General features: G+C 39.3%; 1 long non-coding RNA gene across 1 annotated transcript; it reads left to right on the forward strand.

Annotated features, from left to right (window-relative positions):
* The first annotated feature begins 10,471 nt into the window (after window positions 1–10,471).
* Window positions 10,472–45,555, forward strand: LOC136338191 (uncharacterized). The gene is made up of 6 exons (XR_010731931.1): window positions 10,472–10,544; window positions 14,192–14,327; window positions 23,287–23,391; window positions 42,691–42,728; window positions 44,143–44,242; window positions 44,894–45,555. It is a non-coding gene; the product is annotated as an uncharacterized lncRNA (long non-coding RNA).
* The last annotated feature ends 26,534 nt before the right edge of the window (window positions 45,556–72,089 follow it).

Genomic DNA, 72,089 nt, shown 5'->3' on the forward strand with positions numbered 1-72,089 from the left:
TTCATGGTGAGGAACTGTCAACATCTCAATAAATAACCACTATCTCCTGCAAGTGACAGAAGCTTTTTTGGAAGTTAACACTTTATATTGATTGCTGTTGCCTCCTTTCCATCAATAGACTCTTGGTAGTGATCAAGGGCAGTAATGCCAAGTGTGGGGTCATTCCAGATGAGTTTGAATTTCATTGGAATCTGGAGAGCAGGGCTAATGGGATATATGGTCATCCCATAGATAGCACAAAAGCTGCTGAGGTTTACTTAATTTGAAGGGACATTTCATAATTCTGGCTAAATTGGAATCACAAGTCAGATTAGGAGCAAATTACAGCGATCTTGGCCTCGAGAGCCTTTGAAAGGATAAGTCGTTGAAACGGTTTGTAATGGCTGTTTGATGAAGCTTCTCTAGCTCCAGAAGGAAACTACTATTTCAGGAGTTGAGCATTTCTGAAGCCCAATGACAGTAATGATCCATTCTCCACAAACTAAAAAGGGTGTGATTCAAAAGGGTAAGGAATGTTAGTGTTTAATGAAGCAGTATGATATGAAAGTTATTTTTAGAGATGTTTTAGGAGGGCATAACGGGTAGGCAGGAAAATGGCACCCAGTGTCAGGGTTCCAATACTGAGTTTAGGAAAGAAAAATTAAAATAAGGTATTGGGTCATTATTCTGTGACAGCAACTGTGTTAAACACATTACACATTTTGTTATGTAATTCTTGCAGATAATAATATCTAAAGTTTCGATCTGTGGTTCAGAAAGATTAAATAATTTGCCTTAGTGCATATAGCTAATACATTGGATGACTTGGACTTCATCTCAGGCTTTGTCATAGAAGTGTGCTATCTTTCTACCTTGTAATTTTGTTGCCTGCCTCACGGCTTGTAGTCTTTCAGTATTAATCACTGCCTATTACCCTGATGCTAGTGAGACTGAGCCTCTCATTCATTGGTTCAGGATGTACATTAGATTATCTTTCTATTATATCAGGGATCAACATTACTCAAGAGATAGTTAAGAGTAAAATCTGAAGTGGTTATCAAGGGGAAGGGGGAGGAGAGTAAAGAGGGACAAATATATGGTGACAGAAAATGATCTGACTTTGGATGATGGGCACACAATGCAATGAACCTTTCATATGCTATAGAAATACTTACCCAAAAACCTATGTATTCTTACTGATCAATTCAATTTAATTTCTAAATTAAAGAAAAAAAAAGAGTAGAATCTGAAATCAGTAGAACATGAGTGGAAGAGCTATTTGAGGGACAAACCTTATTTGGCAAGCTCACAGGGCTACTTTTGGATCCCCGTGAGAATTGTGCTCTGAACCTTCGTCCAGGAATCTTCCTGTATAGAACAGTGAACTATCCTGATATCATATGCTGGGTATCAGCTAAGGCCTGATCTTAGCAACAATCATAAGGCAATAATAGTGTATCGAACAGCTACTCTTTGTTAGGCTCTGTACTAGATGTTTTAGCTCTGGAACATTTAATGTTTACAACTTTTGTTTCTCAGATAAAGTTAGGAGAGTTTTGAGAGGCACCAGTAGAGAGATTAAGCAAGTTGTGCAGAATCACAGATCAGAAAATGATGGACATGAGATTTAGGTCCGTCCCATTTCAAGGGTTACATTTGTTCTACTTTGATTGACTCATTAGTTAATTACCAGCATTGACCTACTTTGTGGTAGGCCTGGTGCTAGGTATAGAAAATCACGGACAAATAGAGAACAAGTCTTACCCTCAGGATTTTATATATTTCATGTTGTAGTCAATTCTCTTCTAGTAAAAAGAAAGCTTTGTGGCTTCTTCAATGGGACTGAGTCTTGTTTTCTCTTCCTCTGTTTTGCCCTACACAATATTAGGTAAGCAGTAGGCATTCAACAATACCACGTAATTGGCTTATTCATCTCAAGACCTTGCTCATCCTACCCTCTCCCACTTAGAGAGGTGAATCAGGGCCATTCTACCTTGAATCATGATCTATCAATGCTCTGGAGAATTCCAACTTTGTCATTCCCTGGCATTAGCATAATAAACATAATTCTCTTCTATTAACAGAAATGGAAATGAGAGTGGTTAAGGATATAATGCCAACTGGGCATGAAAAGAAGCTGGAACATCAGCAGGAAACAATGTGTCATAATCTCACAGGTCTTTTCCCCCTGGATTTCAGTACTTTTCTCCTCCTGCCAGTTTCCTCTGTGCTTTTGACCAGATAAATGAAGGAAGGCGAAAGAAAGAAACGAAGAGTAAAGTTGAAGGTGATGTCATCTCATCCAGCTTCTCTCCCTTCTCTGGGATACAGGAGGGAGTGGGAATTCACGGGCTGCCAATTCCCTTGCCTGAGCAACCAAAGATCTCAACTCCATCATTTTTTTATAATTGAATCTTTTAGGGTGACATTGGTTAATAAAGTTATATAAGTTTCAGGTGTACAATTCTATCATAAATTATTTATTTTTATTTTTTGTATTTTTCCGAAGTGAGAAGTGGGAAGGCAGACAGACTCCCACATGCGCCCGACCAGGATCCACCCGGCATGCCCACTAGGGGGCGATGCTCAGCCCATCTGGGAAATTGCCCTGCTGCAACCAGAGCCATTTTAACACCTGAAGCGGAGGCCTTGCAGCCATCCTCAGCACCCGGGCCAACTTTGCTCCAGTGGAGCCTCGGCTGTGGGAGGGGAAGAGAGAGACAGAGAGGAAGGAGAGGGGGAGGGGTGGAGAAGCAGATGGGCACTTCTCCTGTATGGCCTGGCTGAGAATCAAACCCAGGATTTTCACACGCTGGGCCAATGCTCTACCACTGAGCCAACTGGCCAGGGCAATTCTATAATAAATTATTTGAGTATTGTATTGTGTGTTCTCCAACTGAAATCAAGTCTCCTTCCATCACTATTTATTTATGCTCCAGCCCCTTCTATTGCCCCCCTCCCTTTCCTCTGGCAATCACCACACTGTCTGTTAGCTGTGTCTATGAGTGCTGTTTGTTTTGTTGGTTAATCCCTTCGCCTTTTGCAACCAGCCCTTCATCCCCCTCCCCACTGAGGGCTATCAGTCTGTTCTCTATCTATGAGTCTCTTTCTCTTTTGTTAGTCAACCTCATCTTAAAGCTATTCATCAAAAGAACATTTAGAGTTATTGAGAGATGTTACATGCTTGGAATAATGTGCTTCATAGAGAAAGGTGAGATTTCTCCAAATATTTTCCTTTAGGGCTTAGAAGAGCACCCAGCATGTTCTTCCCCCCCCCACTTCTCTTTCATATTGCACGGATAACAACATGATTTTAGAAAGTGAGTAAGTAGTGAATGAAGTTGAGGGAGAGGGAAGCTCTGTTCAATGACAACCAGCTGTCCACAAGACTATGTTTTTACTAAATTGAACAATTACTTTGATATATGGATACAAATAAAGTAATATTCTGCTCCATTCATTTGTTACCTATTCAATAAGTAGTAATTTGTTGAGTGACTTTCATGTAAAAGGCATGACTGTAGGCCAAGAAAACAATTTTGGATTAATAGACCCAGTCTCAGCCCTAAAAGACTTGACAATCTAGTGGGGAAAAATAGTCCTAAATAAAAGAATGGACAAAGACATACGCCATATTATTTTATATTGAATTACAAAAGAAAATGGCTAAGGTTCTGGTCTCAAAGTAGTAACATATATTTGTCTCCACGAAAGCTTTTATGTGGTTTGATTGCTCCTTTCTTTCCCTCTTCTATTTAAGTACTCTCCGTTTTATTTTGTTTTACTCACAAAACTCCTAGCACATTATCCTATACTTTGTAGGGATAATAAATACCTATTACCCCAAATGCCAAGTATTGGTTGAGCGCTTGCTACATGTCAGTCACTGTAAAGGCACTTGGCCTGTGTGTCACATTGTGCTATTAGTTTAGATTAAGAGCTAACATTTACTAGGTACTTTGGTTTTTTTGTTTGTTTGTTTCTTTTTTTTTTACAGAGACAGAGAGGGTCAGAGAGAAGGATAGACAGGGAAAGACAGACAGGAACGGAGAGAGATGAGAAGCATCAGTCATCAGTTTTTTGTTGTGACACCTTAGTTGTTCATTGATTGCTTTCTCATATGTGCCGTGACCGGGGAGCTACAGCAGACCGAGTGACCCCTTACCTGAGCCAGCGACCTTGGGTCCAAGCTGGTGAGCTTTGCTCAAACCAGATGAGCCCGTGCTCTAGCTGGTGACCATGGGGTCTCGAACCTGGGTCCTTCCACATCCCAGTCTGACGCTCTATCCTCTGCGCCACCGCCTGATCAGGTTACTAGGTACTTTTTAAGGGGCAGTCATTTTCATGTAATATTTATTCACTTAACCTCCCCAACATCTTTGTGTTGCCAGGGTTCTCCAGAGAAACAAAAACAACAGCACAGAGATAGGTGATAAAGATAGAGAAAGAGGGGAAGGGGTAGAGAGGGAGAGAGAGAGAGAGAAGAGGAGATTGGTTATAGAAATTGGTTCACACAGTTATGGAGGCCGGAAGTCCCGCCATCTGCGAGCTGGAGACCCAGGAATGCCAATGGGGTAGTTCAGTCCAAGGAAAAGAAGACCTGAGAATTGCTGGCTTAAGTCCTGCTGTGATCTCAAAGGCTTGAAAACCGGGAACACCAATGTCCAAGGCCGGGAAAGAAATGGAGTTCTTTTTTTCCTCTGGAGGGAGCAAATTTGGCCTTCCTCATTACTCAAGTCTCCAGATTCAAATGCTTGTCTCCCCTGGAGACATCCTCACAGACACACCCAGAAATGATGTTTTGCCAGCTATTTGAGCATCCCGGAGCCCAGTAAAGGAGACACATAAACTCAACCACCACTATTCCTATGAGGAATTACGATTCTAGGTTCAGAAAGTTCTTTCAAGTTTATACAGCTGGCAAGGATCTGGACCCGGATAGGACCATAGCCCCTCTTCCACCACAGTGTGGGCCGATGCCACTGTGCCAGCAGCGTCACAGCAACAGAGTCTAAAATACAGTAGAACGTATCAGAATGCATTGCCTATCGAAGAGAAGATATTATTGAGAGAAGTTTTTACCAATTATAAATACATATCTATAAGATACATAATAAGTATATGTGCACAGCGTCACAATATAAGATTCGTTCCTTACGAGCACAAGGCTCAAAGAAAGCTTCAGAAAGCACTGCTACTAACCCATAAAAACCCCTAACATATTAGTGTATAGAAATCTACTCTACACCCCACAAGGGCTGCTGTTTAAAGTGAGCTTTGGGGAGAAGGCAATGCTCCTGGAAGCTGCAGTGCAGACATCGGAGCCCACGTGTCTGGGAGCTCCGCCCTCCGCCCAGGAGCTGCAGGCTGGGCTGCGCAGATGCCTCTTGGGAAAGCCGGGCTCTTGAGAACCATGGTGTGTTCGGTTTGTGATTTTCTTTTTAAATAACTTCTACTTTTTTATCTGTTAAATTTCTCCCACTTTCTCTTGGCTTGTTTGGTTTTTATATTTTAGTCTCGAAAGCTAAATGTTTTGTTCCTCTATATTTGATATAAATATATAATTTTTTTTATTCACTGGGAGGAGGGGAGGCAGAAAGAGTCCCCAATGTGCCTGACCTAGATCCACCCAGCAAGCTGCCCACTAGGGGGCGATGCTCTGCCCATCAGCACAATGGTCCCCAACCCTGGGGACTGGTACCAGTTTGTGGGTCATTTGGTACTGGTCCGCAAAGAAAGAATAAATAACTTACCTTATTTCTGTTTTATTTATATTTAAGTCTGAACGATGTTTTATTTTAAAAAAAAAAGACCAGATTGGCCCTGGCCGGTTGGCTCAGCGGTTGAGCGTCGGCCTGGCGTGCGGGGGACCCGGGTTCAGTTCCCGGCCAAGGCACATAGGAGAACTGCCCATTTGCTTCTCCACCCCCCCCCCCTTCCTTCCTCTCTGTCTCTCTCTTCCCCTCCCGCAGCCAAGGCTCCATTGGAGCAAAGATGGCCCGGGCGCTGGGGATGGCTCCTTGGCCTCTGCCCCAGGCGCTAGAGTGGCTCTGGTCATGGCAGCGCAACGCCCCGGAGGGGCAGAGCGTGGCCTCTGGTGGGCGAGCTGGGTGGATCCCGGTCGGACGCATGCGGGAGTCTGACTGTCTCTCCCCATTTCCAGCTTCAGAAAAATACAAAAAAAAAAAAACTCTTGATGCTTGTCTCAGTCACGTGATACATTTATCTGTCCCACCCTAAAGGCCAGTTCATGAAAATATTTTCTGACATTAAACCGGTCCGTGGCCCAAAAAAGGTTGGGGACCACTGATCTAGCGCACTGCTCTGTTGCTCAGCAACCTAGCTCTTCTTACCTCTTCAGGCTGAGGCCATGTAGCCATCCTTAACTCTTGGGACCAACTCGCTCCAATTGAGCCAATATGGCAGGAAGGGGAGAGAGAGAAAAAGAGAAGTGAGAGGGGGAGGGGTGGAGAAGCAGATGGGTGCTTCTCCTGTGGGTAATGACTGGGAATCGAACCTGGGACATCCACACACCAGACCAATGCTCTACCACTGAGCAAACCAGCCAGGGTCAGATATATTTCAATTTACAATAAAAATCTCTAAAAATAAAATGTAAAAAGCAGTAAAAACGCATGCTTTGGAACTGGGGAGTGGGGAAAATGAGGGGCTGGTTAAAGGGTATCAACTTTCAGTGATAAAAGCACTAAGTTCTGAGAATCTCATGTTTAACATAGTGGCTATGGTTAATAACATGGTATTGTATAATTGAAATTTACTAAAAGAGTAGAACTTAACTGTTCTCATACTCACAAAAAAGGGTAAATGTTGGGTGTACTAGATATGTTAATTGCCTCAATGGGAGGAAGCCTCTCACAATGTGTATGTGTATCCATCACATCACACCACTTTAAATGCATGTAAATAAAGGTGGGAACAAACCTAGATGTATTGTCTGATATTTCTGACATTTTGGAGTAAAAAACAGCTGAGTTCACCGCTGACCTGACCTCCAAACTGTAGCCAAGGATGTTGCACATTCTTGACAAGTCCAATGTTTCCTCATTGAAAATGGAATCAGGCCTGACCTGTGGTGGCGCAGTGGATAAAGCGTCGACCTGGAAATGCTGAGGTTGCTGGTTCGAAACCCTGGGCTTGCCTGGTCAAGGCACATATGGGAGTTGATACTTCCAGCTCCTCCCCCCTTCTCTCCTCTGTCTCTCCATCTCCTCTCTAAAATGAATAAATAAAAATAAAATAAAATAAAATAAAGTGCCAGGATTTAAAAAAAAGAAAATGGAATCATCAGGTTTCCTTTGCAGGGTTGTTGTGAAGATTAGATGTGATGTCAAATTTCAGTGCTTTCCTTTCCCCCAACATGCCCAACAATTCGTACTCTATAGGCCTTAGACCCTGTCTAAAAATTTTCTTAAAGATTTCATAAGTTGGCTGTGGGACCCTGAGCTGTTTGGCATACTTATTATTTCCAACCATTTCCTTAATCTCTGATGCCCGACAAAAAGCAGGTCATCCATCTCTTCTTTTAGGGAGGATGTCCTGGAGCAAGCACTCAAGGTGGCTGGGAGCCAGGATCCGCGAACATACCCGCCCAGGACTCACCCAAGGAATAAGGGGATAACTAGGAAGTACCTTGGGTGAAAGCAGAACCAGGCTTCTCCAGGTCTCTGCACACCAGTACTAATGCTTTCAAAGGGGAAGCTGCTATGACAGGTCACATGTTGGAAGGATTCCTGGAGATTCATCGGGTTTAGGCTCTTGAAAATTTGGAGGATCATAGAAACTCCCTCTGAGGTTACATCCCCCTGAGAACTCAGGAACCTGTATCTTTCCAGTTCTGCGAGGACTCTTGCACTGAAAAAAAAAAAAAAAAAACCACAAAAAAACCCAAAAAACAAAAAAACACAGATGCTCCTGGCAGCTGGTTTCACCTATTAGCTCTTTAATCTATCCTAGAAGAGAGCTCTGCTTCGTAATAGCGATGTGTTCAGTCTGGGGAGAAGAGCAAGATGCCGGCCTGTCAGCGTTAGGTTGCAGGGGAGACACCAGACACCACTCCCTGTCTCTCCTGCAGTGACTTTGCTCTCCTCCTCGCCCCTGCTCCAAGCTCCTGCCCCGTTCCCTCAGCCCGCTCCCTGCCACCGGCCGTCCCCTTTGTAGTTGAGGACAGATATGGAGATGTGCTTCCAACTACTTAGTTCCAATCAATCCCCAGCTTTCTTTAGATATTGAAAGCCTCTTTTTATGTTGTTTTTCTTTAGCAACATTTGCTTTTATTGGACTCGCGGTTCCAATAATTGGGAAATGGAATCTTTGCTGAGAAGGTGGAAGTGAATAGAAACGAACAGTTCCAATTCAGCTCGGGCTGCCGGAAACGTATGAGGGTCACAACCCTTGTCAGAGCGAGACACTTGCTTTCATGAAGAGCATATATTTGAAAAATTGCAACTAAATACAGTCGTCCTAACCCCTGCACCCATAAACAGTGATTGTAAATGGTAACCTTTAAAAGAAAAAGAGAAAGGAAAGACTCTTAGATGTGGGGTTGACTAGGTTGAATTGCGTGTTTGTACCAGTTTTTCAGCCATGTGTGTATAAAATTATATATAGACATAATATATTATATATCTATTTGTTAACCTTTCTTCCTAGGTTACTTGAAAAATTTACCATTATTACCCTTTCATCTTAACTCATTTCATTTTCTTCATATCTGCTTCCTGCTGTCCTGGTTAAGAAAACAAACATTCACCTTCAGCCATAGGCACCTACAGAAGAAGCCAACACCAATGAAAACAGGACCAAAAGTCAACTGAAGGAGAAACAGAACAGATTGGAATTCCTTGTGGCCCCCCTCCTGGTTTCTTTCAGGCCCCGGGCAAGTGAGCATGTGTTCATTTGCATGGTTGACTAAATGGCATGCTTAGACCCCAAATTTGCATCTCTGCTTGGGTTCAAAAGTGGGTCCCTGAGCCAGTTTCCTGAGCTCCTATTATTCCCCACTCATAAGTTCAACCCCTTTGGGGATGCGACTCACCAGGGTACAACTTAATGCCGAAAAGCAATAATTGGCTGGGCCCCATTCTCCCTCTAATGTGGGGTCTAGCCAGCTGGTGCTGATGTGACGGCCTAAGGAAGGGGAGAGGACAGTAGAAGGAAGAGGATGAGATAATTTCCGAAGCAAGCACACAGGGAGAATTGGAATGACTTACCCCACTGCCCCCCTTCCAAGGGGGGGGGGCAGAAACTCACTACACTTGAAGGCCTCCCTAGTTTTTCATCATCCATCTAGCCCCCAGCCCCAAATGAGGACGTGGAGTTAAAAGCAAGCCAAACAGCTTACTGTAGACCATACTTTTCTGTGTGCCTCAACTTCCTTACCTGTGAAATGGGAATCAGATCCTTGCCTGGTGTGATACATTGGATTCGAAGGGAGGTTATGGTGATATCTGAGATTATGTAGGGTCCAAGAATAGAAGTTAAATTTTATTTTGTATATTGTGCTGAAGCTGCTAAGGCAGAAGAGCCTTAGAAGGAATACCAGAACTGGTACATAACAACTGCTATGGGGGGTGAGGGGGGATAGTGACATGTGTACCTCCCTTACCCCTTCTGACCTAGTTTACCCCCTGCCGTTTAATTGATAAGAAAATTAAAACCCAGAGAGTTAAAACAAACGGATTAAGATGAATTGTCAAAGTGTTCTACAAAGGTAAGACCTCCATACTCCATACATTTATGCAAGTAGTGAGGATTTTATTAGGGTGCTATTTCAGTCCTTGCTTTGGAGAAAATTGAACTGAGTAAATAATACTTTGGTGAATGTACTAGTTCAGTTGCAGCTGTCAGAAATGTAACCCTGACCAACTATTGGCTAGAGCTGTCATTTATCAAGTTAGGCAATCATGGCAGATTTGAACAAAACAAGGGCAAGAGGATGGATCTACTTGAGCCTTCAGGGTAACTGGAGACAGGGGTGTGGTTGCTACAGCCCCTCCCTCCAGTTTCACAGCTCTGTCTGTCTGCACTTTACCCTCATTGTCTGTCTGTTTTTGTTTCTCCACCACAGAATCTGTTTCTGGGGAGGCATATTTTTAAAAATAAATAAATAAATAAATTCACTTTTTTTTTTTTTTTTTTTTTTTTTACTTTGGCCACAAGAGGGAGACTGCATCACCCTGTCTGTGCTCTGAAATATAAAGTATCTCAGGAAAGTGCTAGGATTGGTCCAGACTGGGGAAGAGGATGAGGCTTTGGGACAACATGGCAGCTCCCATCAGAAGCAGAAATGGATGAAGTAGAGCAGGAGTTGGTGACAAAGTCACTTAAAATGCATATCGAATCACATTAGTACGACAGGTCCACTGAATGCCCCAGTTGTCTCTTTTATTGTCAATTAAGAGAGACGGGGCTGATGTTGCCACCGTCAAGCTCCGCCCCCACACTGGGCTGAGCGGCATGTTTTCCATTGGTACACCTTCTCATTTTAACAGACTGCTTCCTCTGGTGCTAAGCTGAAGAACAGAGAAAAAGCTGGAGGGCTGGAGGCAGGAGGCTTGCTTCTGACCGACTATGCTAAAGATAGTGTGTGATTCTCCCACATGCTGCCTTTCTGTTTTCCCCTTTTATTCTTCAAGCTGTTTGACTTGATACCATCATCACTTAGTGCTCTGACTTGAACCTCCAAGTACAACGGGACTCCTTCGACCTTGCCCAACACAGCAGACTTTACAAAGCTGGGCTGCGGGTTCCTGGAAACACCTTCCTCTTCTTTTTAATTTTTGGGGTGTCACATACAGTGCTGTAGTTTGTCCTGGGGTTGACAAGTTATATTAATCACCTGTATTTTTCAGTACTCCTAGTAATCAAAACAACTAACTAACCAAATGCTAACTGGAAGGATTCTAACCCACCCAAGACTCCTGGGTGGGAACAGTTTAAGTGACAAGCAAGAAAAGGCCTGAAGCTTCTCTGAAGGCTGTTCTGACATGCGGGCTGGGTATTACCGTGATTCAAAATACAAGGTATTGTGATCGTAAGGAAAGTATTTTGACTGCCTCGAAAGTACAGCACTTTGTAATTCAGTAAATCATTGTTATGTTCCTGGAGAAAGGAAGCTTTCCAAATAAAATAAAATATCTCAGAACTTAATTGTATTTTTCTACTAATAAATAACCCTTTTTTTGGCTTACCGATATGGCTTAATGCAAATGAAGGCAGTGTTTTCATATTCATAACGGGCTTTATGTTTAACTATAACACTGATGTAACCAGGCCAAGGACTATGGAAGAGGGATACCATTTATCTGTGCTTTTGTCAGGGACCTTGTTTCATTCTTAATCCGAAGAAGAATGATGTACCCATACCACTGAAAGAGAACAGTAGGTTCCCGATGTGTAAGACAAGACATCCTTTCCTGCAAGGAGGCAAAAAAACCTAATGCCTTGTGCATGTGGTGCTCGTGGAGAAGTTAGCACCTGAGATGGCACCTTGCGTGCACTCGACGGGCTATTTACAAAATATTCAGCTCACAAACATTGGAGGATATTTTCTTGCTTTATGTTCATTTTGAAATGTCCCCTAATTTTGGTGAGCAGTATATTTTTAAAAATTCTCAGGCCATTCCTCTGAGCTAGATTTTCTCTCCATGTTAGAAATATGAAAACTGACCTTCTGCAACATTTATTGAACGTATTTGAGGACAAACAGATATTAATCAGAGTGGCACCTGTCTGTCTGGTCCTTGTCACCTCTGTGTTCCCCGTGGTGTCTCTCCACCCCTGTTTGCATCAGCACTGCTGATTCAGGACTGAATGACATATGTTCAGCCCTACTATATAGATGCTATATAGGCCATTCACATTATGTCTTCACGCTTCCAAGAGAGATGACTAGAGTTGGGTTGTTTTGTTTTTTTTTTTGAAATCCCCTTTCAACTTCACATATTTATGAGTGTGTCAATGGACACTTTAAGAATGTATCTATCAATATCAAATGTGGTTTTTAGCAGAAACCTTGAAAAAAATTGCAGAATTATCCTCTGAAATATTGCTTCTATTATTTTTTAAAATTGCAAGAAAATGTTCTGCCATTTCAGACCATTTATCTCTGTTAACAAGACACTTTTTTAGTTGGATAGATAATATACACCCATCTGGCCTGCAGTTTCTTCATTTACTCTGGTAATAATAACTGAAGGCATTTCTCCAACGCTTTGGCATTGGCCGGGCCGGTCTTCCACCTTTCCTGCTGTTGATGTGGGATGCGGAAAACAAGGAGAAATTGGGACCCGATTCTAATACACGGACGTGCCATTTATAATGTCATTTCAGTGTTAGGGGAGGTAACAATGCCCTAAGTGCTAATAACAGCAGAGCCTTATTTGAAACATCCCTGGCCATACCAGAAAGAGATAGGAAAAGGCCACCACAAAATATTTTTGTGCTTTTACTAGGCACCACCTGATTCTTTTATCTTCTAATTCATGAAGTTCTCCAGTACATGGTCTACCCATTTGCAAATATCGGTGTAATTCAGATTTTTTTTTTTTTTGCCTGAGTTATGCAGGCAGATAAAGGGAATGTCAAAGAACACGACCAACTTTTCACTTGGCTTTAGTTCTGTTTACCACAAAAATGAGAAGTGAAGTGTTGAGACAATTTTCTGAAAAATTCAAGATAAAGAAAAAAAAAAGATTGCTTTAATCTTGAGGTTCAGTAAAGACGTTTCTTCAGTATCTGCCTAGTTGCCTCATGTCTCCATTTTCTCACCTGTATTCACAGAGCTGGCATGCTGGTGTAAATTTTACCTGGGAATTTTAGAAGGGATTTCTTTTTTTCTTACAAAGTATAAGAGCACATGCATTTTGATTCTGAAACTACCAGCTACAACTTCCTCCATTCTTTTTTTTTTTTCTTGTATTTTTCTGAAGTGAGAAGCGGGGAGGCAGGCAGACAGCTTCCCGCATGCACCCGACTGGGATCCACCGGGCATGCCCACCAGGGGGCGATGCTCTGCCCATCTGGGGCGTTGCTCTGTTGCAAATGGAGCCATTCTAGTGCTTGAGACAGAGGCCATGGAGCCATCCTCAGCACCCAGGCCAACTTTGCTCCAATGGAACCTTGGCTGCAGGAGCGGAAGAGAAAGATAGAAAGGAGAAGGGGAAGGGTGGAGAAGCAGATGGGCACTTCTCCCGTGTGCCCTGGCTGGAAATGGAGCCCAGGACTTCCACACGCCAGGCCAATGCTCTACCACTGAGCCAACAAGCCAGGGCTCCCCCATTCTTTTTTGTCGTCTTCTTGTGTTTTCTTTGCAGCCTACCGTTCTACTTTCTCTTCATTATCCCTAAAACTGCCTGACCTCCTGTTAGTTGGTTTTACTGAATTTATTTTATCAAAATACAGTTGAATTCAGAGAAGTTTCTGTTTTGTTTTGGTTTCAGTGTTGCCTCTTTAACGAGTTGTTTTGTTCTGCCCCCCGATACAGCTAAGTAGGGTGCTTACTCCAGGCCTTGGTGGGCAGGGAGAGAGACCTGCCTTCCTCCACTGCCTACAGTCTCTGTACCCGGCAATTCTCCAGGCTGGGAGGGGGTAGGGAGGTGACGATCAGAACAACTGGTTATTTTTAAAACAGTGCATAGCTGTTTACTGGCTGAATTCAGGTGGTGGTTAAAAAAATGTCAAACAGGTCAACAGAATTCATCAAGGTGGAGCTTTGTCTCAAAGCAGTCCATTTGCATAGACAAGGCGACTTGGTGCTACACAATAAGAATGGCTATTAAAGGAAGCTTTTATTTTTCACTTGCCTGAGCAGTAGCTTAAAAGAATAGCCATATGAAAATATGTCATTCTTTTCTCTTCTTCCAAAATATTATTAATTTCATTATTTATAGAAAATGAGCTAAAGTAGCATTCATTTTATTTTTTTTAATCAGAGCTTTAGTAAAGTTAAGTAAACATATACATACAATAGCAACATATATTTAAGAAGTACAATTTCATGTTTTGACATATTTTATAGTGTCAGTCTTAAAATAAAAACAAGAACTCCTGGTTCATCCTTATTTAAAATTGGCTATGCTTATTATAATGAAACAAAGCTATATTTATTTGTCTAAGCTAAACTTTACAGTGGAACCTACAGTTGGAAGTGAGCAGATTAGAAATGTTGTTACAAGACACTTTCATTTCACAGGTGAGGAAACTGAGGATCACAGAAGTGAAGTCTCTTTCTCAAGGTCAAAGATGATCCGTGGTACAGTGCTGGTGGGTTTCCTGAATTTCAGCTCCGTGACAGTTACAGATACAGCCTGTCACTTTCACTCCTGATGGTAGGGGAAAATATATGTATTTCATATTTATAGTTTCACAGTCACTATAGACATGTAAAATGTACAAGAACAAAAACATCTTTTCTCAGTTTTATGTTAAAGTCTGATTAGAATGCACATTTTATTTTCCAATTTATGAGGAAGTAAATAAAAGACCTGAGATCCCGCTTTAATTTATGTGTGTGTGTGTGTGTGTGTGTGTGTGTGTGTGTGTGTGTGTGTGTAAGGACCCAGCAAGGTTGGGTCCTTGAGACCCAACCAAGAGACAAGAGACAAGGTCATAAGATACCTGTAGAGATATTGGCAGGAACATAAAGAAAGATTTATCAGGTAAGACTTTATTTGTTTGTTTGTTTTTTTTGTTGTTGTTTTGCTATTCAATAAACATGTGCTGACCAAGTTAAACCTACAAAATTCTCTATGAAGCTGACCAACACCCAGTCACATCCTATGGGCCCAGTGTCTCGACTTCAATGTTTCATTCTTGTTCTGAGATGTTACTGATTCTTTGCTGGGTTTTCTCATCCACCCTTCCTCTTGGGAGAGGGACCCTGAGTTTGGGGGATTACCTGAAGCTTTAAAAATCAACACTGGGGCCTGGCCACCTTTAAACTATGAAGTAAGCTCTTAAAAAGAAGCACAAAAAGATGGAAGTAAAGGTAGGTATGTTCACTGTCCTCTTCCTGGGTCAAGATGAGCTATAATGTCTGAATGTAGAAAATCCGAACCAGTGAAGAAGCGTCATGAGTACCTTTAGATAGAAATGTTTTCTCTCTGAGATCAAAACAGTACGCATGAAGTCTGAGAATCAGTGTGTTTGAGTGTTGTAAACTAACTTATCTCTATATTGTGTTTTATAGCACACAGAGTAATTTTTTTTCTGTTTTTTTAATTTTTACCCTAAATCTTTATAATATTTATGGCTAATATCGATATGGTGTCAAAGCCCTACATATTCAGGGAAGCACTGTGATATAGTAAAGCCAGGACATAATGATTCGGAATAGTTTGAAAAAGTATTTGAGGTAAGAAGAAAATATGGCATTACCTCAGACTTCTTTGTTTCTGATGTATTATTTTATGAGTTCCCTGAATGCAAGGACCTTGTTTTTCTTCTTTACTATTGTACCTGGAGCACTTAGAACTTTACCTGAGTTGAGTCCTCAATGCTTTTAAATGGGTGGTCAGATTAAGTACTTTCCAGGCTACTTTTAGCCAGTTAATTATAATTTAATTGGAAGACCCAATCCCTAGAGACAATGATATATTAACTCAGTCTGGTTAGTGTCCTGTCTTCCTACTTGCTTACTACCCAACTACTGATTGAACATCTTCTGTGACCATGACCCGTTCCAGATACTGGGCTACAGCCCTTTAGAAGGCAGACGAAAGCCTTGCCCAGTCTTCGACCTGGCATTCTGTTGATGGAGGATGATAAATTTACAAATAATTCCAGACAGCACTGTATAAAAACTAAAATAAAATAATGAGATGGAGAAACGCACAGGGCTGGTGGGTCGGGAGGATGGCCAGGGAGGGTGTGCCTTTGCAGCAGGTGACATTGGAGTTGATGACTGCATTCTGAGAAGGCAGCCGTGGGCAGGAAGCTCCGTGGAGAGCATACCCAGGCCGAGGGAACAGGGAGTGGACAGACTCAGGGTAGAAACATGATGGAAGTGTTTACGGAACCAAGTCAAGGTTCCTGTGGCTGGAGTGAAGTAGGGGAGGGGATATTCCTCAGAGGGGAGGCTGGGAAGAGCCAGACTACGGCCGGCCTCCGGACAAAGGCTGCCTGATTGCTTTTATTAACTGTAAGTGAGGCTTCTTTTGTTTAAAAGCAGAAATACTAATATATTTTTTTAAAAGAACCTGCTTTACAAAGATAGGATTTTAAGTTAAAACACAAACAAGAAAGCTATTATTTTTAATGCTTCTTGTGGAATTAAGAGATTATGAAATGAATTAGAGAAACTTGTTACAATAATGTTCCACGTAACTGAATGGGTACTTAAATCTTCCTACAATGAGAAAGTATTTGATTTAAAATAAGGGTTGGCAACATTTTTTTTTCAAGGGTAAGATGGTACATTATTTTAGAGGCAAAATCTAGAAGATTATGGAGGTTTTTGCATAATGTGCGTGAGCACATGTTGTAGTCACAGATAACAGGAAGTTTACCATATTAACCATTTCTCAGTGCACAACTTCTTACATAACTATAATGTAACCATTTAGAAATGTGAAAATCCTTCTTAGCTTGCGGGCCACGTAAAGAGGGCCAGCGGGTCAGAGTCAGTCATGGGCCATCACCTGCCAGCACCTGGTTTATAGAAACGTGAGACACGCATTTTTCAACAAAATGATTGACATCAACACAAAACTGTGTAACATGTTTCAAAGGCAAATAACTTGTTGGTTAAGCTGTGATGCAGACAAAGTTAGATGACCCGTTTCTCTCCCCATTGAATGCAGATTCTATTGGCTTTGTATTTGCCAATTTAAGAATTGTTTGATGAAGTTCATGGGATAAGCGTTGACAACAGAGCTGATACGGGTGACAGTTAACTTGCATGTGTCCGCTTGGCTGGGTCATGATGTCCAGTTGTTTGGTCAAATTCTCATCTGGGTGTTGCTGTGGAGGTATTTGGTAGTTGTGATTAACATCTATAATCAGAGGGAACAGTAAATAATGTAAACGGGCCTCATTCGATCAAGAGCCTTAAAAGTACAAACAGGTTTCCAGGGCAAGAAGGAATTCTGCTTCAAAATGGTAACATGAAAAATCCTGCCTGAGTTTCTAGCCTGACAGCTTGCTTGCCCCACAGATGCCAGACTTGCCAACATCTATAATTCCATAACGGTGTGAACCAATTCAATTCCTGAAAATAAATCTGTATGTATGAATATCTCTATATCTATCTATCATCTATTTATCTGTCTATCTATCTATCTATCTATCTATCTATCTATCTATCTGTTCTGTTTGCCTGTATCTTTGGAGAACCCTGGCTTATGCAATGCCCTTAGTATTTTTTCAACTCTGAGAAGGTTAAAGTTGCAATAATTTTTTGGAATAAGATCCTCCTGTTTGGTTTTTAGTTTCCAAGCTTTAAGTTTCATTATCAAAGGCACCACAGGCTTGGGCTACATGTTGTAAATGTCTCTGAATTTAGGAAGAAGCCAAGAATCAGGAGGGTGACAACCCTGAGATTGTTTTCCAATCCTACCTACCCCTTGCCTGGAAAAAAAGCCCTGCGGTCTATAAATAGAAAGTACAATTGTTCTGTGAACAGATCTGCTCTCTGTGCAAGTCTCGTCGATTTGCATGTTTCCTCCCTTGGCCTTGTAAATAATCCAAACAAATCCTCCAAGTGTAGTTTACGGGAGTTCCTACTCTCAATTAGTAGGAGAATGCCATAAAGTGGCTGTGTTTGTTACAGAGAGAGGACTCTCCTCTCCTCATTAACTCATCGCTTCAGAGAACTCAGTGCCTAGGGGAACCCTCCTCTTGTATCAGGGTTTCAGGCTGTGTGGTTTTTTGGGGTTTTTTTTTTGTTTGTTCCCTAAGAATTGAATGATTGTGCTATTGGGGAAATAGCATCATCTGTGACAGATAACTTCTTTATTGGGAAGATGAGTAACAGTGACTGCAGCCCTGATATCATACTCAAGAACTTGAGGGGGGTGGGGGAGGGAAGGAAGGTGATAGGGGGTATCGCCCAACACCTGTCCATAAAGCTGATGATTCATCACACCCAGACAATTTTGTGAGGATAATACATTCATTGTGTCATGGCTGCCGAATCTTCCCAAGTTTAATAGCCGCTGCAGACCCACGGTGCGGCAGAGGCCTCTGAATTAAGATGATTCAGTAGGTTCCAATTCATCCTAAATAAGTGGCTGTCTAGATAAATGAAGTTCATCAAATTGCAATGAATACCATATAACAACCTTGCTGGGTCCGCATGCCCCTGGGACACGGACCGTGTCTAACTGCGCTTTGCAGCAGCTCCCGCGCTGGCACGTTGCAGTCTGTGCTCGGTAATGACAATATGACCGTGTGTTTGCCCTGAGTCGTTTTATTTTTTAACAGCAAAGTTAATGCTTTAACTACATCAATTAAGTCACTTAAATTCCACCGGTTAATGAAATGCCCTGATGGAAAGCGGTCCCGGAATCATTCCGTGAAAGCGGCAACAAAACCAAACCGAAAAAAGAAAAGAAAAAATAAATCAGTATAAATTACATCTCATTTAATTTAATTAAAAAAAAAAGACAATTCAGATTTCGCCTTTGTTTTAATTAACGACCTAGGTTGGTGACGTTGCTTCAGTGATTCAGGGAACTCCTCGCCTGGTAACTTTTACTCTTTAAGACACACTGGGGGTCCCCAAGCCAATGACACAGTGTGGTGAGAGGGGCTGACTATCTGGACCAGGGGTCGGGAACCTATGGCTCGCGAGCCAGACGTGGCTCTTTTGGTGGCTGCATCTGGCTCGCAGACAAATCTTTAATAAAAAAAATAATAACGTTAAAAATATAAAACATTCTCATGTATTACAATCCATTCATTTCCTATCGCTCATGTTCACGGTTGAGGGTGGCTGGAGCCAATCACAGCTGTCCTCTGGGACAACACCAAATTCTATTGGATGTTGCATAACGTACACGGTTGTTGTATGGCTTTCACGGAATTACATTTTAAAATATGTGGCGTTTGCCTGACCTGTGGTGGCGCAGTGGATAAAGCGTAGACCTGGAATGCTGAGGTTGCCATTTCAAAACCTTGGGCTTGCCTGGTCAAGGCACATATGGGAGTTGATGCTTCCTGCTCCTCCCCCTGTTCTTTCTATCTCTTTCCTCTCTCTCTCTCCAATAAAAATAGATAAATAAAATCTTTTAAAAAAATAAAAAATAAATAAAATAAAATATGTGGCATTCATGGCTCTTTCAGCCAAAAAAGTTCCCGACCCCTGATCTAGACAGTCACCTGGCTACTCACCTGGTAATGCGTGGACACTGAGCTGATGGGGCAGCTCCTTTTCCAGCGCTTTTCTCAGGGTGAAGGATTGTGCTCGAGTTCATCTTTCATGGGACCTTCCTCTTTCTGGTGGCAGAACAGCAAACGCTCGTAGTACTAAGGACTTCAGGGGCAGACGATGCTTATGAACAGCTCGTACCCACATCAAGGCCATCTGGTGTCAGGAAGCCTGGTCATTCTCCACTCACAGCACAGCTTTCTCACACTTGCCCGGTGAGGGGCGTGGCCTGGCCCCTCCCTGCATTGCAGACCCACACTGCACAAATGGCTGTCTCCTGACCCTGGTCCTTTAGGGGCTGATGGGAGGGTCAGGCAAACCCTCATCTTCCTCTGTGTCGCTGACCCTCAGCTGATGCAAAGTTTCCCCATTATCCAAAAGTGCCTACTCCGTAACCTCTGCATGTGACATTGCAGAATTCATCATGAACTTCGCTGGCAAGATGTGGCTGACTCAGACGGACTCACCTTGAACAACACACAGCCTAAACTGGCCTCTTGAGGGCTCATTTCTAGGAATTGCTTCTGCCCCTAGAGCCCAACAATTGTGTTTCTTTGAGATGAAGTGTTCCCTTGCAGCCCAGCTGAGATGATCTCTTTAGTCTAATGGATTTTCACCTGGCACTGTACTGCTTTGTCACTTAGGGCTAATGATAAAAATGGTCACCATTAGTGTTCCTTCTAAAACTCCCCCTCACCGTGCATTACCACTTGTGTGGGGCAGAGCTCTGCTGTGGTACCTTCCTTGATCCGTTTCCCTGCTGCGGTGGGTGGTGCAGCCCTTTCTTCTTGTAGGGATACACATGGGCCCATAACCAAGACTGCATCCTTTGATTTTTATTGGTTAATAACATGACATAAATTTGAGGTCACATTCGTTAATAACATGACATAAATTTCAGGTGTGCAACATTATAATTCGATTCCTGTACACTCTATTATGTGCTCACCACCCAAAGCCTAGTGTCCTTTTGTCACCATATATTTGACCCCTGTTATTCATTTCGTCCTCCCTCCCCCACCCCCTTCCTCTCTTGTAACTATCATTCTGATATCTATGAATTTGTTTCTGTTTTGTTTGGCTAGTTTTTCACTTTTTTTTTTTTGTTTTATAGTCCACATACGAGTGAAATCATGCGGTTTTTGTACTTTTCCGTCTGACTTATTTTGTTAGCATGACATCCTCACAATCCATCCAGGTTGTCAAGAATGACAGTGTTTCTTCTTTTTAATGACTGAGTAGTATTCTATTGTACATATGTACCAAACTTCTTTATCCATTCACCCATCAGTGGACACATGGGCTGTGTCCATACCTTACCAAGACTGTGTTTTCTGCCTGGACATATCCAATAGGAAAATAGAATTTGGAAAATGGAATGTAACCCATTGAAGACCCAGATCACACAGCTAAAATATATTTACATTCTACAGATACTTTTGTGGTGTGAAGGAAAAGCAATAGATTTGGAATTTGAGTATGAGATGAGAATCCCCTTCGATTACTCAGCAAGTTCCTCCGTTCGTCTGCCTCTCAGTTTTTAGATCCATGTAGTGTGGAGCTGGAAGTTGAGGGAGCGGGGGGTTACTGCCAACTGGATTCTCCTGGAGGGTTTGTATTAAGGGGCAAGTAAGTCGCTGTATCAAGAGTACCTCGTCCAGTTGCGAAGGGCTGCAGAGGTGGTGGCTAGTGATTGGTCTCCTGGGTAGGATGGAGAAAGGGTACGATCCCCCACTGCAGATACAAAAACTGAGGGATAGAAAAGTGAAGGTGCTTGGCTGACGTCTTATCCCCGGTGAGTGACAGCTGGAATAAGAACCCAGAATTTCCAGCCTCAGGTTCAAGTCATCTCTATACATTTCCTCTTCATTTTACTCAGGGAGACTTAAGATATAGTATGACTCATAATTAGAAGGAACCCCCCCCCAAAACCTAGAAGTACTCAAATCCTCAAGTTCTGAGAATTACTCTTTGACTGGTCATTTCTTTCACAGCAGGCAGCAACCAGACAAGTTCCATTGTTTGCACTTAATCACTTGGTTTTGATGTTATATGAGGTTAGTAGAAACTTATATCTGCTGTACCCAGGGATTTGTGGGTAGAAAGAATTGGGACTCTTTCAATCCTTTCGTTGCATAAGGAGTAGCATACTGTTTATAAACATTTTATACCTGTCCAAGCTTCATAGTTTTCTGTATAGTATCATCTCTTTCTCTCTTATTAGGCATTTTTAAAGACCCTGCCCAGCCTTAAAAGTAGTTGCAGTAGGACAAGAAATGTAGAACCTTGTAGGTGGCTCTATGAAGGGCTTCTGCTTATAGGAATCACTGTCTGAAAGAGGTTGTCCTCAGTGCAGGTGGTGGTTTTTATCTTTACTTCATGACCTTAAGGTAGCCAACTTCTACGCTTTTTCAATACCCCTTTAGATCAGGATTTTGATGCCTAGTTTTATCTTTTGCCTGGGACCAGGGTGGGCCCAATATTGCGGATCCACGTGGTTGGATCTTTCTGGTTTGTTTTTCCCAGAGCTTGCAGCCCTTAGCATCTTCTGAGCAAGGCCCTGCTCTCAAGCCACAGAGCAGAAAACTCTCTGAGCAAGAACTTGAGCAGGACAAACTCAGCTTGGGCTTGTTTTTTATCTAGCTAAAAGGACCAGGGTCAGCTTGTATCTCATCTGTCCCAGCATGCCATATTCATGTAGGAAAAAAAAAATCATGGACACTACCTGAAAGGTAAGAACATGGAAGATACAGTTCTTACCATACCCAAGGGCTTTCCCCAGGAAATCAAAACCTCTTTCTTCTTTAGGCATAGCTAATAGTATGATTTTAAGCTTCTTCTTGTGTTAGACAAATCAGTTGTGGATTTCTTACTGTCTTCCTCTATGAATGTATCCAAGGCAGGATATTAAGTAGATGGCAGTTATCAGCATTGATGCTCAAACACCATTGATTCCTTAGTGCTTCCCCCGCTCCAGGTAGTAATGATGCAAGGTGAGTTGCCTGCAGCTAATCATCGGATCCTTGATTACACAAAGTCAGTGGCATGTGAGAAGACATGAGGGGAAGGTGCTAATATCAATCTTTAGGCCGTGCTTGAGTGGGCATGAAAGAATTATAACCAAGACCAGGTAGGAAAAGGCAGCATTTTGACGATGCAATGACCTCTAAGTAACACACAGGAAACAGTTATGATAGAAAGAGTGTGTGAGTAGTGGGAAAATCTTTTTAAAGATTATTTGGCACCGTTTTGCTTCTCAAACCAAAGAGGACAAAACCCCCACTTGTTAGTAGAGCAAAGAAGCATCCAAGATACTCAGGAACCATCACAAGTTATTCATAGGACACTCTGAGCTTGGGTACTTACTGGTTTACCTAGCTTTGTGAAGTAAGATTTCAGGGCAGAGACAGAAAAGGAAGCAGGGAGAGAAGTAAAGATTTACCTGCTGAGCTTTGTGAGTTAGGAACAGAAGAACTTCAAGATATTGCTGCCTGAGAGGCTGAAAACCTTTGTACTATATACATTAGCACAAAACCCAGGAAATAGATTGCCTTTTGGAGACTAGCATGGAACAAACACGGAAGCAAAACATATAGACTAAGGCTAATGGATTAAAATAAGGTTGTGGTAAAATAAATAAATAAATAAGGCAGAGATACCAACATAGAGGTTTCTAGTTACACCAATACTTACTCTAATTTTGTATTTATTCAGTGTAAATCTATATATGATATTTCCCAAGGAAGGTTATATAGCAAAGTAACTATAAGAGATTGGTTTATGAGTCAAATTGTCTGGGTTTGCATCTCGATTGGATAGCTTACTAGCTATATCAGTCAGCTATTGCCACAATAATGCTGGGTAACAAATTGCTCTCAAACTCAGAAGCATACAAAAACTAAACTCTTTTAATCACTCAGGTATCTGTGAGACAGCTGCTGGAGTTTAGCTGAGGTAGATGGCTCTGCCTTTGCCACTGGATGATGAATGATGAAAAGTTTACAGAACGAAACCACTGTTAATTTGTGAGTATGGGTAGTCTCAATGTGACGTTTCCTCCCATTTGTTTTGTGGCTTCATGTTTCTCTCCTTGGCACTCATGCTAATTGTGGGGGCTTTCTATTATACTTTTCCCCATTTTATTTTGATCAAGTTGTTTTTCTTACTAGGCTCAAACAAGTAATTTAATACCAGGACTCTGAGTTTCAATTTTAAACTTTTAGCTTTATCTAGTGTATATCAAGACACACATGTATGTTAGTAAGACTTAATAAGGAACATATTTTAATCATGTGGAACCTATCAGGCCTTACTAAAGAGAGGTGCCTCAACGGATAGGTATCTAACTGACCCTGTCCATATATTTCTCATCTGGCCATGTCAGAATTATTTTATGAGTCCAGTTTCTTGCAATTATAGGTGAGCTTGAGTCAGCCCAACAAGTATTCCTTTTATGTGAGGATACAACATGCGTGACCCCAGATGGAGTCTTGGATCTGTAGTTTATTAGCTGTGTGTCCCTGGAAAAGTTAGCTAACTTTTCTGAGCTTTAGCTTTTGTTTCCCAGGAATATGCCGCCTCTTACCTTGCAAGCATTAGAGAAAATCCCTATTAGCCTTGAGCCACTATTTTACCTTACCCGTCTGCTCTGACCAGGCTTTCATTTATTTATTTATTTATTTATTTTCCCCCCAATTTCTAGAACAAGACATATTCCTGCCTGTCTCAGGGTCTTTCGTATGCTCTTGACCACTTATGCTTGCCACCAACAACACTCATCATTCCTGCATATAAAAGGTGTTTACTGAGTACCTTCTCTGTGCCAAACATTGCTGTAGGTGCTATGGATTCATCAGTGTACAAGATAAATAATCATGCTTTCCCTTTCCAAGGTTGTGTGCGAGTTAGGAGATATTGTCTCAAGTTAGCCTGTTAGATAGTTATAAAGGCTAAAGAAAAGGCAACCTAGTGAATGAATAGGGAGGGTTAGTGTTGGAGATACAATTTAAGTGAGATGGTCTGGTACTGATTACTAGTTCTCTGTGCTCACTGGTATCTGAGATGACTTTTAAGCCTGTTGCTATTAGATGGGGCCATGTAACTGGTTTGGATCAATGAGTTAGTGGTAAAAGTGATGTGGTCACTTCCGTTTAGGAATGTAAGAGGCTGTGCATTCTCTATGGCCACTCTTTCTCTGTCACTGAGTTGGTAGGAGCCACATGTTCCAGATAATGCTGATAAAAGAGATAGTGTTCATCAACCTGGCTCCCTCGGTGATTGCGTTGGGCACAGACCACCTGACCAACCCACTCTGGACCCACAAGATAAGAAAAATTGTTTGTTGTGTTGTCAGTAACCTGGTGTTAATTTGTTACTACCAAATTATCTAGCTCAGCCTGACCAATATAGTGGGTTAGACAAGAACTCACCAAAAATGGCTTTTGAGCCATTATCTACATGAGGGGAGGGAGTAAGCAATTTTTTCACCTTCAGGTGTCAGCTTAAAAATAACTCTTCCTCACTATTTGCTTAATGCAACAGGGTCTGAAAACTCCACAAGTACAAAACCTGCATTTTTTAAAAATTAAATCAACATTATAAGAATTCAATACATCTTTTTAAATGTGTAAATGACTAAATGGATTATGCAGAAAATTATCAGGGTATAACAAATGACAACTATTTCTATTTAACATTTATTCTTTTTTCCCCTTCTTGTTTCTTTATCTAAGCCTTCAAATAAAAACAGTAGTAAGTATTTACTTAATTAGGCTCTTTTGATTGACAGTGTTTTGGGCCTGGCTACCGATGGAGTCATCATCTGTGACCAAGGGCGCTTAGCCTTATGGTTAAAACAATGTTGTTTAAAGATCCACAGAGTTAAGTGCTAGAATGTAGCTGTTCACTGAGAAGAGGTTATGAGCATGGCGGGAATCCCAATTAACATGTGTACCATGATTGTCTGTGATGAGCCAGGCATCACACTAGACACTTAGGCACATTGGATAATAAAATTACAATGTTTCAAGGTGAGCATGATCATCATTTTCATTCTATGGTGGCAGATAGCGTGTCTCTAAACTTCCCCAGTTGTCCACAGCTAGAAAATAGCAGATCAGGTATTGCCGCCCTTGGCATTTTTCACTATGCTCCACTGGAAGTTTCCTTTGCACGTGTTTATTTTATTTAAAAATCTCTGCTTCCCTTCTACTTGAAATAAACAGAACACTTGAAAGTCACCACTCCTGTCAATGTTAGACACATATCAAATGCTGTCACTTAGCCAGAAAGCTGCTTTGGAGTAACTGTGTAATATTATACAACATGACAAGCTCTCATCCACAGTGGCAACATTAAAGCCAGGGGCATGTGGCTTGTGCAAAACACCAAAGCCATTAGCTGAAATCTCAGGACCGGGGGCTGAAGAGAGCCCAATCTGTTCTCAGCCCTGGAGAGCAGAGGCCACTGTACACGAGGAAGTTATTTTCATTCAAAGCGAGCTGTGTGCCCACTTTCAGCTTTCTGTCTGGAGCTCACTGGGCACGTTATCTTCTCAGTGTGGATTGGATGAGGGAAGTGAGAAGCAAACAGCAAATTCTTGGCAGCCAAAGGCAAGCAGGCAACAAGCTGTCAGGGGACCGTTGAGGAAGGATTTGACTCCTGTGATGTTTCTTCCCTTTTTCTTCAGCCGTCAGTGTGCTGTCTGCAGGCTTCGTATTTCTTAATAAACTGAGGGTGGGAAGGACTTGCAAGAATGAAGAGACTGGGAGAAGTCATCTAATTTTCTACTTTTATCCAGATCATCACTGCCACAGCCACATTCTTAGCAGTTAATATACTTCCAAGAATGGGAATGTCCAAGTTACAGAGAAACAAAATAACATAGTTTTCAAAAATAATTTACAGTTCTATATAACCCTCAGACCCCCAGGTTAGAGTAGACTTAATGTAAGGTGTGCTCGATTCACTTCTCTCTGTTTGTTTTCTGCCGTGTTGGATTACACCGAAGGTGGATTTTCTTTCTGTTTACAATATGGCCACCGATAGTGTTCAGGCTACACGTTGCCCACTTTTGGAAGAGAGTACCGCTGTCAGTAGTTCTCCCAGAAGAACGAAGGGAACTCTCTTCCAAAAGCCCCAGCCCAGATATTCTCTGGCCTCATTTGCTCCACTTGAGTCACATGCTTTGTCCCAATCTAATTACCATGGCCAAGTGAGTGGGCTTTGCTAATTAGCTTAAGTTAATTAAGAATTATTCTTGGAGCTGAGGATGAAGTCATCTCACTCTAACTTCAGGCCGGAGGTAGGGGGAAGGGTAGTTTTCTATAAACCCTGCGTCCTGCCAGGGGAGGAAACGCATTCGGAGCAGCAATACCAGATCCCACGCGGCCCTTGTCCAATCTCCGCCGGACCGCTGCCTGTCTCCTCACTGAGCTGCTTGCCTCTCTCTTTTTGTCCCCTCTGACTCACCTTTAATAACGCTCCTGATGACAGCCCAATGAAACTGAAGCAGCTCACATGGCATATAACACCCGCTATGAACTGTTTGTTATTTGCCTTTTAGTTTCTTTCTATCCCCTCTTCACAACGAACTGGGGCAAGTTCTCCAAACCCCACCGGGCGAACAGTGGTTTGTCCTTCTTCAAGGTTCAGCTCAACCACTGCCCTCTGCATGGGTGCCTTCCATGACCTTACTGTCTCCGGCTAGTTTTACCTGCTCTGTGCTGCCATAGCGATCGGAATTCAACCTCTATCACCGACACATCCTACTGTGTTTAACTGCTTGTCTTTTCTTGCCTGCTCAAGAATACGAGTTTCCTAAAAGAAAGGTCCACAGCTTTACATTATTAGACCCTGCGAGTCCACATTAACATGAGCATCTAGTTACTTAATGAAAGTTGACTGAGTGATTATAATTCGCTAGTAAACTCTGCTAGGTGGTGTGGGCACAGTGTAAGCTGAAAACAAATTCAAGTCCTGGTCCATACTACCTTACAGCCCACTCATTAGAAAACGAAAGGAAGAATAAATAACTCTACTCCGGGAGTTGGGAGGCATCTTCCGGCATGCAGGGAGGTATGTTGTAAGGAGTGTGACACTGGCGTCTCTCCCTCTCTAGTCTCTCTCTCTTTTGGAACTGCACTTTCACCACCTACAAAATAAGGAGTTCTTCAATGCTGAACCGTTTAAAACAGGTAATTGTATTTCCAGTACATTCGACCCCATCTTGCCTACTCGGATTCTCTACAACCTGGGGAGGAGGACGCTGTTTTCACCCTGGGACACTTGTGCTGTCCGGGGAACACGCGGCCCCTGTGAACGACCAGCGGCCCCACCTTTAAGCCGCTGAGTCTTCAGCAGTGGATAGCGCTTCCCAGAGGACCGGTCAGTTTTCTTGGGTGAGAATCAAAAGGCATATTTAATACCAACTACTGATGCCAAGGCTGAAAAAAAAATGTCTATTATATTAAGTGGGAATTTAGTGAATTTAATACCAATCTAAATCTCGCCTTGCTCTTCTGCCAAAGCTTTATTTCAACTCACTGCCAAATAAACTTGCACCTACTTTTTAATAATATTTAATGTTGGAAAGGTCTAGGGACATAATTTTTACTAGTATCAGTGATTCGGTAACCTCATTAATTAAAAACTAGCTCGTAATTAAGAAAACAAATGAACAAAGGACACGATGGTGATGCAGTGACCTCTAGGTATTGTCATTTTTCTCCTTCCTTTGTTTTCTTGCTTGTTAATTCTCAGCATCCAATAATCTGCACTAGGTATCCCGGTCTTTAGTATGAGTTAGTAAGACTCCACTGCAACTCACTGTAATTCAGCAAAGACGGGGTTCTAATCAGGGGAGAAAAGGTGGTGAAGTCAAATTACAGGAAAGATGGGGTCCCTTCGGTAACGAGGCTTCCCCATCCTGCTTTCCCTGCTAGCTTACACAAGGAAGAGAGGAAATAAATGAAATCCTTGAAAAAGACCCCCATTAAAACTGTACCTCGGTTTTAATAGACTTAACATTAATGGAGAGTTTGCCTGATTAGGTAAGGACTTCTCATCTACCCAGACAAGTAAGGTCCCGGTCATAATTGCCTCGGCTGCTCTCATTTCCTTCTCATTTAAATACTTACACCAAATGCAAAATAAAGTCTTGAAGGTGTCTGCAAATGGAAACAAAAATAATGGTTTTCACTGATAATTTGATAGGAAGTAATTGGCCACCTGAAGAGCAAAAACCCTTATCGTGTAAATAATTCCGAACAATTGGTTACTATAAACTTGGTCTAGATTGGATGCACTCAGTACAGTAAATACTCTTAACTAAAGACGCTTCACATGAAGGTTGGAGGGATATTAGCAATCATGTACTTCGGAGACAATAAAGCAGTTAATAGACTGACTAGCCACAGTCCAGCTCTGGCCCACAAATTTAATTAATTTGGCCAACAAAATTATTTTGAGATATATTTTACTTAGCGGTCACTACTTAAAGAAGTATTTTACACAAAAATTAGATTTGCAATTTTTCTTTAACGACAACAAGAAGAGGAATATCCGACGGCACTGGGCCCTCGGTGCCACAGGGGAACTAGAACAGGTACTGAGCCCCACAGGCCCAGCTGATGCCCCTCATTCAGCTGGAAGCCAGCCCGGCCCTTCAGGATGTTTGAGTTAGTGGTTCCAGCTCCAATAACGTTTGGTATTTCTGTAAGACGTTTGAGTTTCATAGAAAGCATAAGTTGCTTAACTTGATCTTTATGACTTTACAGAATAAATACAGTTTATACAAAAATAAACTGAGGCTTTGTTTAACTGGCTCACCCAAGGACAAACGTTAGGAGCTGAAGAAGCCAGGACATGAATCCAAGTCTTTTCACTCATAATCTTTTAACATTTCTACTGAGCCCTCCTCCTTCTTGTCCAACGTCAATCGTAACACTCTTCATTGAGGCCCTGGCTTGGTTAGCTCAGCAGCAGAGAGTCGACCCAGCATGTGGAAATCCTGGGTTTGATTCCGGATCACAGCAGACAGGAGAGACGATCATCTGCTTCTCCCCCTGCCCCTTCTCTCTCTCTCTTCCCCTCCCACAGCCATGGCTCGATTAGTTCAAGCACATAGGGCACTGGCCACTGAGGATGACTCTGTGGAGCCTCTGCCTCAAGCTGCTAAAAATAGTTTGGTTGCAAGCTTGGCCCCAGATGGGAGTTGCCGGTGGATCCCAGTGGGGACGTGTGCTGGAGCCTGTCTCTGTATCTCCCCTACTCTCACTTAAAAAAATTAATAAAATAAAATAAAATAAAACTATGTTGAAGTAATATATGCACTGAGGTGAAGTAAACGTCTTTTATTTAAACTCTTCTTGGATGAAACAATTTGTCTCATGTGAGAAATAATAAATGGCCAAGCAACAAGCTACGGTGCCACGTTCTGACCCGTAAGAAAATTTCTAGAAAGTTTTGTGGGCTCACTGGTTTAATTCAAACAGTAACTAATTTCAAATTTTCATCTTTTAACAGAGCCTATTAGATTTTTCAGGTAAGAAAAAGTACCTGTACCTTTTTTTCACAAGGTATTTGATTTTCTCCAACTTAGGACATTTTACTTCAAGCTATCTTCAGGGTGATGAGAACCTTGAACAAGTTGAGTGGATAATGTTGTAAGTGGAATCTCCTGTAACTAAGGGTACGTGAAATATAACATGAATAGTAATTTGAGCCTGACCAGGTGGTGGCGCAGTTGATAGACCATCGGACTGGGACGCAGAGGACCCAGGTTTGAAACCCCCCGAAGTCACCATCTTGAGTGTGGGTCCATCTAGCTTGATTGTGGGCTCATCTGGTTTGAGCACAACTCACCATCTTGAGCCCAAGGTCACTGGCATCAGCAAGGGGTCATTCGATCTGCTGTAACCCCCCAGTCAAGGCACATATGAGAAAGTAATCAATGAACAACTAAGGTGCTGCAATGAAGAATTGATGCTTCTCATCTCTCTCCCTGTCTGTCTGTCCTTATCTGTCCCTCTTTCTGTCTCTCTCCGTCTTTTTGTCACACATACTCACACACACACACACACACACACACACACACACAAAATAGTAATTTGGAATTGTTACAAACTTTTGGGAATGTTCTCAACAAACATTACTGGATAGAAGGAAGCCTTGTGTTGAACCATTCACCCATAGGTGGGTCTCTTGGAATCTTCAGCACTGGGTGCTACCACTTTGGCAGTAATTACATGACAATCACCTGTGCCATTACTTAATAAAATTTCTTCCCTTATTCAGCTTCATGATTCATAAAGAACATCTCTCAACAACAATTTCTCCATCCTTTTATTCATTGTACAAGCAGGCTGAATGAGTACTTCCGTAGCAAAATGAATATGATGAGCAATTTTAAGACAGTATAGGTAAATGGCTACAGGTAGGCTTGCTCTGTTTTCTCCCGCTGCAATCATTTTGTATAATTTAGTGATGTAAGCATGTGGCAAAAAGCCACTTTTCTGTGCATAGCCTATATAAGGCTACGGGTACATTCCTGTGGGCAACTCCCCCCTCCCTCGTTCACTCCCTGCTGCGGTGAGAAGTGGTTTTCCCTGCCTGTTCACCTGCCTGCCGCCATGATAATCTAATAAATGGGAGTGATCCAATGCCTTTTGGCTCCGTGGTTCTTCTAAGGTTTGCCTGAATCCAACGTGGACCTCCTTGGTCTTGACCACCAGCATTACACCTGGCGCAGTGGGCAGGATTCCGTTCAGACCGCCATGGAGCTGCCAGCACTCTTAAAGGGTGAGACAGAGGAGTGGCCTTTCTCGAGCACATGGAGAACGTGGTTCCCTGTGGCTACGCAGTTGGGGGCCGTGGAGGGTGTGTGTTTTTTTACCGCCCTGAGAGCAGAAACCGGAAGCTCCCTGTGAGAGGCCCTGAGTCTGAGAGCGCCAGTGTGCGCTGGAGGCTGAGTGCTGCAGTGGCCTGCGCTGGAGGTCGGGGGAGGAGGAGCTGCGCTTGTCCTGTGGAGTGGCTCTGAGTCAGCTCTAGGAGACATTTCCGGCTCCTCCTCCTGCAGGTTCTGACTGCAGCTGCCTGTGGCAGACTCAGAACCGGGCCAGGGCTCACCCAGAACCGGGTCAGGGCTCGCCCAGAAGCAGAGAGAGCCTCGGGGGCAGGCACGAGCCCCTCCACAAGTAGTGGAACACCCTGTGTTCTGGCTCTACACCCAGACAGAGTTGATAAAGTTAGGGGCCAAATTCAGGCAGAAACCCACGGAGTTTCCCGAAGTTTGGTTGCTGTGGGTGTGGGCCATAGGGGTAGATAGTATCATGCGCTCCAGAGTAGAGAGAGCTAAATTAGCCGCCACTCTGAGACGTCAGCTGTGCTCATCTGGGTGGTAGAAATATGGGTGACTTTCTGTTCCTATTTATATTTCCATAATTTCTTTAAACAATGTATAGAACTTTTGTAATTAATGAAAAGTAAACTGAACGTTTTAAAAACTAGCTGAATATTATTGTTTTTGGCAAATTCAATAAGTTCCATTTTTAAAAAAAAATTTTTTTGTATTTTTCTGAAGTTGAAAACGGCGAGGCAGTCAGACAGACTCCTGCATGAGCCCGACCAGGATCCACCCGGCATGCCCACCAGGGGGCAATGCTCTGCCCATCTGGGGTGTCGCTCTGCTGCAACCAGAGCCATTCTAGCACCTGAGGCAGAGACCACAGAGCCATCCTCAGTGCCCGGGCCAACTTTGCTCCAACTGAGCCTTGGCTGCGGGAGGGGAAGAGAGAGACAGAGATGAAGGAGAGGGGGAGGGGTGGAGAAGCAGATGGGCACTTCTCCTGTGTGCTCTGGCCAGGAATCGAATCCGGGACTCCCGCACACCAGGTCGATGCTCTACCACTGAGCCAACCAGCCAGGGCCAATAAGTCCCATTTAAATGATAAAATCCTAGACTATGTTGATTCAAATGTATCAGGAATTATTTAGATCAGAGCTTCTATTGCATCTTGCTTGGACCACTGAAGTAGATTCCTAATTGCTGATATCATTCCACAGCTTAAGAAATTTTCAGTGGCTTTCCAGTACACTCAGAATAAAGTTCAAATTGCATACACAGTCCTGTTAGACCTGGTCCCTGTCTGACTCATCTCACACATTCTCCTTCCCTCCAATCACAATCACATGTTTCTCCAACAGACTGAAATCTCTCTGCCTTGGGGACATTGCACCTGCCGTTTCTCCTGCTTGGAATGTTCTCCCTTTCTCTCCCTGATGCAGTCTCTGCAGATGACTGGCTCTTTCTCACTTTCTGGGTCTCAGCTCAACTGTCACTTTCTGAATAAGAAGTAGCTATCTCCTGACAAAAACCCTCTGCAGCATCAACCTGTTTTACAGCCTGTAGAGATCCTTCACTCCGTCAGTTTTTCTTGTTCAGTTATTGTTTCACAGTTATCAAATACTGATTACTTCTAGAACAATGGTTTATTTCCCCAAAGTGTAAGCAGAGACCTGCTTGGTTTGTCCACTATTAGATTCCCAAATGAAGGAAGGGTGTTTTGTATGGTGAAGGTGCTTAATAAAGACGAGAAGTATTTGCCACCGGGAATGGGAAGTTTTCCATAGACATATCCATATATCATGCTGAGCCTCAGAAAGATAGAAACTGAAGCACAGCTCCAGAGTCAAGGTAAAGACCTTTGGGGAGGAGGTGGGGGATGTCTGCCCTCTGCTTGGGAGGCAGTACGGTCAGTCATTCCTCTGAGCTCAGCTCTCTTCTGTCATCTCTTTGTGCAGCTGGAGTTCCTGACCCTTGGCTTGTTCTATATATTTTTCTTTCTTCAGAGTTTCTGCTGACTCATTTCTCATAATTTTTATTTGCATATAATACCTTCCAGTCAGAACTTTTATAAAGCAAAATGACCAATTTTCTGGTAAATATTTCATATAATTTAAAAGTGCCTATATGAACAACAGTAGCAAGTCTAATATTTTAATAAAAAAGTAAAATATGGCCCTGGCCGGTTGGCTCAGTGGTAGAGTGTTGACCTGGTGTGCAGAAGTCCCGGGTTCGATTCCCAGCCAGGGCACACAGGAGAAGTGCCCATCTGCTTCTCCACCCCTCCACCTCTCCTTCCTCTCTGTCTCTCTCTTCCCCTCCCGTAGCCGCAGCCGAGGCTCCATTGGAGCAAAGATGGCCCAGGCGCTGGGGATGGCTCTGTGGCCTCTGCCCCAGGCGCTAGAGTGGCTCTGGCCGCGGCAGAGCGGCGCCCCGGAGGGGCAGAGCATCGCCCCCTGGTGGGCAGAGCGTCGCCCCCTGGTGGGCAGAGCGTCGCCCCCTGGTGGGCATGCCGGGTGGATGCGGGCACATGCGGGAGTTTGTCTCTTCCCATTTCCAGCTTCAGAAAAATAAAAAAAAAAAAAAAAAAAAAAAAAAAAAGTAAAATATAATTATCAACTTCTATACCAGGCCAACCCAACATAAATATAATGCAAGGTACATATTCACCACATCAAAAAATAAATAAAAAGAAACAAATGAATTAATATCAGTACTATGTTTAAACAGGTAGATTATAAAAATTCCTTTATTTGCACTAAGTTTTTGAAAGCCAGTGTGTACTCTATGCTTAGGGCAGATCTTAGTTTGAACTAGGCACATTTTAAACATTCGACAGACACTGACGGATGGAGGTTCCTGCATAATAATAGTTCCACACTTTGTATCAGATTCTATTCCACTTGACAGAAGACTAAGTTTATTCTAGCCTTTTGGTGAGAGTATCCCCAGGGAAGATGATAGGACAGTATGGCTCCTGAAAAGATGTGTTTTAGTGTCTATAGGAAATGGATTTGGTCTTTCATTAAAAAAAATTTTTTTTCAAATTTATTGGGGTGATATTGTTTAATAAAATTATATAGATTTCAAGTATACAATTCTATAATATCATATATCATCTGTATATTGCATTATGCATTCACAACTACAAGTCAAGTCTCTATCCATCAGCATCTATTATATATATATCCCCCCTAGCCTCCTCCACCTCTCCCTACCTCCTGTCTCTCCTGCATCCCCACACTACTGTCTGTGTCTATAAGGCTTCTTGTAATGTGCTTAATCCTTTCTTGTTTTTCACCCAGTGCTCCAACTTCCATCCCCTCTGATAGCTGTCAGTCTGTTCTCTGTAACTATGATTCTGTTTCTGTTTTGTTACTTTACTTTTTTCATTAGATTCTATTGATACATGCTGTATTTGTCTTTCTTTGACTGCCTTATTTTACTTAGCATAATAATCTCCAGGTCCACCCATGCTGTAACAAAGGGTAAGATTTATTTCTCTTTATGGCTGAGTAGTATTCTGTTGTGTAAACGTACCACAGCTTTTTATCTACTTATCTACTGATGGACACTTGGGCTGTTTCCAAATCTTGGCTATTGTAAATAACACTGCAATGAACATAAGGGTGTACATATTCTTTCAAATTAGTATTTTGGTTTCCTTTAAATATATAACCAGAAGTGGAATTCCTAGGTCAAAAGTCCATTACATTTTCAAATTTTTGAGTTAACTCCATACTGCTTTCCACAGTGGCTGCACCCCTCTGCATTCCCACCAACAGTGCACGAGGGTTCCCTTTTCTACACACCCTTGCTAACACTGGTCGTTTGTTGATTTATTGATGATAACCATTCTGACAAGTGTGAGGTTATATTTCACTTTCCTTTTTTTGTGATAGAGACAAAGAGAGTCAGAGAGACGGACAGACAGACAAGAAGGGAGAGAAATGAGAAGCATCAATTTTTTGTTGTGGCCTCTTATTCATTGATTGCTTTCTCATGTATGCCTTGATGGTGGGGGGCTAAAGCAGACTGAGTGACTCTTTGCTCGAGCCAGCAACTTGGGCTCAAACTGGTGGGCCGTGCTCAAACCAAATGAGCCTGTGCTCAAGCTAGCAACTTCATGGTCTCAAACCTGGGTCCTCTGTATCCACTGCACAACTACCTGTTCAGGAATATTTCACTTTTCTTTTAATTTGCATTTCATATGTCCACTGGCCATCTACACAGCTTCTTTGCAGAAGTATCCAGACATTTGCTAATTTTTTAATGGATTATTTGTTATTTATTTATTGTTTTGGTATTGAGTTTTATAAGTTCCTTCTGAATTTTGAATACTAAACCCTTATCAGATGTATCAGTTCATAGCAGTGGATTATCAGTTCTCCCATTCAGTGGATTGTCTTTTTTTGTTGTTGTTGATTGTTGCCTCTGCTGTGCAGAAAGCTTTTTAGTTTGACGTAGTTTCACTTGTTAATTTTTTTTATTTGCCTTATTTGAGGTGATATATAAAAAATAAATATTGCTCTGAGAAATGTCTGAGATTTTATGTCTATGTTTTTTTCTGGAATTTTTATGATTTCGAGTCTAACATTTAATTCTTTAATTTAAGTTTATTCCTGTGAAGGGTGTAAGAATGTGGTCCAGTTTCTTTCTTTCATTCTTTTCTTTTCTTTTTCTTGCAACCACTTGTCCAATTTTCCTGAATATCATGATCTCATTATATGTTCTTGTATTATTTGTCAAATATTAAGTCACCATGAAGGTATGGGCTTATTTCTGGGATTTTTATTCTGTTCCATTGATCTATATGTCTGTTTTTATGCCAGTACCATCCTGTTCTGATTACTATGGACTTGTAATGTAGTTTAATATCAGGTAGTGTTCTACTGATATCAACTTTGTTCTTAATCCCAATTCAATCTGTAGATTCATCATAATTCCCATCAAGGACCAGTGGGGTATTTCATAGAACTAAACCAAATATTTCAAAAATGTATATGGAGCCACAAAGGTCCCAAAACAGCAACAGCAATCTTGAAAAAAAAATAACAAAGTTGGATTTGGTCTTCAGGAGATGAAAGAGCAAGATAAAGAGGAAACTAAACATTAGGAGAAAGGAGATGGTTAGGCTCAGGGGAAATAGCTAGGAAGTGGGGCTGGAAGAGCCTCTTCCTCTCTTTCCTGTACTCTTCTATCTTAATCTCTTTGACTCACCCTCCTTCTCTTTTCTTTAAGGCATCTGGTACACTCTAAGTCAACCCTACCAGGGCCTCCAAAAGTAACTATGAACCAAATTAGTTCTGGTGTTTATGAAAATATGAATAAATGTTGTGACAAGATTCACATCTTGGGGCCTGACCTGTGGCGGCGCAGTGGATAAAGCGTCGACCTGGAAATGCTGAGGTCGCTGGTTTGAAACCCTGGGCTTGCCTGGTCAAGGCACATATGAGAGTTGATGCTTCCAGCTCCTCCCCACCTTCTCTCTCTCTCTCTCTCTCTCCTCTCAAAAAAAAAAAAAAAAAAAGATTCACATCTTGGAAAGAATTGAAAACATCAACAAAATACTTGGGATAGATTTTAAACAAAGACAGGATATGGCTACAATAATTTCAGACTAATGCTTTGTTCCATTAATCTCTTTCTGTACATCTAAAGTTTTAAATGATTTAAAGTTTTAAAAAATGGTGAAATAATATCATAGAAGAAAAGATCAATGTTTTAGTATGAGAAAGTGTAATGGTACATTCAATGTGGGTTAATAAAACAGATAGTACAATTATAATTGCAACCATCCTGGAGTCTCTCTTGTCTCAATCCTTATTCCCATTGTTTAAGAACATATTATCTCTGCATTTTCTTATTCACCTTCCTTAATAAGAAAATCTTACCTGACCTGTGGTGGCACAGTGGATAAAGCATTGCCCTGGAATACTAAGGTCGCTGGTTTTAAACCCTTGGCTTGCCTGGTCAAGGCACATATAAGACTCAACTACTATTAGTTGATACTTCCTGCTTCTCCCTCTTCTCTTTCTCTCTGTCTCTCTCTCACAAAAGTAATAAATAAAAAATTTTTTAAAAAGGAAACCTTATTGTCCTGCTTTTGCATTTGGCCAAATTATCAATTGCTGGCCTGTTTCTAGATGGAGAGTTCTGGTAGTTCAACCAACTGTGGCCAGGAAAGGCCGTGCAACACCCCCTGCCATAGAGCTGTGGACAGGTAGACATAATAAATGAAATTTTTTAGCATACTTGTGCACTGGTCAAGGCGGGTGGTCAGCTGGCAAGCTGCTTGGCTTTCTTCAAAGAAATACAGAATAATGGATGTCAGCATGGACTATAGGTCAGATTTCTTCAGTCCAAATATTGATTCCATCAAGAACCACCTTTAATGTACTCAGGCAACTTAACCTGTCTGCAAATTCTCATAAATATTATGTAGACACTAAAAGTCTCTACCTCTTGGTTGTTGTGAGGATTAACTGAGATAATTTATACAAGTTATTGGAATGGAGCCTGACATATAGTTAGTGCTATATTGTATTATTTTTATTTTCTCATTTATGCAGAGCTAATCATACTCTTGGCACACCATGCTTTGTCTTGTTAATTTTCACTACAGCTATGAACAATCGGTAGTGTGATCCCCATACCGCCTATGAGGCAATCAGGGCGAAAAGAAGGTTAAGCAACCTGCTTTAAACTATACAGTTAGTAAATGGCAGGGGTGAGACCCAAAATAAAAGCTGATCGATTTCAAAGGCTAATTTCTCTGTTTTACTCCAGTGTAAAAAGACAACAGATAGTAAAAGAGCCGAGTGTTGAGAGCCAACAACTTTGGTGAATTTTATTACAATGATAGATGGTTGATTATCCCAGAAAATCCTCAGAATCTTATTTGGTTTCCATGAGGATGCCACTCGGGCTCCGTGTTCTACTCATTTATATGCTTAGGCTGCCAAAATGCAAGACCTACCACCGGGCCTGCCTGCTCTGTCCAGTTGGGTCCCATTGCAGTCAAGTCATCACTGATGTGTTGAAAAGGTGTTCCAGTTTGCTTTGCAGAGAATGAGCTGATGCCTCTTTGGGCAAAGATCAAGCACACTGTTCGAATACCATGGCTGTAGAACCCAATCAAAAAGGACCAGGTTATTGCCCAAGGGACCATAGTGATGACACAGCCGGCAGCGTTCCAGCCATTCGCTGTCTAAACTGTAGTTTGAAATGGTTTGCATGACTGTGCAGCTTGACCAGAAGCTTCTTGGATTTGTAAAACATTTCTTGCCGTGCTCTGGATTTAAAAAAAAAAAAAAAGTCCAAACTTTGAACTGTTCCCCCAAAGATAGACTTTGCTTTGGAGCTTGGGGAACACACACACACACACACACACACACACACACACACACACACCTGTGTAGCAAAGCGTGAATGTATCACATTGAAGGGTAGAGCCTTTATAAATGTTGGTGCTGTTAAATTCTGAAAGTCAGGACTTGGAATGCCTCCTCCGCTGATTGCACGGTAACTGGTGCAGCTATAATAGGCTCCAGACACTACTAGAATAGCAGATATCTGCCTGTGACTACAGAGGAATATATAAGAAAGAGAAAGACAGATGGTGTACTTAGGTGCACTTAAGTCTGATTGCATGAGTTGATAATGAATGTTTAAATATGATGCTCCCATAAAAATCAGATACCTGTAGACAATGCTGGAATAACTACAGACTTGCTAGGGGAAGAAAATGAAGGTGTAGATTCTAATTTTTGTTTTTGTCATTATTATGATCGTCTATTTACTTGGATGGGGATTTTCATAACTTTCCCCGAGACTAATCATAAAACAAAAAAGCACAATCAGTAGCATAGAAAACAGATTCTTCAAAATGAGAGGAAACTTAAAGAGTGTTTCAGAGCTGCGGATAGGGGCCGGGAGAGGTCAGATACTCTAAGTGACATATTGAGAATTAAAAGTCATGTCACATAGCTCCTTGCTCGGTATCATTCCGCCACAAAGCCCCATGTTATCTCTCCGAGATTATATTAAAACATTATAAATCAAGCAAGAATCATAACTGAAACACAGCTCACATTGTTCAGAGAGGATAATCTTCTACTCCCATAAACAACTTTGGTTTACAGATTTTATTGGCCTCAAACCAGATTAAGTGGGATTTTTTTAAAAACCTTAATAAAAGCTGGGTTTTATAGTGGCAAATATATGCTCAATTTTCCTAAGCGGCTTCAATTTTTAACACCTTTTCTGTGTCTGCTGTCTAAACAGACCTCCAGTTAGATGATTATACTTCCCAAAAGTAAAAGCTCAAAGATCTGACTTAGATCTGATATCAACAGAGAACTAGGGCACGAGATGGTTGGGGAGATGGTGTACGCTTCACACGTGCATGCGGATGGTCGGGGAACCGAGGGAAAGAACCCGGATCCGAAGTGCACGCTCCACGCCGAAAGTAGACATCAATCAGAAACTGTAAATAAATTGGACCTGGCACCTTAAGTGCCTTAAATGTTTGAAGTTAAACCTTAAATTGCATACTTATTCTTAAAGGAAGCGGTGAGCCTCCCATGAAAGAGACTGGTGGCGTAATCAAGATGAGTAATGCTGCCCGATTCTGAAAGGACTTCACCACCTGAGTAGGAAAGACAGTCCCTGGTGCAGGAAGCCCGGAAAGTCCACATGCCACTTATCATGAGCGGGGAACTGGGTGGTGAGAGATGCACATGCTTTAAAAATTAGGCGGTGCTGATACAGGTCAGACACTCCGCATAGTGGTGGAAACGCCTTCCAAACAACATCTCAGAACAAGGGTCCACGTCAGGCTGTTAGAGATTTTGCTAGAACATGGGAGATCTTGAAATGACTCTCCAAAAAAGCAAAAAAGACGACCACTTCACATGCAAATAAAAATGACTTTATAATTCTTAGCTTCTGCATCATGCAATTGTGTAACTGTAAGATGGCTTATAGTTCCCATGTGAATAGATCCATTTAGTAAACTAACATGATACAACTGTCATTTCTCTAGCTTCCAAAGAGTTTCTTTCATTTCAACCTACCAAAATGTCAAGATTATCATTACTGCCAATTTTTGAGAGTGAAGTAAATACTCTAAAACTTGTACACATCACAGGAGACCGCAACTGAAAAAGAAACATCATCAGCAAAATACCACCATTTTTATGACAATTCTGGAAAATGAGAAAATTTTAAAAAATGTGAAAGAAAACCATCCAGTGGCACTTAAAATATATACACCAAAATTACAGATAAAAATTTAGCAAACTGTATCCAACAATTTATTAAAATAATATTTCATGATTCATATTATATTATCAAAGACTTCTTTTTAAAAAGGAAATGTCCATTAGATGTTATTAAGTTATAACCAGTCAATTCTGGTGAGCTGTGTGTTTGGTTGTGAGGACATGAAACACAGTTTATTGTTTTATAATTATTTGTTGTTATATTACTTCCTATATAAACAACTGTAAACTTACTTTTACCCTACCTGTATTATTATTATCTATGACTGCCATGATGTAAAGATGTATAAGGCACTCTAACTCAAAATGCTTATTATATAACCACATATATAGTATGTTTGTTTATGTTTAAAATGTGTTTGGCATGTGAGTGTATATGTATATTTGAAATTATATAAGAAAATATCTAGAAAGATAAATAGTAGACCCTGGCTGGTTGGGTCGGTGGTAGAGCATTGGCCTGGCATGTGGAATTCCCAAGTTTGATTCCTGGTCAGGGCAGAGAAGTGACCATCAGCTTCTCCACCCATCCCCCTCCCTCTTATCTCTCTCTTCTTCTCTTTTCCCCTCCTGCAGCCCTGGCTTGAATGATTTGAGCATGTTGGACCCAGGCACTGAGGATGGCTCCATGGCCTCACCTCAGGTGCTAAAATAGCTCAGTTGCCAAGCAACAAAGCAAGCCCCAGATGGGCAGAGCCTCACCTCCATAGAGGGTTTGCCGGGTAGGGGTACTAGGGGGAGTCTGTCTACCTCTCTGCTTTCCACTTAATAAAAAGAAAAAAAAAAAGAAAGAAAGAGAGAAAGAGATAGAGAAAGAGAGAAAGGAAGAGAGAAAGAGAGAAAGAGAAAAGATAGAAAGAGAAAGAAAGAAAGGAAGAAAAGAAGGAAGGAAGGAATTAAGGAAGGAAGGAAGGAAGGAAGGAAGGAAGGAAGGAAAGAAGGGAGGAAAATACTAGTATAATAACTAAATGGCCACAATGGCGGCTCCTGGCCACACGCAGGTTCCTATTGGATTTGGACAGATGGTAATGAAACAACAGAGCCAAGAACTGGTAGGCCATTAGCTTTAATCCTAGCTTGCGCCCAGCGGGCAAGTAAAAACACACACTAGGCTCCAAAACCCACTCATTCAGTGCTCACAAAGCTACTGACTTATTTAAGTTTCCTAGAATCAAAGGTTTCTAGCTCACCAGCATTAGTCACCTCTATTTCCCATCTCCTTCTCTCTGTCTGCACAAACTGGCTTCCCCCTCACCACTCTGCCATCTTGGCTGCCTCTCCTCTCCTCCAGGTGGCCTTTCTCTGCTCTCCTTTATCTACTCTCTCCTCTAGTGCTAATCTCAGGAACCAAAAGAGAGCAAGCTCCCGGTCTGTCCCATTTTATAGTGTAGAAATCCAAACCTTTCATCCAATATATAAACAAACAAGGAACTCTCTGATACAAAGTCACTTATCTGAGGCATAATGGGATTCCTCATAAGAGTGCACCACCCCACACCATGCAATCAGTCAAGGGTGTGGGGAAAAGCTTAGTCTTAAAACTAAGCCTTAAGCTATAACGATGCTGCCTGCTTACAGCCTGTCCCCCACACCCAATGCAAATTATAAGCGAGCAAACATATACATCATATTTACAAACTTATTTGACCAACAATAACCATGGTTACTCTGAACAAGTTCACTCTGTTTTTGTTAAACATTATATGTCCAGAATAGATCAGTTATTGTTACATAGAAGGTTTCATATTTGTTAAATGAAGGAATTAAATAAATTGAGTTGGGGGTAAATTATAACATTTACTTTTTGCTACAAGTAGCTATTTTGTTTAAATATTTTTAGATGATGTAATTATATTAAAACTATAAACACACACACAGGCACATACACATACAGCACATACACACAGAAACATTTAACTATTATTTCCTCAGGGTCCTTTATTAACAAATATTAGTTAAAAAAATATTATGTGTCAGGTACTGCTCTAGATGCTTGAAATCAACCAGTGAACAAAACCAATAATATATATATATATGTTGAATCTAATCATTCATTCATTCATGTATTCATTTAAATTGTGATTATTTAATCATTTATTAATTCATCAAATTGACCACTTAATTTATTTTAGAAACTCTGTTAGAAAAAATATATTGAATCTTATAAAAATGAAATTCTCTTAACTATATTTTTCTAGATGTATAAGAGGAAAATTCACAGAAATCAGCTAAGAAAGTGAGTATTTATACTCATTGTTCTTATTTCATAATTGGGCAAAATTCACCAGCAAGTTAAGTGAACTCTATTAGGACCTTCTATGAAAAAACATGAGTTAATTATTGTTGGGCAAATGAGTTTGTAAAATTTGTGTTTTTTCAGTTTGCTCACTTTTATTGTTAAAAATGGTGCTGGGCAGCCACATGTGTTCCTGCCCTCAGAGCAGGGCAGTTGATTGCCAATTGCAGATTACCTTCCTGCTTGGGAAGGGCCATCATTATGCTAATGTTTTCTGGAGGAGGGGTTTCACTCCCAAAAGTCTTCAAAAAGAAAAAGAGAACAAGAAGGAGAAGAAAGAAGGAAGCCAAGATGGCAGGGTGCTGAAGGAGAAGCCAGTTTGTGCAGAGAGGAGAAGGGAGAAGGTGGGGAACCAGAGGTGACTGAGACTGGGTGAGACTGATAGGGGCCTTTTATTCTAGGAAAAACAGAGAATCTTTCAGGGTTTTAGATCCCTGTGTGTATTTACTCACCGGTTAGTGCAAGGCTAGAATAAAGGAATGGCCCACCAGTTTGTGGCTTTACTGTTTTTTTACTGTCTGCCCAAATCTAATGGGAACCTGCATGTGAATGGCAGTGACAGTGGCGGCTATTGGCCATATAATTATAAAAAAAAAGAGAGAGATAGATTGTTTATTATTTATATAACTTAGAAAAATGAAAAACTTTCTAACAAACGGGAAATGGATAACAGAACATTGGTTTCATATCAGTTTGATCTGATCATCAATGCTGTATTGTATGTGAGTGTAGCTTGAAGTACAAGACTTAATATACTGACAAGGATGCATGAGGCTATGTTAGCATGCTGCTAGAAGGGCTCTTAGAGGCTTGAGAAAGTTATGATGCACATTAAGTGAAGTAGATGTACTATAACTCTCATAGTACACCATGGAAGAAATCAAAAGGCTCTAAGAATGGCATGTTAAAGTAAATTAAGCCTGAAAAACCTGCTGGGTGATTAAGTTTTACGGGAGAACCTAGAAAACATTTTGTTTACTGAATTATAAAGAGTTTACTCATGAGAAGGGTACTATCATCACTGAGAAACTCAGCAATTGTTTTTTGCCTACATTTGATATTGGGTAATACTGTTATACAATTGACATATAACATTACAAATCATAGGGTGTCAAGTAAAAGAGGCCAGGTGGTAGTTGCTTAATTCTCAGAACCCAGGGGGCTGTAATTACCATACCAAACAGCAGGGTTAGAGTGGCAGCCAGGATGGCCTGACCTATAAAAACCATAAAGATCTTACATAGAACAATAGCCAAAGGCATACTGCATGATCTTTACTAACAAAAGAAATGAAGATTGGATGGTCAGGAGGCTGAGAGAAGCCACTCAATAAAAGTCATGATCTCTTGCCCAGCTTTTAGATTGAAGCCAATTCTTGCATCTGGAGTCCATTGACTGAAAAGAGGCCAAATGTTCAGGAGGAAAACAACATAGACTACCACAGCAAGTATAGAGTAATGTTTCCCCAATAATTCCCAAATTGGTCTTGAATCATTTTCAACAGGGGGAGAAGAATATCCAAGTATTTCAACAACAGAGGGTCTGAGTTAACATTGAAACCCCGGGATGTGCTCCCATGGTGAAGTGGAAGCATATGGCAGCCAAGTAATACATGGTATCTTGGCCTAGTTCTGGTTCAGTGTGTCCAAGCTCCAAGGCCCCACCTTGTGGTCATTTCTCAACCCCTGGATGTATGATTGGAATAGAAATGCTCAGTAGCTATGTTCCATATTGGTTCCTTTGCTTGTGGAATTAGAGCTACTGTTGTGAGGAAGGCCAAGTGAAGCCTCTGAAACGAAATCTCTCTCTTCTGCAAGATAGTTACTGAAAAAAAATCACACAACCAAACAAAACAACAAATTGCAGAAATTAGTGCCAACTAAAGGCCTAAAGGTAGTGCATCTTGTCTTATCTCCAATTAATTCACCAGTTTATACCTTATAAAAGTTAGATGAGGGACTTGGCCGTTTGGCTCAGTGGTAGAGCATAGTCTCAGCATGTGGATGTCCCAGGTTCGATTCCCGTTAGGGCACACAGGAGAAGTGCTCATCTGTTTCTCCACATCTCCCCCTCTCACCTCTCTCTCTCTCTCTCTTCTTCTGCAGCCATGGCTCAATTGAAGCAAGTTGGCCCCGGATGCTGAGAATGGCTCCATGGCCTCTGCCTCAGGCACTAACAAGGACTTGGTTGCTGAGCAATGGAGCAACATATCAGATGGGCAGAGTATTACCCCTAGTGGACTTGCTGGGTGGGTCCTGGTCAGGGCGTATGTGAGAGTTTGTCTCTCTGCCACCCCTCTCCTTCACTGAATTAAAAAAAAAATAGTGAGACGGACTCTGAAAGATAATAGTACGTGAATGCCAACTCGACTGAGCAGTATCACAGTTGAAGATGTAATACCAGATGTGGTTTAGTTGCAAAAACAGATAAAAATAGCTTCAAGTACATGGTATTCAGCCATTGATCTGGTGAATGATTTTTTTTTTAATCTTTATCAAAAGGACGGAACAAAAAACAGTTTACATTCACATAAAAGAAATAGTAGTATGTATTTATAATCTTGCCAAGGGCTATGTAAGAACTCCCCTACTTTCTTTAAAAATATAGAATGAAGAAAGTTAAACCATCTAGATATGCCTTAGAATATCACACATGTCCATTATACAATGACATCATGCTGATTGGTATGATGAACAAGAAATGGCAAGTATATTAGAGGCTTCAGGAAGACACGTGACTGAGAAAACAGGAGATAAAATGATGAAGGTTCAGAAAACTGATTCATCCATGGAAATTTTATGATTCCAGCGGTTTGGGCCATCCTGTAATGTATTTTCCAAACTAAAAGAAAGATGATTATATTTCCTACCAGTGATGAAGGAAGGACAGCATCTCACAGGTACCTTCAAGTTCTGGAGACAGCGAATAAACACACACTTGGGAAAATTGCTCCAATCATATCCTGGATGATCCACAAAGCAGACATATCCAAGTGAAACTCAAAAGCAGAAGAGGTCTCTGTAGTTACCTCAAGTTTCATGTAAGCCATCCTGCCACTTAGATCATATGACCTGGTTCAAAATCTTCCAAAAATAGAAGAAAAAATACTCCTTAACACATTTTATGATAACCTTGATACCAAGCCTGGCAAAGATAGCACAAAAAAAATAAAACTACAGACCAATATCTCTAATGGATACAGATGCAAAATCCTAAACAAAATACTAGCAAATTGAATACAACAACACATTAAAAATATAATACATCATGATTAAGTGGGATTCATTCCAGGAGCACAAGGATGGATGGTTCAACATACAGAAATCGATCAACGTAATATAGCATATCAACTAAACAAAGAACAAAAATTATATGATCCTATCAATAGAGGCAAAAAGTCATTCGATAAGATACAACATCCCTTTATGTTTAAAACACTCAATAAAATAGAAATAGAAGGAAAGTACCTCAACATAATAATAGAGTAATTAGCTGACTGCAAACCATCAGCTAATATCACAGTAAATGGTGAAAAAATGAAGGCTTTTTCTGTCAAATCAGGAATGAGACAAGGTTGCTCATTCTCTCTACTCTTATTCAACATAGTTCTGGAAATTTTAACCAGAGAGATTAGGCAAGATAAAGAAATAAAAGGCATCCATATAAAGAAAGAAGTAAAAGTATCACTTTTTTCGGATGACATGATCCTGTATATAGAAAATCCCAAAGACTCCACCAAAAAACTATTAGAGGCCCTGGCTGGTTGGCTCAGCAGTAGAGTGTTGGCCTGGCGTGCAGGAGTCCTGGGTTCGATTCCTGGCCAGGGCACACAGGAGAAGCGCTCATCTGCTTCTCCACCCCTCCCCCTCTCCTTCTTCTCTGTCTCTCTCTTCCCCTCCCGCAGCCGAGGCTCCATTGGAGCAAAGATGGCCCGGGCGCTGAGGATGGCTCTGTGGCCTCTGCCTCAGGCGCTAGAATGGCTCTGGATGCAACAGAGTGACGCCCCAGAGGAGCAGAGCATCGCCCCCTGGTGGGCGTGCCGGGTGGATCCTGGTCGGGCGCATGCAGGAGTCTGTCTGACTGCCTCCCCATTTCCAGCTTCAGAAAAATGAAAAAAAAAAACCCTATTAGAAACAATAAATCAATACAGTAAAGTCACAGGATACAAAATCAATATACAAAAGTCTATTGCTGTTCTATACACCAATGATGAAATTTTGGAAAATGAACTAAAAAAATTTCATTTTACAATTGCAACAAAAAAATACAATACTTAGGAATAAACTTAACAAAGGATGTAAAGGACCTATATACTGAAAACTACAAAACATTATTGAAAGAAATTGAAAAAGACACAATGAAATAGAAAAAAATTTCATATTCATGAATTGGAAGAATCAATATAGTTAAAATGGTCATATTACCCAAAGCAATATACAAATTTATGCACTCCCCATTAAAATCTCAATGTCATTTTTTAAAGAAATAGAACAAAAAATCACCAGGTTCGTATGGAGTCATAAAAAGTCCCAAATAGCGAAAGCAATCCTGAGGAAAAATAATGAAACCAGAGGTATCATACTACTTAACTTCAAATTATAGTCAGAGCTATGATAATCAAAACAGCCTGGTGTTGGCAGAAAGAAACAGACATACAGACCTATGGAACAGAATCCAGATCCCAAAAATAAAACCACATATATATTGACATATCATCTTCAACAAAGGAGCCAAAAACACACAATGGAGAAAAGAAAACCCTTTCAATAAATGGTGCGGGGAAAATTGGAAAGCCACATGCAAAAGAATGAAACCTGACTACAGTTTGTCCCAATGCACAAAAATTAATTCAAAATAGATCAAAGATCAAAATATAATATCTGAAACAATAAATTACATAGAAGAAAACATAGGTACTACACTCATGGACCTTGGCCATAGAGAATGATTTATGAATTTGACTCCAGGCAAGGGAAGTAAAGGCAAAAATAAATGAATGAGACTATATCAAACTTAAAAGCTTCTGCACAGCAACAGAATCTGACAACAAAACAAATAGAAAGCCAACTAAATGGGGGATATTTGCAAACAAGCAGCTCCAATAAGGGGTTAATATCCAAAATATATAAAGAACTCACAAAGTCAGCAACAAACAAGCAAACAATCCAATTAAAAAATGGGGAGAGCACCTGAACAGACACTTCTCCCAAGAGGACATATAAATGTCCAACAGATATATGAAAAGATGCTCATCGTCGCTAGCTATTTGAGAAATACAAATCAAAACTACAATGAGGTACCACCTCACACCTGTTAGATTGGATATTATCAACAATACAGGTAATAACAAGTGTTAGAGAGGCTGTGGAGAAAAAGGAACCCTCATCCACTGTTGATGGGAATAGTACAACCATTATGGAAGAAAGTATGGTGGTTCCTCAAAAAATTAAGAATAGAATTACCATATAACCTAAAAATCCCTCTACTATGTATCTATCCCTAAGACTCAAAAACATTGGTACATAAAGACACATGCATCCCCATGTTCATCGCAGCATTATTCACAGTGGCCAAGACATGGAAACAACCAAAATGTCTCTCCATAGAGGATTGGAGAAAGAAGATGTAGTACATATATACAATGGAATACTCCTTAGCCATAAGAAAAGATGGCATATTGTCATTCACTACAACATTAATGGACCTTGAGAACATTATACTGATTGAAATAAGTAAATCAGAAAAAGTTAAAAACTATATGATTTCACACATAGGTGGTATATAAAATTGAGACTCATGAACATAGATAAAAATGAAGGGTTACCAGGGGGAGGGGATAGTGGGGAAGGAGGTGAGGATATGGGTATAAAGAGGGACAAATATAAGGTGATGGAAAATGATTTAACTTTGGGTGATGGGTATACAACAGAATCAACAGTCAAATGCTATAGAAATGTTTTCCTGAAACCTATGTACTCTTATTGATCAATGTCACCCTGTTAAAGTTAATTTTCTAAAAAAAAAAAAGAAAAAGTCCTATGACCTGGCTAACTCTATGGCATGGGTTAGTGTTGGCAAAAGATATGTGTGGAATTTATGGCAATGTTCAAGGGTAAAGATTTGGCTCATCTACCTGTAAAGCACCCAGACCAGCCAAAGGTGCAGCCAAAATAAAGAAAAAACTAGAACTTGTAGTAGAGGGGTAAAAAATGATGTATTTCAGAGCTTTTAAAAATTTGTTTTAATACGTTAAAATCTTTTTGAACTTTAGTTTTCTTACCTAGAAAATAATATTAATTTTGAAAGACAGAGTTAGTAGAACGAACACAATTTAAGGTCATAAAGTTCAGACAGAATCTTGCATTCATGAGGATTCCAGTTAACATCTACATCATGTTGTACACTCCTATATATATTATATATCAGAAACTATCACAAATTTTATTTAAGCTTCCACAAGTGACCAGGAAGCTATATGATGATCCCAACTGAGCAAATGTGAATTACAAAGTTTCAGGAAGTTTGGCAGACAAATTAATAGAGTTAATACCATTTGAATTGTTGATTTTTTGTTCATATTCTTGTTCAACTTCTTTTCCTGCTGAGAATCTATTCTTGATAACTAGAGAAAAAAATTGTAGTCATCAACTCCCTATGTATATATTTGGCTTTGTATATTTCAGGCTCCACTAGTGCTTTCAAAATCACAGAAAAACAATTGCTTTATATTCATCTTTTTATTAGCCAGAACACATAGGCTGTGCTTCCTAATTCATTTGGTTCTTGGTAATTATGTTATAAGGGGTTACTTTCAACATCAATAACAGCTGCAACAACAATAAAAATAAAGCTAAACACGTTGAGCCCATTTTGTATACAGAGAACTGTTCTAAAGAATTTTAATGTATAATTCATTTAATCCTAAAAATTGCTATCAAAAGTAGGTAAAAATACCATCATATTTGGGAAAATTGAAAACAGAGACCTTAAAGAATCCTTATTCAAATTGATTCAGCTAGAGGGTGGTAAGAATGGGTTTAGATGTCACACTATCTGGCAGCTTTGACCATACCCACTACTACATGTCACACTGCAGAAATGACTGCCAACCAGTATAAAACCTAAATCTATGCAGCTCTGAATAAACTCTCAGTTCTCTTCCAGGACTGTATAAGGGCTAGCAACTATGAAAACACAAGGGTTTAGAATGTTGTATACAGTGATTGCAAAAGAGCTTTCTATTTGACAATAAAACTAGAACTTATTTTCTATGCTTTTCAAATGGTACTATTAACTCAGAGTGGTGGGATTAGTAATTATGTAGAAAAAAGATCAAGAAATCTGTACATTAATCTCAGGTTTGCCATCAGTAGCTATAGAACCAAAAGCAAGTATTTAACCTTATGGGGCCAAGTATAAATAGCTATCAATATTTACTACTTCCTTGGACTGTTTTAATGATTAGATGGACTAATGTTTATAAAGCACTTAGTTCAGTGTCCCTATCTCTTACAAAAAAACAAATGAGCAAACAAACAAAAAACATGAGTGATTTCTAGGGCTTTTGGGTAATAGACTCTACATCTGTTGGTTGATATCAAACTAACCTTAAATGACCAAAGACATCCTTTGGTATTTCTGTCCTTGATGACATTTTAAACATCTCTGGTGGCAGTTGTACTGTTCAGATATATGTATAAGGATTTAAATGTGTCTGCCTTTTATAGTCCCATGCAGTCTTCCATAGTAGCTCTTTTTCCTTTAATTCTATGGTGAGTTAAACACTAAACTTTATTATAATTTTTAAAATTAGTTTCTTCCTCTGGTACCTGCACCATGATTTTCCTTTGGAGAAACGCCAATCAGCCCCTGTTAGAACATATGATTTTTTGGAGGGGATGGGTAATCTTGTGCTTAGCTCCCATGACAGAAATCTGACTCTTAAGAGGAAACCCCTGCCTGATGAATCAGGCAATTACATTTCCCTGGGCCTGGTGACTGGTCCAGGGATGGACATATAATCCAAGCCAGGCCAATCTAAGTCAGCAAGACTCACTTTGAACTTTTTTAAAAAAACCATTGGGAAAGAAACACACTCTTCCTATTGAGATTGCTGAGAGAATAAATTATAAATCAACCTGGGAGCTGCTGGCCGCTTTTTTGCCGTTATGAGAGAAGACCCTGCCTGACAATGGAACCAGTAGAGAAGAAAGCACAGTTAAGAGATGGATGAGTGCTAAGGAAGCCACCGATTTCCTGTGGATCCATCTACATCTGATCCAGAATATGCCTAAAATTTTCAGTTACCAGGGCCAACTAATTATCATTTTCCCCTAAACTAGCAAAACTGGTGCTATAACACTTGCCACTAAACAATACAGAGATCGTTAATCTCTTGACTTCCAAGTTGGAACTGCCAAATGCATTTGAAATGCTCAGCACTGTTGGCAACAAATAATCCAAGCCTTGTAGACTGCTCAGCTACGCTCTCCATGCCTGCCTCAGTTGAGTGCTTATTCTCAAGATCTAACCAGTGAACTGCTTTGCCCACCTTCTGGTCTTGCCACGCTGTCTTTGCCTTCAGAATCTGAATACAGGATTTGAGCTCTTTATTACAGAATGGCAAGATTGTTTTGGCATAAACACGCAAGGCTTCTTCCAACTCATTCCCCAATGAGTCTTTTCCATCAGTGCATAGAGATGCCCATGGCATATGGCTCCAACTACACTATTACATTCGCTCCCTACAGAGATTCTCTGGGTCAGCTCCGGGAGACAGTAATTACTCCTTGCATGGAAGTTGCTGTTTATCACTCAGGGGCTTTTGTAATTGATGTTTCTTACACCAGTGCTTTTTTTTTCCTTTTAGAGCTATGCCTCAGAGAACTGCAGACTAACTTCTTTAGATAGCATTTGCTTTTTTGTTTGTTTGTTTATTTAATATTTTAAGCAAAGATCATCTATGAGGAATTTGGTCCATTATTACAAATACCCTGAATTCACATCAGACTCATTGCTTTGATAATGATAGATAACCTCTTGAAAAGAGTCATTGGGTATTTTGGAAAAAGAAAGCATATATAATTATTTACCATTATGATATTATCTCCTGAGAATGCAAAGTAGCTCTTTAATATGAATATTAAAAATTCTGTATTGCAGGCAGTGCACTTACTTTCTTGGAATTTGAAGACTCGCCTTTTTTTTTTTTTTTTAAATTAGGCAAAGTACTATGTTGTCTCAAAATATTAACACAAAGAAATGTCATTTGTTCTTACCTCTTTAGAATACTGCATTTAACATTCCACAGATTTGAGGCTCATAATAATTATGCATGCTGAAATTATCAGGACAGTTTCTCAGTTGGGCTAATATGAGTGTAGAAGAGGACGTTTTAAGCATGTGCCCATCTGATAGAGGACCTTATTTGAAGAACATTATAGCTAAATTGGAGAGAGCATAGGGCAACAGAAATGATAAATGGAATGGAAGGGATTACTGAACATATGAGAAGAGATTAAGAAAAATGGGGTTGTTTAGTCTTGAAAGAAGATGAGTCTGAGGTGAATTGATTGAGGAATTTGCGCTAGCTAAGGGCCACAATGCAATTAAGTTTGATCCATTTGAAGGTGTACCTTTAAGCAGAAATGTATGAAAGGCAAATTAAAGGCCTCTTATTTTACAGAAAGTGTGGTGATAAGCAAAGAAAGGATTTGTAAGTATGAAGCTAAAATAAAATTTTATTATCACACTTAAGAAAATATTTGTACTGGTTAATTGAAGAAACATAAGCAAAGGAAAAAGACAACATGAATAAGTAACCAAGGTCTTGTCATGTATTTTAGAGGCAAAACACTTCCGTTTATTATTTCCTACTTATACAGTATTGGAATCAAAATATTTGAGTTGAATTCTAACTTATTCACATGCTATCTACTTGATTCTGAACCTTGGTTTTCTTACTTATTAAAGAAGTGGAAGAGTTAATATTTGCACTATCTATCAGATACTGACTAAAAGAAACCTGCAACTCTGTTTGAAGTATAAAATATGTGTTATAGATGTATATGTTATATTTACCAAAGCCTTTTTCCCCATGTGAATGTGGCCAAGCAGAGTTTTGGGAAAGAATATATGTTGTAGTAAACAACTTCGTATAAAAATTCAAGTAGTTTACCTGTCTTCTCTATCTTATTCCAAAACAGCCACCTGAGCTAGCAATGAAAAACACATAAAATAAACTAAAATGTTCAAAGTAGGTGTAGTATAAAAAAAGTCAGGAACATAAAATACAGTGAGGGATAAGGCTACATCATATATCATGAAGAATTACAGATCGACCACAAACTTTCTTCTAAGTCTTCTCTCAACCAAATAGGAACACACACACACACACACACACACACACACACACACACACCATTTGAGTCACCCAACACAGAGTATTTAGAATCAAAGCAAACACACCAATATGACAAAGAACAAGTAAAAGAACTATGTTTTCTTAGTATTGTCCTAAAAAGAACAATACTATTATAATAAACAAAATTTTCAATAATATGTTGAATATGCACCATAATATTTTTTTTGTGCTCAATAGTATAAACAGTTGGTAAAAAAAAATCTAAACACAACCTCGTAAATGCAGTTCCAATGATTAGGATGTATGATGTAAATTGGTAAAAATACCCAGTTCTTTATTGAACTTAAGAATAATTTCTATTAGTTTATTTATGAAGTCAATCTAACAGTTCACCTTGAGCATCTACCATTTGAGAGTATTAAGTTAAAATTTTAGTACATAAAGAAATAAAGCATATTCCATTAATCAACTTTGCTTTTAGATTTAATGAAATGTCTGGTATTAGGCTGAATTTCTCCCCAGAATGATAAAATAAAAAGAAAAAAGGGAACAGTTGTTTAAAGATAAAAACAACCAAGGCAATCAAGATTTGTGAGACAGGGGTAGGAATATCAAGAAGATATTCCAAAAAGGCTGAAAAGCTAAATAAAAAAGAAAAACTAAGCAGTTTTGTAGTGTCTGGATGTCAACAATGGAAATTCAGAGCAATAAAGGAAGAGAAACCCAGGAACAGTCCAAGATATTTTGCAAGCCAGGAAGAGCTATACCTTGGGGGCAGAGGCAAATGATTACAAAGTGACCTTGACTGATTATGGTAATATGATAAAATTCTAGCTACTGGCCAAAAGAAAAATAAATTATCTGAAAGATAACATTTTCAGAATTTAAAATATTGTTTATAAGCAATATCAAGCATTCAATTAAATAAATTCAATAAAACAATCAAATAATCAAAAGCAGAAGAAACAGGGAAAATAGAAAAAAGCCCTAAGGTAAAAAAATTTTTAGAGTTATTAAAAAAAACCTTAAATAACTACAATTATTGTGTTCAAACTAGGAAGAAAGATAAAGCCCTGGCTGGTTGGCTCAGTGGATAGAATATTGGCACAGATGTCTGGGGTTTCATTCCTGGTCAGGGCACACAAGAGAAGTGACCATTTGCTTCTCTCCCCTTTTCTTCCTCTTCTCCTCTTGTAGCCAGTGGCTTGATGGGTTAGAACATTGGCCTCAGGTGCTAAAATAGCTTAATTGATTTGAACATTGGCCCCAGATGGGGGTTGCCGGGTGTATTCCGGTTGGGGCACATGTGGGAGTCTGTCTCACTATCTCCCTTCCTCTCACTTAAAAAAGAAAGAAAGAGAGAGGGGGAAAGAGAGAGAGAAAGAGAAAAGATAATCTTGACATTAATCTTAAATATATCAGACAAAAATAAATGGAAATCCTAGTACTAAAAAAATAGCATATATCAAGAGATCAGGAGATTCTTTAAAAATTATTTATTGATTTTAGAAAGAGAGAGAGAGAGAAGTATAAACTCCTTGTTCCACTTAGTTGTGTATTCATTGATTGCTTCGCTTATGTGCCCTGACCGGGTATCGAACACATGCCCTCAGTGCACAGAAACAATGCTTTAGCCACTGAGCCACCTAGCCAAGGCAAGAGATCAGCAGATATTTTTAAATAAAAGATTAAACACGGTAAGAGACACAATTAGAGAATGGGAAGATAGAATAGTAGGAAATACCAGTGTGGTATAGAGAGAAATGTAAAATACTAAAAAAAAAAAAAAGCATAATAGACATCTAGAATATAATAAAAATGTCTAACAAACTTGTAAAGAGTTCCAGAGTAGGGGAGAGAAAGAGAAAAAAATATGGCAAAAAGGTTTGGATAGATACTGATGTTTTTTTAAAAATAATATGAGATACGAAGTAACAGATTTAAAGGGCTTATGAAAAGCAAAACAGTATAAATGTAAAAATAGATATATCTAGTCACATCATCCTAAAATTGTTTTAAAAAAAAAACAAAGAAAAATCTAAAAGCTAGAGAATAAAAGACACATCATTTTTCCAAAGAAGAGCTATAGAGGTAAATATATACGGCTGACTTTTACACAGAAATGATAAAACCAGAAAATAATGGAATGACTTTTCAACTGCTGAAAGAAAATCATTGCCAACCTGGAATCCAACTGCCACCAAAAACATCCAAACTTGAAAGTGAAGAGAAAGTATTTCAAAGTGTCTTAGTATTCCATGGCTGCCACTACAAATTCCCACCAACCTAGTGGCATAAACAATATAAATTCATAATCTTACAGATGTATAGATCAGAAGTCCAATCCCAGTCTTACTGGACTACAACCAAAGTAATTGGCAGGGCTTGAGTTTCATTCTGGAGACTTTCTGGAGTAATTTATTTCCTTGACTTTTCAAGCTTCTCAAGGCCACCTACATTTCTTGTTTGTGGCTCTTTTTCTTCATCTTCCCAATCAGCAGTGATGGGCCAAGTCTTGTTCACATTGCCATTCCTTTTGTTCCCTGAGGTTGGAAAGGGTTCTTTAATTCTAAAGATGCAAGTGATTAGATTGGACACTCTGAAGAATCTGGGATAATCTTTTCATTTTAAAGTATATAACCTTATTTAAATTGGCAAAGTCCCTTTTGTCATTCAAAGTACCCTATTGTAACATATTCACCAGGTTCTGAGCACTAAGGCTGGAACATGTTTGGGGACCATTATTCTGCCTACCACAGGAGAAAAACTTCAGAAATTGGTTTCTAGAAGACCTCACTAAAATAAATACTAAAGGGAGCACTGCAAGAAGAGAGAAAATAATTTTAATAATAATCACAATAATGCAGGAACAAAAATCATCCAAAGGTAAATATGTGGAAAGCATAACTGTTTAAAATGATAACAATATCTTGAGAAATTAAAATATAGAATCCGGTGGTGTGCTGGAGTCAACTAGCACTGGCTTGCAAAAGTTTACTGATAAATTTTCACTAATTCTGAAAGTTGGTTGTTAAACACATTATTTTAACCCTTATTAAAAATTAAATTATAAAACATTCCAAATAAAATAAATTGTAGTAAAAATAAATGCAATAAATAGTTAACATTCATTACTCCCTAATTATTTGACACATTTTATTCTGTCTATGCTCCTGAGATGATGTCTATTATATATGCAAGATGGAAATACTACATAATGGTATACTAATGCACATTTTTTTCCAACACTCAATCAGTGGTGTCATGTTGTAATTTGGATTTGGTTATCCCGTATTTAAACTATAAAAATTGGCAAATACTACAACTCAAGGCTTGATTTATTGTTTTAGTTGATTGTCTAAAAAGCAACAAAAATGTTAATTATGCAGATTAACTGTTATCCAATTTAGCAAAGAAGTTGCTCATGCCAGTGTGTCAAGCTCTGACATTTATCTTTGTTATCTTTATTTCGTTTTTGTCATGCATGTTAATATAACTGAGATATGAGCCCATTCATGTCATAACTATACTTATTCATCAAACTCAGCTATAGTTGTACTAAGGATAGAAGAGTTTGAAAAAGTTTAATGTAAGCACACTGTGAGAATCAATTGACTATATGGAATTTATAAGAGAACTGTATATTTTATTTTTATTTGTAAACTTAGTACTGTACATTCTCTATCAGGAAAAATTATAACAAACTCATTTACATATATATGCATATATTTTCCCCAGTGCATACTGAAATATGCCCAAAATATTATAGCAGCCCATAAAGCAGAGTTAAAGTGTTATTACCTACATTGTCTAGAGACAGTAAAGGTTATTATGTTAAGGTCAAGAATGTGAGTTGTAATTTCTCGGGTAGGCACTTGAAGAATAGTAAATAACAACTTAATATAATGGAAGGAGATAATCACAATAGACACTTATTCAGAAAAAATAAGATATTTCATCCATTTTCATTTATTGTAATTACTTATATATTTGGATTTAAAAAGATAATCTCATTATTTTTATTTAGTCCATCTAATTTTGTTCCATTTTTAAAAATTTTCTCCATGTATGATTAGACTTTTAACAAAATTGTTACAATTTCTATGTACAGATGTATAGACTAACTTTTCATTACATGTGATATTACATACCATTAAATATTCTTTGAAAATATCATTTTTTATAACAACATAAAAATTACCTTATATCTACTATTATTTATCTTCTTTCTTATTGGTTGATATTTGCTTTTTGCATGAGCTATTATGAGTAATACTATGAAGAACATCTTTATCACACTTTTTTTTTTGTCAAATCTCTGATTAGTCCCATAAAGTAGATTCCTAGGTACAGAATAAAAAATTATGATTTGTTTTAAGCACATCACATATATTGCTAATTGACTTTCAGAAAGGTTGAGCTAATTTTTACTCCCTCTAGTAATAAAAGAATCTTCTTTTTTTACCATAGTATCTTCAACACTGAATATTAATTAAAAATATATTTGACAAACAGTTTTTAAAACTGAAAATACCTATCTCATTGCCATTTTAATTTTTAATTCTTTGATTACTATTAAAGCTAAATAATTTTGCAAGTTTTATTGCAAAGATATTTACTTATATCTCCTGTGAATTGTTGGTTGGTATCTTTTGCCTTCAGTTTCCAAATGTTTTCTTCCTTTTTAAAACCATTCCTAAACTTTCCACAAGCAATTGATCCATGGAGTTACAAATAACAATATTAATCAATTCATTAAATACATACTGATAATTCTTAGCGTTCAGATTGGGAGAAATATAAAAATATGAAACACAGAGCTCGTGAGGGTAGTGGCTAAATGTCAATTCATCTGATAACCAATTCCCAGTAGAGTATGTCCCCAAGGAAAAAACTCTATATCATAAAAAGCAAGTATACATTCTAGGAAATATTAGTAATTAGCAAGTCTTTTTGATGGAGTTAGGGCATGCCTTGAGCCTTGAAGAAAGAATAATAGTAAATAGATTAGGGAAGGAAGCTGAAACCAAATGAAATGAAGACAGAATACAGTATGTATATGAGGGTGAGTAGAAAGAGTTAGTAAATGAGTTGATGCTGACATTAACTGAGTTAATTGGTAACATTCAACATTTAACTTTATCTAGCATGTAGTAGCTTGTCCCTTTCCAATAAAAATTTATTCTAAAATACTCCATTGAAAAGCAATAATAGTAACAAGGTGAACAATGATGACCCCAACAAGAGAAGAGGGCAACGTGCCCACCAGAGGGGGTGCCATCTGCAAATCAGTTCAGTGTCAGCCCTAAATAAGAAAGATCGGGGGAGAATGTTCCTGGAACAGGCATCGCACACAGTAAGACACTCTAGAAATGTGTAAGTCCAATAAGTGAGTAGATGTACCTACCTCTCTGCACCATAGACAGGAAGGACAAATGAGTCCTTAATTGAGGATTTTTACAGACTTCTTTGAGGATTGTAGTTTTTTAGATTACTGGAGCAATTTAAACATTTTCTTTCCAACATTTCTTGTTCCTTTTAAAAATAGACAGCAAAATATTTATAAGCAGTCTAATCACAAAGACATTTTTTTCAAAAGCAAATCATTTTGGAGCTTCTTTTTAATTGGTACTGGATCTGCCCTCTTGCTGGAAAGAACAAGAAAACCAGTCAAAGTGTATGAAGTACCGGGGAACAGGCAGCGTAGGGCAGAGGGGGAGACACACGGGGAAACTTGAACACGGCCCGAGTTTTCTATGGAGAAGTCCTTTCCCAACTGTAGTGCAGGGAGGTGGCACCTAGCACCCAGCTAGCAGAGTACTGGAGTCTCACCGACTAGAGAAGCAAGCATCAGTGAGCCTGTTAAAATACTATGTCAAAAGATGTCACCTCTCCTCTCCAGACACCCTGGTAGCTTCCCACCTCCGGCAGAAAGCATCTATTAGGTACAAACTGTTTCCCTCCTCACGATTATCTTCTCCTCAATTTCCGTCCTCTGGTTCCCTCATCCTGAAGTGCTCAGAGCTTCTGAGCCACCCAGCTTATCTTCAAACAAGCCAGGCTCTTTTCCTTATTTTTTTCTTTTCCTGACACTCCTTCCCTAAGACTGTCCCCCCATTCCCTCCCACTTCCCTGCCACCAGACACACATGGACTTTTTTTCCTTTAGTTCATTTGGGTCTTCACTCAATTATTACCTGCGCAGACAGGCCCTCAGCGGCCACCGTACGTAACATACCTCCCCCAACTCACCATCCTCTGCTCTGCCCCTGCTCTCCTATTGCTGCTAGATGCTAGATCGAGTCAAATGTCTAATGCTGACCTTTCAACTATGCACGGATGAGGGGTGGCGAACCACCCTGGCAGTCAAAAACCTGCATCTAACTTACGCTGGCCCTCCACATACTTGAATTCCCAACCATGATTCTGAAAATAGTGATGATCTTCATAGTATTTATCCACCTCAAGATATAATATTCTTTTGTTTATTGAGTATTTTTTTTTTTAGCACTACCTATAAAATTCACGAGTTTAGAAATGTGTCAATGTTCTCTGCGTCTCCTGTGCCCAAGCCCTGGTCCAGGGAAGGTGCTCAGTAATGAATGAATAGAGGGACGTCTGGTCCAGGAGAGCAGTAAGTGTCGGCTTGCCACAGGTCATGAGAGAAAGGGTTGCGTTTAGCTAGACATGAGACGCCCAGAAATATCAGCACACACGACAACAACGTGACGCGAAGCAGGAGGAAACGATGTCAGGTGCTTCTGGCGACAGTGCGGGTCTGACGGAGCTTCAGAGCTGAGCCGCGTCCACTGGAGGAGAGCCTTGGGTGCCACCTGAGGAGACTGGTTGGCTCGCTCATCTGCAAAGGTAACTGGCACTGAGGGCTTTTGAGTGGGGGCAGTGATACGTGTCGAGTGGTCAGTCCAGAGGATAAATTGGGCCTCAGAGAGACAGAAGCTGCCTGAAAGCAGGGTAGCCCCTGAACTTTGTTGGGGCCCAGACAATTCACAGGGCCCCGGGAATGCCGGCTCACGGTCACAATAATATTGAGATGCAGTGATCACACACACAAAAAAAATCACTAAATATAGAACATTTTTTATTTTGACTGTTGCTTGCCAAGCATTCTCTGTGGATTATCAAAGGACTACATAAAACAGTGGGTTGAAAAATATTACTGCCCTTGCAGGACACTATTATTGTGAATGATTGATTTCTCTTCCCCAGTCCCCAGGGACACTGTGAGGTCAATGCAGGGATCTAATAGAAACTTCTACAAGAAATGCTCCCAATCCATTTGGCTGAGTGTCTCAAAGGAGAAAGGTGTAAGTTAGTGACCTTAGTTTTTTATTGGAAGTAATAGCCCTTGACACGCAGATTGTCCCTCATTTCCAACTTAATTCTCGACAATTAGTAATTGCTCTCATTAATTAGCTCTTTTCCAGAGCTCTAAGAGAGGCAGGGCCCCAAGAGGCAGGGTCCATTTTACAGATGAGAGAAATGAGGCCCACGAAAGTTAAGCAATTACCCTCGATCTCCTGGATTATGCATTAAGCCTGGATTATGCAGTAAAGGGAGCAGAACAATTTAAAAAAAAAAAAATCTTTTTAGTCCACGAAGACTTTGTTGGCTTAGTTTTCTTATTAACACAGAAATTTCTGTGTATGCACTTGTGCGTCAATACTGTACACAAGAATTTCAAAAGGGACACCAACATTTAGTAACATCTAATCATCAATACTCCAAATTTATATTATCTAGGAGAATGAGAAGGTGATAAAATGATAACCATTAAATAATAACAAAAGTCAATAATTTGATGCTTAACTTTCCAGATTTTCATATCAATTTCTTTCATATAATACTTACTATATCGTCATAAGTTTAGGAAAGGTAATCATTCTTGTCCTTATTTTATAGGTGGGTTAAAGAGACATAGTTTGTTTGCCTGCTTCTCACATGTTTAGAGTCCATATACTATGCCTCCTTCATTTATTCCTAAGACATTTATTTTTTATTATTCACTTAGCAAAGATCTGTATCAACCAAATGCCAAACATTATGATAAGCTCTAGGTATACCTTGATGAATAAACTAAACAATTTTAGGCCCTATCTCACATTTCAGTAGAGGAGATAGAAAATGAACAACAACAAAAAATGTGTATTTACAAATTGAATGAAGAAGTAAGAGGCAATTGGATGCAATAAAAAAAAAATGTCTAGGGTCCTTCTTTGTTAAGATAATCAGAAAACGCCTCTCTGAGACTAGGTTTAAGGTTAAACCCCAAAGTGAAGGGAACAGTCATGCAAAGCACTGGCAAAGGGGTTTTCAGGCAGAGGTGGCACTGTGACGAACATCCTGGGGAAGAAAACGTTTCATGTGCAGAAGAAGCTGAAAAGTGGCCAGTGTCTCTGGAGCAGAACAATGACAGCACAAGGGGAGACTGAAGTAGGCAGGGGCCATGTCACTCAGATTCAAGTTAGAAGGTGTTTGACTTTATTCTAGGTAGCATAGGAAGCCATTGGAGGTTTTAAGAGAAGAGTGATATAGTCATAATTACTGCTTAAAAAGAGCATGTTGGCTAGTGTCGGGGACAGACTGAAGGTAGGGTGGGGAGGGAAGAAGAATGAAAGTACAGAAACACCAAGAGGGAAGTGTTTACATTTCTCTAATAGCTAGCGACGATGAGCATCTTTTCATATATCTGTTAGCCATTTGTATGTCTTTTTGGGAGAAGTGTCTGTTCAGGTCCTCTCCCCGTTTATTTTTATTTTTTTTATTTTATTTTTTAAATATTTTATTTATTCATTTTTAGAGAGATAGAGAGAGAGAGAGAGAGAGAGAGAGAGAGAGAGAAGGGGGAGGAGCAGGAAGCATCAACTCCCATATGTGCCTTGACTGGGAAAGCCCAGGGTTTTGAACCAGTGATCTCAGCATTCCAGGATGACACTTTATCCACTATGCCAGAACATGGCCAGGCCTCTCCCCATTTTTAAATTGGATTTTTTGATTGTTTGTTGCTGAGCTTTGTGAGTTCTTTGTATTTTGGATATTAACCCTTTATCAGAGCTGTTGTTTGTGAATATCATCTCCCATTTGGTTGGCTGCCTTTTTGTTTTGTTGTCAGTTTCTTTTGCTGTACGGGATTTACTTTAATATAGTCCCATTCATTTATTTTTGCCTTTACTTACCTTGCCTGGGGTCAAATTCATAAATCGTTCTCTATGGCCAAGGTCCATGAGTTTAGTACTTATGTTTTCTTCTATTTAATTGTTTCAAATCTTATATTTAGATTCATTTTAAATTCATTTTTGTGCAAGGGGACAAACTATAGTCAAGTTTCATTGTTTTGCATGTGGCTTTCCAATTTTACCAGCCCCATTTATTGAAGAAGTTTTCTTTTCTCCATTGTATGTTTTTGGCTCCTTTGTCAAAGACAATTTGTTCAAATATATCTGGTTTGATTTCTGGGCTGATTCTATTCAACTGGTCTGTATGTCTGTTTTTCTGCCAATATCCTGCTGTTTTGATGACCGTGGCTCTATAGTATAATTTGAAGTCAGGTAGTATGATACCTCCGGTTTCATTGTTTTTTCTCAGGATTTCTTTGGCATTTCAGGGTCTTTTATGGTCCCATACAAATCTGGTAATTTTTTATTCTATTTGTGTAAAAATGACATTGGGATTTTAATGGGAAGTGCATTAAATTTGTATATTGTTTTAGGTAATATGGCCATTTTAACTATGTTGATTATTCCAATCCATGAAGATGGACTATTCCAAATGTACCAGCAGATATGCCATGCACTTTACATGCATCTATTATATCTTATGCCATACTCACTCAGGAAAATAAATTACTTGTTTTTCTCTCAACCTCAGTTGCAGTAGATAACAAGATCTAGTTTGGGGTTCTGTTTGGAAAACTAGTCACATGCTTGGCACAATCTACTATGTAGAAAGAACAGAAAATCAGCAGTAGGAGATTTTTATTATTTCCTTCACTAAAATTCTTATGCAGTATAATTTATACATTTACTTTTTGCAATTTACAATTGAAATTCACAATGTCTACATTTATCTCCCCTAGACTGTGAGTCCTCTCAGGCAAGTATTGGCTTTTATTTGTCTTGAATCCCCAATATTTTGGACATTGCTGGTACATTTTATGAGCACAAAGTGTTTTATGAAAGTGTTAGTACCTATTTTATGCTGCAAAGGTAGAGAAGTTAAATTCTAGATGTGTGTGTGAGGTGGAAATGGGTCACATCATTATTTTTAAAGCATTTTTTAAAATTCAGCATAACTATCACTATAATTTAAAACTGGATAACCTACTTTTAATTACATCTTTATTATTATATTTTGGAGAGGTGAGTAATATGTAAGCCAACATGCTAGAAGTATGAAAGATTACATTAAAGAAGATAGCAGAAGTGTAATTTTTCTCTCCTGGATGTAGATTATTCTGGGAAGCAGAGATGATAGTATCTGATACAGCCATGACTGTGAGCAGCAGGGGTGATAAGGGGGTTCAGTGGTTACACTATGTGAGGAGGCAATTCTCTGCTGTAGAGAGGCTCAGCTTTGTAGCTGCCTTGACCTCACTTGAACTCACTTGGATATTCTGTGCTCTCAATGAGAAAAATGACCATGTGAACTGAAGCTGCTCAGCTTTGATAAATACACACCATTGAACTCATTCATTTTGGTGGAGGTTAGGGATGATTTGGGAGACTTGAGTGGGCTAAGGTTTGGAGTGGGTCTTAGTGATGAGAAGTATCACAGGCAGAGGGTAGAGCTCAAGTATGAGGTGAGGTTGTCTATTGTTCATATAACTTGGTGATAATAATTATGATAAAACCTTAAGTTTAATAATAAAAGCTTACATAGTATCCTTAAAAATGTTTTTGTGTGTCACTAATATAATTTAGTGAAACTATATACATGTTTGTATACTTTTAAGTTAGAAGTTGATAATTTTCAACATATACTCAAACACTTTCAAAACTGTAATTTCCTGCATAGTGGAAATATTAACACTTAAAAATAAAACTGTTAGATCATGCTTTAAGTTTTTCTAATACAATGTAAATATCATAATAATAAAAACTTGCCACTATTCATTCAAAAGATATAAATAACGCTAAATAAAACAATATTCTTTTTACTCTTCAAACTGGTATTTTTATTCTATTTTATCCAAAACATTTTATCCTGATTTAATGTATTTTATACTTAGAAAGACTCTATTATCAACTTAACATACTTTTGTACAATAAGTCATGCATATAAATTAAGATTTAATTTTTTAAATGTGTCTTGTAACTATAAGACTAAGTGTTAAAATTGTCTCCTACATTAAGTGATTGTAATTGTCATAAGTACACCATTGATCAAAACAACATCTTATATTTCAAATTTAAGTAATAATTATTAAGTATAAAAGTAATATTTTATTGGAAATTCATCTCTTAATGAGATAAGTGTCTTTTTATTATTTCAGCAGCTCGTATATCTACGGATAAAGATTACTTACTGCTGGAATCACATAGTTACTGTATGAGTTCTGCTCCTATTTTTGGTTTTTATAGATGTAAGCACTGAGAAATCATGTTCACATAAATAAGTGGATGGGAATGGAAGGAGCACTGTCACTTAATTCTTTAATCTTCTTCAGACATATATGCCAGAACTCAATCATCCAGCATCATAAATTAATTTTAATCTATTAGCTGACAACTTGATTAGGTCTTCTTCAATTCTGCTGAAAGTGAAGAATTAAAAACCACCTGACATTCAGAAAAGATTGTCACCTCATCATTAGAGGCATTCAGTTTTTCAGCATCTCCAATAGGTATCCCTTTTGGGGGGGGTGTCATAGAAGTTTATACACACTGGGACATTCCACCATAGTAGATTATAGGATTAGTGAGAGCTGTGACTCCCTTAAAAAAATTTTTTTTTCTTAAATGAGAAGCAGGGAGACAGAAAGACAGACTCTTGCATGTGCCTTGACTGGGGTCCACTAGGCAAGCTTGTCATGGGGTGATGATCTGCCCATCTGGAGCTCCATTGCTCGGCAAGTGAGCTGTTTTAGCACCTGAGGCAAGCCATAGAGTCATCCTCAGTGCCCAGGACCAACTTGCTTCAACCAAGCCATGGCTACAGGAGAGGAAGAGAGAGATAGAGAGAAGGGGAGACAGGAAGGGGGTGGGGAAGCAGATGGTCGCTTCTGTGTGCCCTGACCGGGAATCAAACTTGGGACATCCACACACTGGGCTGATGCTCTACCACTGACCTGACCAGCCAGCCATGGCTTTCCCAAAGTAGAACGAAAAAGGTTTATATTAGAGGAGGTAGAAATAAAAAATCTGCATGATGTCTTTAATATTCTCAAGGAGATTAAATTTAAGAAAGAGCACCTAAGGAACTTGAGAGCTCAGAAACCCTTAGGAAGACTTTATTTTTCAGCAAGGGTGCATGAAACAGAAGTATCACAGATGGAAGGCCCTGACATAGCCTTTTACCATTAGTCTCATGTCATAACTGCCTAGTTAGGACCTCTTCCAGAGATTACTGTACACTTTACATAGTCATATATTGGGTGGATATTAATCATCCAGAGGATATAAATATATACAGCACATACATAAAACATAGATAGTAGTAAATATGCCAAAATAGAACAATATGCTAAAATATAGAAAGAGATTATATTAGACTGTGTGGAATAGGATAAAGAAACTGTAAATGATACATTTGATACAGGTACACATCCAAGAATCTACTTTAATAAAAAGATAAGTTAAATAAAAATAATTTCTTGCCAACCAAACATTTATTGCAATGTTATTTATAATGACTGTAAATTAAAACAAATCTAATTCTGCCTATGATATAGTGGTTTAATAAATATGGCACAATTTTTCAAAAAATATTTTCCAGACATTATAATTATGCTTATAGCAACTATGGAATAATTGCTGTAAATCTTAGCTATGTTAGTTAGCAAAGATTTACAACAAAAATAAAAAAATTAGTTTTTGTATAAAATTCTATGTCAAATACATTATAAACTTTGTGGAAAGTATTTCTATGATGGAACAAAATGCTGGAAGGTAATAAAATTATCTTGTGCTGACACTCATGTTTTTTAACTTAAATATAAGCCCTTATGCTACCTTTAAAAATGAGAAAGTGTCTAGTCAATTATCAAAACAAAAATAACAATTGTGTGGAGACTTAAAGAATAGGTTGACTTTGTCATAAAATATGAGGCCCATATGTAGTGTATATAACAAGATTTTTTTAAAATGACATATTTTATTTTATTTATTTTTTTTGATGGAAGGTATATAAATTTATTAATAAGCTTTTAATTTTGCAATCATTTCTTTTTTTTCCTTTTTTTTAATTATAATTTTATTTTTTTAATGGGGTGACATCAAAAAATCAGGTTACATATATTCAAAGATCAACAAGTCCAGGTTATCTTATCTTTCAATTATGTTGCATACCCATCACCCAAAGTCAGATTGTCCTCTGTCACCTTCTATCTAGTTTTCTTTGTACCCCTCCCCCTCCCCCTTTCCCTCTCCCTTTTCCCCCTCCCCCCGTAACCACCACACTCTTATCAATGTCACTTAGTTTCACTTTTATGTCCCACCTACGTATGGAATAATGCAGTTCCTGTTTTTTTCTGATTTACTTATTTCACTTCGTATAATGTTATCAAGATCCCACCATTTTGCTATAAATGATCCGATGTCATCATTTCTTATGGCTGAGTAGTATTCCATAGTGTATATGTGCCACATCTTCTTTATCCAGTCGTCTATTGACGGGCTTTTTGGTTGTTTCCATGTCCTGGCCACTGTGAACAATGCTGCAATGAACATGGGGCTGCATGTGTCTTTACGTATCAGTGTTTCTGAGTTTTGGGGGTATATACCCAGTAGAGGGATTGCTGGATCATAACGTAGTTCTATTTTCAGTTTTTTGAGGAACAACCATACTTTCTTCCATAATGGTTGTACTACTTTACATTCCCACCAACAGTGTATGAGGGTTCCTTTTTCTCCACAACCTCTCCAACATTTGCTATTACCTGTCTTGTTAATAATAGCTAATCTAACAGGTGTGAGGTGGTATCTCATTGCAGTTTTGATTTGCATTTCTCTAATAACTTAAGAAGATGAGCATCTTTTCATATATCTTATAACAAGATTTTAAATGCAAGAAGAATTTCCATTATAGATGCAAAAATCACCTATGGCAAGCTCCAGGAGAAGGAATGGTTGTTTGGCTAGAGCAAGTATTTTAGTACATAGGTCTTGAAAGACAGGTTCAACGAAGATTGTTGAGAATATAGAATATAGAATTTATTTTTTATTCTATGGGAAATGGGGAGCTGTTGAAGTTCTCTGAGCACAGAACAAAATGGCCATAGCTCTTCAGAAAAAGTAATTTATATATGGTATAACAGATAAATGATAATTGTATAGAGGGTATATATTTAGGGGGTTACTACAATATAATAGTCTCTGTATTCGTTTTCTATTTTTGCATAGAAATTATGCACAAAATGGCAGTTTTTGTGGGTCAGGAGTCTGAGCACAGAGGAACATTGTCCTCTGTCCAGGGTCCTGCTAGGGTGCAATCAAGATGTCTGCTGGGGCTGTGGTTTCACAGGAGGTTTGTGCTTCTCTTGTGAGCTCATTCAGGTTCTGGGCAGGACTCATTTTCTTACAGCTGTAGAACTCATGGCAACTTGCTCTTCAAAGCTAGTTGGATAGTTTTTGACCTCAGAGAAAGCTTATGTCATCTTTTCAAGACAAGGGATTTTCACTAAAAAAAAAAATCAAGACTATCTAAGATAATATCCCTTTTGATTAAATTCTACAGGTTTGGGACCTTACGTCTACAGAATTCCTCTACCTTTGTCTCACAAAGTAACTTACTCAAGGAGGTGAGACCTATTATCTCTCTCATACAATGTAACTTAATCATGAGCATAACACCAGAGCCATAGAGATCATTGGGCATTGGACAATCTTTGGAATCTGTTTACCATAGTCTCTATAACAATGTTGGGTACTATCAGCATATGGCCTTGAGAGAGACAAAAAAAAAAAAAAAGGAATCCACAGTATTCTACCTCAGCTGGTATAGAAATAAACACACAATTAAAGATAAGTGATAAGTCCAAATACAGAAGCATGAGTAAGTATTATGGTAGTTCAGAAGAAGGAGTCCCCAATTCTTTCTGAAAAGAGAGAAATCAGAGAGCTGCCTGAAAGAGGTTTTTCTTATTTTTTTTCTTAATTAATTTTAATGAGGTGTCATTGATAAATCAGGGTACATATGTTCAGAGAAAACATCTCTAGGTTATTTTGACATTTGATTATGCTGCATTCCCATCACCCAAAGTCCAATTGTCTTCCGTCACCTTCTAACTGGTTTTCTTTGTGCCTCTCCCCTCCCCCAGCCCCCTCCCTCTCCTCCCCCCCACACTGTAACCCCACACTCTTATCCATGTCTCTGAGTCTCATTTTTATGTCCCACCTATGTATGGAATCATATAGTTCTTAGTTTTTTCTGATTTACTTATTTCACTCCATATAATGTTATCAAGGTCCATCCATGTTATTGTAAATGATCCAATGTCATCATTTCTTATGGCTGAGTAGTATTCCATAGTATATATGTACCAAAGCTTTTTAATCCACTTGTCCTCTGACAGACACTTGGGCTGTTTCCAGATCTTCTCTATTGTGAACAATACTGCTATAAACATGGGGGTGCATTTCTCCTTCTGGAACCGTTCTATGGTGTCCTTGGGGTATATTCCTAAAAGTGGGATGGCTGGGTCAAAAGGCAGTTCGATTTTCAATTTTTTAAGGAATCTGCATACTGTTTTACACAGTGGCTGCACCAGTCTGCATTCCCACTAGCAGTGCAGGAGGGTTCCCTTTTCTCCACATCCTCGCCAGCACTTATTCTGTGTTGTTTTGTTGATGAGTGCCATTCTGACCGGTGTGAGATGATATCTCATTGTGGTTTTAATTTGCATTTCTCTAATGATTAGTAATGTTGAGCATTTTTTCATATGCCTATTGGCCATCTGTATGTCCTCTTTGGAGAAGTGTCTATTCATTTCTTTTGCCCATTTTTTGATTGGACTGTTTGTCTTCTGGTGTTGAGTTTTACAAGTTCTTTATAAATTTTGGTTATTAACCCCTTATCAGATGTACTGTCAAATATGTTCTCCCATTGTGTAGTTTGTCTTTTTATTCTGTTCTTAATTGCCTTTGGCTGTGCAAAAGTTTTTTACTTTGATATAGTCCCATTTGTTTATCCTGTCTTTTATTTCCTTTGCTCGTGGAGATAAATCAGCAAATATATTGCTGCGAGAGATGTCGGAGAGCTTACTGCCTATGTTTTCTTCTAAGATGCTTATGGTTTCACGCCTTACATTTGAGTCTTTTATCCATTTTGCGTTTATTTTTGTGAATGGTATAAGTTGTTGGTGTAGTTTCCTTTTTTTTACAGGTTGCTGTCCAATTTTTCCAACACTGTTTGATGAAGAGGCTGTCTTTACTCCATTGTATGCCCTTACCTCCTTTGTCAAATATCAGTTGTCCATAGAACTGTGGGTTTATTTCTGGGTTCTCTGTTCTGTTCCATTGATCTATGTGCCTTACTTATGCCAGTACCATGCTGTTTAGAATACAATGGCCTTGTAGTATAGCTTGATATCAGGAAGTTTGATACCTCCCCCTTTGTTCTTCTTTTTTAAGATTGCTGAGGCTATTTGTGTTCTCTTTTGGTTCCGTATAAATTTTTGGAATATGTGATCTATATCTTTGAAGTAAGTCATTGGTATTTTAATTGGTATTGCATTGAATTCATAAATTGCTTTGGGTAATATAGACATTTTAATGATGTTTATTCTTCCTAACCATGAGCACGGTATATGCTTCCACTTGTTTGTATCTTCCTTGATTTCTTTTATCAATGTTTTATATTTTCTGAGTACAAGTCTTTAGTCTCCTTGGTTAAATGTACTCCTAGGTACTTTATTTTTTTGGTTGTAATAGTGAAGGGGATTGTTTCCTTAATTTCTCTTTCTGACAGTTCATTGTTGGTGTATAAAAATGCCTCTGATTTCTGAGTATTAATTTTATATCCTGCCACTTTGCTGAATTCATTTATTAGGTCCAGTAGTTTTTTTGACTGAGACTTTAGGGTTTTCTATATACAATATCATATCATCTGCAAATAATGATAGCTTTACTTCTTCTTTTCCATCTTGAATGCCTTTTATTTCTTCTTCTTGTCTGATTGCTGTGGCTAGGACTTCCAGAACTATGATGAATAAGAGTGGTGAAAGGGGGCACCCCTGCCTGTTCCTGATCTTAAGAGAATTTCTTTTAATTTTTGCCCATTGAGTATGATGTTGGCTGTGGGTTTGTTATAGATGGCTTTTATCATGTTGAAGAATGTTCCCTGTATTCCCACTTTGCTGAGAGTTTTGATCATGAATGGGTGCTGGATTTTATCAAATGCTTTTTCTGCATCTATTGAAATTATCATGTGGTTTTTCTCCTTCCTTTTGTTTATGTCATGAATCACATTGACTGATTTGCTAATATTGTACCAGCCTTGCCTCCCCAGAGTAAATCCCACTTGATCATGGTGTATGATTTTTTCCATATATTATTGGATCTGGTTTGCTAATATTTTGTTGAGGATTTTAGCATCTATATTCATCAGGGATATTGGCCTATGATTTTTTTTTGTGTGTGTTGTCTTTGCCTGGTTTTGGAATCAGAATTATGCTCGCCTCATAAAAGGAGCTTGGAAGTCTACCTTCCTCATGAATTTTTGGAAATAGCTTGAGAAGGATAGGAGTTAGTTCTTTGAATATTTGGTAGAATTCACTTGTGAAGCCATCTGGCCCAGGAGTTTTCTTTGTTGGGAGTTTTTTGATAACTGTTTTGATCTCATTTGATGTAATCAGTCTGTTTAGGTTTTCTGATTCTTCCAGATTGATTTTTAAAAGATTGTATGTTTCAAGGAATTTGTCCATTTCATCTAGGTTGTCTAGTTTTTTGGCGTACAGTTCTTCATAGTATTTTCTTACAATATCTTGTATTTCTGTTGTGTCAGTTGTTATTTCTTCCCTCTCATTTCTAATTTTATTTATTTGAGTCCTCTCTCTCTTTTTCTTGGTGAATCTAGTTAAAGGTTCATCAATCTTGTTTACCTTTTCAAAGAACCAGCTCCTAGTTTCATTGATCTTCTATATTATTTCTTTAGTCTCTATGTCATTTATTTCTGCTCTGATCTTTATTATTTCCTTTCTTCTACTACATTTGGGCTTTACTTCCTGTTTGTTTTCTAGTTCTTTTAGATGCAGGGTTAAGTTGTTTATTTGAGCTTTTTCTAGCTTCTTAAAGTGTGCCTGTAGTGCTATGAACTTCCCTCGCAAGATTGCTTTTGCTGTGTCCCATAAATTTTGAGTTGTTGTATGCTCATTATCATTTGTTTCTAGGAATTTTTTTATTTCTTCTTTGATCTCATTCTTAATCCATTTGTTATTTAACAACCTGCTATTTAGTTTCCATGTTTTTGAGAATTTTTGAGCTTTTCTGTTGTGGTTGATTTCTGGTTTTATGCCATTGTGATCGGAGAAAGTGCTTGATATGATTTCAATCTTCTTAAATTTGTTGAGACCACTTTTGTGCCCTAACATGTGGTATATCCTAGAAAATGTACCATGAGCTCTTGAAAAGAATGTATATTCTGCGGCGCTTTAGGGTGAAAGGTTCTTAAGCTATCTATTAAATCCAGTTGATCTAGTGTGTCCTTTAAGTCTGCTCTTTCTTTGTTAATTTTCTTTCTTGAGGATCTATCTAGTGATGTTAGTGG

Source organism: Saccopteryx bilineata, chromosome 5 (genome assembly GCF_036850765.1).
Source record: "Saccopteryx bilineata isolate mSacBil1 chromosome 5, mSacBil1_pri_phased_curated, whole genome shotgun sequence".
In the NCBI taxonomy this organism is placed as follows: domain Eukaryota; kingdom Metazoa; phylum Chordata; class Mammalia; order Chiroptera; family Emballonuridae; genus Saccopteryx; species Saccopteryx bilineata.